The sequence below is a fragment of the Oncorhynchus gorbuscha genome, linkage group LG15 (genome assembly GCF_021184085.1).
Source record: "Oncorhynchus gorbuscha isolate QuinsamMale2020 ecotype Even-year linkage group LG15, OgorEven_v1.0, whole genome shotgun sequence".
Lineage (NCBI taxonomy): Eukaryota > Metazoa > Chordata > Actinopteri > Salmoniformes > Salmonidae > Oncorhynchus > Oncorhynchus gorbuscha.
The window spans coordinates 70954679-71026767 of NC_060187.1; the positions used below are offsets into that span (position 1 = coordinate 70954679).

At 46.1% G+C, this 72089-nt stretch overlaps 2 protein-coding genes and 1 non-coding gene across 3 annotated transcripts; 2 read left to right on the top strand and 1 right to left on the bottom strand.

Annotated features, from left to right (window-relative positions):
- The first annotated feature begins 4383 nt into the window (after window positions 1-4383).
- On the top strand, window positions 4384-45649 carry LOC123997935 (Wilms tumor protein 1-interacting protein-like). Its single transcript, XM_046302668.1, has 8 exons — window positions 4384-6454; window positions 26547-26648; window positions 35407-35474; window positions 36342-36404; window positions 37192-37322; window positions 39532-39583; window positions 43159-43227; window positions 44203-45649. The coding sequence occupies exons 1-8, from the start codon at window positions 5095-5097 to the stop codon at window positions 44344-44346; spliced, it is 1989 nt and encodes a 662-aa protein (XP_046158624.1). The 5' UTR covers window positions 4384-5094; the 3' UTR covers window positions 44347-45649.
- A 767-nt stretch (window positions 45650-46416) lies between these two features.
- trnar-acg lies at window positions 46417-46489 on the bottom strand. The gene has a single exon. It is a non-coding gene; the product is annotated as a tRNA-Arg (tRNA).
- A 149-nt stretch (window positions 46490-46638) lies between these two features.
- LOC123997936 (phosphatidylinositol-3-phosphatase SAC1-B-like) lies at window positions 46639-57958 on the top strand. The gene is made up of 18 exons (XM_046302669.1): window positions 46639-46769; window positions 47319-47416; window positions 48122-48196; window positions 48318-48445; window positions 49072-49221; window positions 49422-49481; window positions 49596-49629; window positions 50437-50538; window positions 52788-52960; window positions 53122-53270; window positions 53462-53560; window positions 53722-53860; window positions 55088-55157; window positions 55347-55419; window positions 55854-55947; window positions 56067-56159; window positions 56294-56351; window positions 56600-57958. Exons 1-18 carry the CDS (start codon window positions 46741-46743, stop codon window positions 56734-56736), a joined length of 1761 nt encoding a protein of 586 aa, XP_046158625.1. The 5' UTR covers window positions 46639-46740; the 3' UTR covers window positions 56737-57958.
- The last annotated feature ends 14131 nt before the right edge of the window (window positions 57959-72089 follow it).

Genomic DNA, 72089 nt, shown 5'->3' on the forward strand with positions numbered 1-72089 from the left:
GACTGCTTGAATTGCATCGCTTTGCTTTTCTGGTTCGCCGGGAAGTTTCACCATCCAATTATTTCAGATCTGCAAGTTACACAATGGCACGGACCCTGGCGATATGTGAGCACATGAGACATTAGAATATGGCAAATATAGTCACTTATTGCATTCTACCCATGCTGACTTTCGCGGGCTACCTAGACTTGAAACAGGTGTCAGGACATATGGGCTGTGGCAATTTATTATTGCGCAATTTGCCTTAATGGGCAATGGAAACACTTCAACCACTACATTTTTATTTTAATTATGACGTCATTACATCCAACTGTTTTTATCGACACGCAAGATGGTTAAATGGAAAAGTATCTATTTTTTCCCGCATTTATTTTCTATGCAAACGTTCTAAATGTCAACAAAAAGTCTCTACACAATTTAATGGACACATAGCTAGTGACAGTCAATAGTGATAAAAAAGTTAGGTATTACTTTATGCTCACATAAATACATTTCATTGCCCAGTTATCATACAGTATATTGACACAGTTCAGACCAAAATTTCCCTGAACACACATTTAATTGTGTTTAGCAATAGCCCCCGAGACATTTGAAACATTCATCAGCGCGGCTGTTTCCATGGCTACTGTAAATCATTAAATAGGCAACAATATTCCACTGTGACTCAACTACCAGAGGAAGACCACAATCCTAGCAGCAGGCCCTCCCCAAAGATTTACAGAAGGCCTACATTAACATAGTCTTTAATGGGTTTGAAAGTTTCCCCTGCCCCGAGCTTGACTTGGTGGAAACAAAAGGGTGGAGTATGAGGGCTAGTCACACAAGCATTCTCCATTTCACTAGGCTGATCCCAGCCTGCTTAATTGTTTGAAGGGGATAAAACATACTAGCCTGGTACAACCAGACTGATCTGGCAAGCTTTATATATAAGCTCACCAAATCATTGTGTGGTTGTACAAGGATGAAAACATATAGGAGTTGGCTCATTTTCTCATAAACTGAACTAAATCGGGTAGTTTGGTCGTTCCACGATATATTGTCTATGCCTCCATGGCACAATGAGGCTTGTCTGTTATATTTCATTGTTTTGATGATAAAGCTAAAGCATGTCTAAGTATGTCTGGTAAAGGACCACATTAAGCCACAGTTATTCTGTTGTTTACCTCTCCATAGCAACCCATCACTTGGAGCAGGTTGGCTCAAGTTCTTTTACATTCTAATTTCATGTTTTTAACTGTACATTGGTATTTCATATTTTTTAAATGTGCATGCATACATTATGAAATTAGGTCTCAGTTCTATTGCTAATTTCACCTTTTCCAAATGAAAATGTAATACCTCTGTTGTTGCCAGTGGCGTATATTCATGGAAGCCAAGGGAAGCCAGGTTTCCCCCAAAAAATGAGTCTGTGTTTAATCATTTTCCTTAAATTTGCAAGAGGCTGAATGTATCTCATCGGAGAAAGCATCCGAGCGAGTGAAACAGTCCCCCTTTGTCTCTGTATGTGTAACTCATCTATCTGATGCTGTCTGGTCAAAAAGAGTATGACATAAAATAATAGCCAATCAGAGTTGCGCTAAACTGATTGAGCTCAGCTGTGAATAGTCCTGGCGCACCCAAGAAAAGTGTTGAGGGAAGCCAGTTTGGATTTGGCTTCACACCAATCACATCACATCGAGAGCCAAATGTAATTGACAGAAACTACTTAAATTGTTGTATCTCGTTATGTTGTTGTCCTGAAGGCTAGTTAGCTACTGTAGATAACATTGTCCCTTTCCTAAATTAGCCATGGATGGAGATAGGGATTTGGACTTGAGGTTTTACTTATTTCTCCATACTGGCCAATGATTATAACGGTAATTCTGATCCAACCAAAAATTCATAAATTGTGACCCTGGCCTGAGAGGATGGAAGTTGAATATGTAGCTAGATGTAGTAGGCTAATGTTAACTATCTGGCCCTTTTGTTCTCCATGAAAGGAAGTTAGGCTAGCGAGCAAGCATTTTAGCCAGGAAGTCTAGGACAACAAAAACTAAAACTGTGTACTGTATGACAGAGTCATAGACTATTTTGTTAACATGAAAGAGGGGAGGATGGCATTGACATTTCTCTACACGTAGGGTGAGCCGACATGTTTTTTTCAACTTGCACGAATGCACACACACACACGCACACACACACGCACACACACACACACACACACACACACACACACACACACACACACACACACACACACACACACACACACACACACACACACACACACACACACACACACACACACACACACACACACACACACACACACACACACACAGAGAAATCAGCACCATGGACAGCCAAATCATATTTACCTTACATTGATTGGACTAAATAGTTTTTGGTATCTTTTAGATGTCACTGTATTAGACTAAGCAGAGGTGATCTGATGATGTTGAAATGTTGACGTTAAAAGGGTGCTGGAATGTTGGAGGCAGCTCCTGTTTTCTTTGCAACTTGCGGTAACTCTCTGTGGTTCTAAATCAATAGTTTTTTAGTTGTCCGGAAATTTTGGAAGCATGAACTTGCTTGACCATGCTGTAGGTCTTATAACTGTTGATACATGCAGTATGCTTTGTGGACTTCACCGAGCAGAGGTTTCTCTCTGGTTTTGTGGTGAAACAAATGTGTTGTTGAATTTATTTTGCCATTGTGTCACCTTATTGTCTTGGCCTTCGGCGTATATTTCACGGTATTAAGACATATGAACTAACATGTTATAGAGCAAACAACCAATTATGGCTTGGCTTCCCCAGTGATTTTACCCATGCACCACTAATGGTTGTTGCCTGAAACTGTACCATTTGCTGGGAAGGGAGAGCTCTGCCTTAATAAATATCCATATTATAATTGTTAGAGCTGATTAATCCGAGCAGTAAAGCAACATGATTATCTCCAACAAGATTTCCATCACAATCTTAATGAGCTCAAAGTAGTGCCTGCCTGTTGTTGGTGGGTATTTGCATGAGAACGTTATAAACACGTGTACTGAGCTCCTTTTTGAGGATGGCTGTTTGTGTGGACCGTTTCCTAATTAGTGTACAGATGGTTACTGACTGTGCCTTTATAAATCACAGCCAGGCACCACTCTCACAGTCTCTATCCTTCTACATATACAGCTTGGCTGGGATTCATACACAGTACTTAAAGTCCCCACCAAGGACTCAGAAAAATACAGATGTGTCCCAACTTGTCAGTTTGAGAAAGACCCTCCCCCCTCCTTTCCATACAGTAATGTTTACATATTTTGCATTGCTCATCTCATATGTATAAATTGTATTTTATTCTATTCTACTGTATCTTATACTATGCTGCTCTGACATTGCTCGTCCAAATATTTATATATTCTTAATTCCATTCCTTTACTTTAGATTTGTGTGTATTGTTGTGAAATTGTTAGATATTACTGCACTGTTGGAGCTAGAAACACAAGCATTTCGCTACACCCGCAATAACATCTGCTAAAAAACATGTATGTGACCAAAACAATTAGATTTTAATTAGTACAACAGTACCTCCCAGCCACAAAGCACCATTGTGCATTTCTTATGAGAATCCATGAATAGGTCAGGTTATAGCTCAGGTTTATACAGTCTATGATCTTAGCACTACCCCTGCCCTCCCTCTCCTCCCACCAACTTTCCACCCTGGGTCGGGACCTGGAACACTATAGAGTGGGTGGTATAATCGGGCACAGCGACAATGCTCTGGTTTCTTGGAGCCTCTGGGCTCATGCACGTGGTTAGAGGGGAATGAGTGACATCATACATCCATGACAGTAGAGAGGACAGAGTATAGTCATCAGTAATTATGAACCAATATGCCATGGTTTTCCCTACCATTGAATAAGCGGGGTGGGCGGTCTGCTCTGGACTACCTGAAAAACATGGAAAACACTTTTTTTTTTTTTTTTACTTAAACAAGATGTGAACATGTCAAAGCAGCCTATACACATCTGTCAGCACATCATATGAACTTGAGTCATCTGAATGTATAAATCCACATTAACCATATGTGGCCAATTTTTTTTAGTGACTAATTTTGACTGCAAATCACACGTTGTAGCCCTACATGATTCCTTAGCTATTACACTGTTGATTCATAATGAACTTGAATTCAGTTGGTTCTGCACCAACAAGGTAGCCAAAGAGATTGTGGGTATAAAGTAAGTATATCAATAAACAATGTGTGATAAAAAGAAAAAAAAGAACATAGCCTAAAGGTAAATGTTTGTTAATGCTATGTGCCTTGAGTTATTTGGGGGTCCGGATATCGTGACTCAAAATCTACCCCAGAATGAAGTGAACACTGCGCCTTTAAAAACAAACAGCGCTCCCTAATCCCACGGTCGACTCCACACTATCCACATTCGGACCAAGAGGTTTGCTTTAGTTCAGTATATTTTGCCGTACGCACTTGTAATAACTGTTCAATTATAGGCGAGCTAAATTAGCGTTGTGATAGGACCCCACTGGAATTTGTTTAGCAACTTGCGGGAAAAGTTTGGAACGCATGCACTCGCTACAAAGTTGCAAACAACGTTTTTTTAATGGATGCTTCGGCTGTGAAGTTCAGAAAGGGGGCGCAGGCTGGGGTCGTAGGCTATCTGATCTGACTTTATAAACAGACAGTATCCTGTTGCGAGCAGAGTCAGCTGGCTCACCGAGGAGAGGACGGAGCTTCTTCTCGCTATTATTCGGATCTTTGTCCATTCCGGAGTAGGCCTAGGCATAATTGCTTCCGCGGGATAGCTAACACATTACGGGAGAAACTGTAATTCAACTTCAGGTCGGGATCTTCACGTCAGAATACCGCTTGACAGTGCTCTCTCTCCGCTGCCTGGACTGGACAGAAGCCTGGTAATCTTTTACTTTGAGAGTGACGAGGATTTGGATTTAATCCTTTCGTTTCAATTGTTTACTGTGTTTAACATTGTTTTTATTGGCTAGCCTACTTTTAATTTTATTTTGGACAGAACGTTTTTTTGTGACAGTTGTGGCTCGAATCTTAAATCAGATCATAGTTTATACACATTTTGTAATTTACTTCAAGATGGATAAATACGACGATTTGGATCTTGAGGCAAGTAAATTTTTAGAAGACCTCAATATGTATGAGGCATCTAGGGACGGGTTGTTCCGAATGAAGAGGGATGCAGGGAACAACTCCGACTTTGAAGAAACCAGGAGGGTTTTTGCCTCCAAAATGACAAAAATCCACATACAGAAACAGCAAGAGGAAATAGCCAAAAACAATTTGGCAGTGAGAATGAACGGGGGTCACAACAGAGCGACAGACAGCACGTTTTACACCAAAGACAGGCCGCCTATCAATAGCTACAGACAGGCAGGAGAAGCTGCGGCCAAGCCTCCCATACTCTCTGGCCCTATGCCAGGCACCGCCAGTGCGGCGAGTCAGTACGCGCCCTATGACGCTCTGAAACACCATTCACCCAGTCAACAGCCATACAGCTACGGAAACAATTACGATAACAAGGACCGTTTTGAGCCGCATTCTTACCACCACGCCTTGAGTCCCACCAGCCCAGGGAATGCACCCACACATGCTTCTGGTCACCCTGCCAGTCCCTCTGTCACTTGGGCCTCTTACTCTTCCAGCCCTGGTGGATCATCAGGGCTTATGTGCAGCCCACCTCAGCAGCCCCCACACCACTCACCATGTCCCTCCTTCTCCGACAGCCTACCATCTCCGAGCCTCACTAGACTGCACCAGAGCAAGGCTGCCCCTCTACTAGTGCGGCAGAGACCCCCCATGGTGGCTGGGGCTGCAGCAGACTGGATGCGGAGCTTGGGGAACCCAGAGCTGATTGCACCGCTCCCTCTGAGTGCCTTCACTGGCGGAGCTGAACTGTACCAGCATCTGTCTCCACAACCTGCCACTGTTACACCGCCAACAGGCCCTTACTCAGCAGCACCCTGCATGGCCCCAAGACCAAACGCCAACCAGGGAAATCTACGCCAGAACGGGCTCTCTCAGAGTCCTGTGGCTCTCACCCCCAGCCCCACCCCTGCTCAAGGGGCTGTCCCAACCCCACCTGTACACCCATCTGAGACAGCCCAGCCCAAAGCCACTACTGGAGCTTACTTCCCTGCCTCTGCCTCTCCCTCTGTAACCAGTGTCTCTAGAAGCTTTGGCCAGGGTCAAGGTATAGGCCAGGCACAGGGCAGGCAAGTGGCCATGGGGGTGGATGTGCCCTCTGGCCTAGACAGCCAGCTGTCCTCTGGTGGTGAGGCTTGCCAGCTCCAACACCAGCCCCAGTCTCTCAAACTGCCCTGCCAGACTCTCCATGTCCAGCCGGAGCAGGGGCCGTCTGCCGCCGAGATCAAATTAGAAGCCCTGACCAAGCGTCTGGAGAAGGAGATGGACGCCCAGCCCAAGGCAGACTACTTCGGTAAGCTTAATTTGACATTTTGATCGACCTGGTGTCTCTCTTTAATCAAATTCACTATTTCTCTGTGTGGGTCACAGTGCGAAAATGGCCCACTGTTCAAAACTTTTCACCTCATTCATTTAACCTTGTCTTTGTGTATGTGTTGATTTGCTCATACCAGATCAAGTGGAATAGTTGTGAGGGCATCCTAGAGGTAATTCTGTCTGTGTATGTTTATGATCATCATGGCAGATACTGTTGTTCAGTGTTGAACTCGACAGACAGACAGACAGACAGACAGACAGACAGACAGACAGACAGACAGACAGACAGACAGACAGACAGACAGACAGACAGACAGACAGACAGACAGACAGACAGACAGACAGACAGACAGACAGACAGACAGACAGACAGACAGACAGACAGACAGACAGACAGACAGACAGACAGACAGACAGACAGACAGACAGACAGACAGACAGACAGACAGACAGACAGACAGACAGACAGACAGACAGCGTTTAGCCCGAGGCCTTTCTTCTATTCTCTTCTCCGTCTTTTAGTCTAGATTGAATAATTGTCTAATTTGTTTCTTCTCGTTCTCCTTAAATCCTCCCGTCTGTGTATGTCACTGACTGCCACCAGCCCACCTACCTCTCAGCAATAATACACGTTTTAGTAGTTCCGACTGAGGCTCAGCCCAGGGCCAACCAGGAGAAGGTTGTCTTCTCCTCTCAGATGTAATAAGCCTGGTGGATTAAGTGGAGGACACATCAATAACAAAATTCATTAGTAACAGAATGCAGGCTGCTTTTTGTTAGATCAGCGCTGCGCTTTCGTCATTGTCTGTAAAACATCTATACTCTCCCCGATCACATCCGTTCTCTCCCCGATCACACCCGTTCTCTCCCGATCACATCCGTTCTCTCCCCAATCACATCCGTTCTCTCCCCGATCACACCCGTTCTCTCCCGATCACATCCGTTCTCTCCCCGATCACATCCGTTCTCTCCCGATCACATCCGTTCTCCCCGATAACATCCATTCCCTCCCCGATAACATCCGTTCTCTCCCCGATAACATCCGCTCCCTCCCCGATCACATCCGTTCTCTCCCAATAACATCCGTTCCCTCCCCCCCGATCACATCCATTCTCTCCCCGATCACATCCATTCTCTCCCCGATCTCCCCGATCACATCCGTTCTCTCCCAATAACATCCGTTCCCTCCCCCCCGATCACATCCATTCTCTCCCGATCACATCAGTTCTCTCCCCGATCACACCCGTTCTCTCCCCGATCACACCCGTTCTCTCCCCGATCACACCCGTTCTCTCCCCGATCACACCCGTTCTCTCCCCGATCACACGCGTTCTCTCCCCGATCACACGCGTTCTCTCCCCGATCACATCCCTTCTCTCCCCGATCACATCCCTTCTCTCCCCGATCACATACGTTCTCTCCCCGATCACATATGTTCTCTCCCCGATCACATCCGTTCTCTCCCCTCCCCGATCACATCCGTTCTCTCTCTCCCCGATCACACCCGTTCTCTCCCCGATCTCCCCGATCACAGCCGTTCTCTCCCCGATCACAGCCGTTCTCTCCCCGATCACAGCCGTTCTCTCAACGATCACATCCGTTCTCTCCCCTCCCCGATCACATCCGTTCTCTCTCTCCCCGATCACACCCGTTCTCTCCCGATCTCCCGATCACAGCCGTTCTCTCCCGATCACAGCCGTTCTCTCCCGATCACAGCCGTTCTCTCCCCGATCACAGCCGTTATCTCCCCGATCACCCCCGTTCTCTCCCCGATCACACCCGTTCTCTCCCCGATCACACCCGTTCTCTCCCCGATCACACCCGTTCTCTCCCGATAACATCCGTTCTCTCCCGATAACATCCGTTCTCTCCCCGATCACATCCGTTCTCTCCCGATCACATCCGTTCTCCCCGATAACATCCATTCCCTCCCCGATAACATCCGTTCTCTCCCCGATAACATCCGCTCCCTCCCCGATCACATCCGTTCTCTCCCAATAACATCCGTTCCCTCCCCCCCGATCACATCCATTCTCTCCCCGATCACATCCATTCTCTCCCCGATCTCCCCGATCACATCCGTTCTCTCCCAATAACATCCGTTCCCTCCCCCCCGATCACATCCATTCTCTCCCCGATCACATCAGTTCTCTCCCCGATCACACCCGTTCTCTCCCCGATCACACCCGTTCTCTCCCCGATCACACCCGTTCTCTCCCCGATCACACCCGTTCTCTCCCCGATCACACGCGTTCTCTCCCCGATCACACGCGTTCTCTCCCCGATCACATCCCTTCTCTCCCCGATCACATCCCTTCTCTCCCCGATCACATACGTTCTCTCCCCGATCACATATGTTCTCTCCCCGATCACATCCGTTCTCTCCCCTCCCCGATCACATCCGTTCTCTCTCTCCCCGATCACACCCGTTCTCTCCCCGATCTCCCCGATCACAGCCGTTCTCTCCCCGATCACAGCCGTTCTCTCCCCGATCACAGCCGTTCTCTCAACGATCACATCCGTTCTCTCCCCTCCCCGATCACATCCGTTCTCTCTCTCCCCGATCACACCCGTTCTCTCCCCGATCTCCCCGATCACAGCCGTTCTCTCCCCGATCACAGCCGTTCTCTCCCCGATCACAGCCGTTCTCTCCCCGATCACAGCCGTTATCTCCCCGATCACCCCCGTTCTCTCCCCGATCACACCCGTTCTCTCCCCGATCACACCCGTTCTCTCCCCGATCACACCCGTTCTCTCCCGATAACATCCGTTCTCTCCCGATAACATCCGTTCTCTCCCCGATCACATCCTTTCTCTCCCCGATCTCCCCGATCACATCCGTTCTCTCCCCGATCACATCAGTTCTCTCCCCGATCACATCCGTTCTCTCTCCGATCACATCCGTTCTGTCCCCGATCACATCCTTTCTCTCCCCGATCTCCCCGATCACATCCGTTCTCTCCCCGATCACATCAGTTCTCTCCCCGATCACATCCGTTCTCTCTCCGATCACATCCGTTCTGTCCCCGATCTCCCCGATCACATCCGTTCTCTCCCCGATCACATCGGTTCTCTCCCCGATCACACCCGTTCTCTCCCCGATCACACCCGTTCTCTCCCAGATCTCCCCGATCACACCCGTTCTCTCTCCGATCACACCCGTTCTCTCCCAGATCTCCCCGATCACATCCGTTCTCTCCCGATCACATCCGTTCTCTCCCCGATCACATCCGTTCTCTCCCCGATCACATCCGTAATCTCCCCGATCACAGCCGTTCTCTCCCCGATCACACCCGTTCTCTCCCCGATCACACCCGTTCTCTCCCGATAACATCCGTTCTCTCCCCGATCACATCCTTTCTCTCCCCGATCTCCCCGATCACATCCATTCTCTCCCCGATTACATCAGTTCTGTCCCGATCACATCAGTTCTCTCCCCGATCACATCCGTTCTCTCTCCGATCACATCCGTTCTGTCCCCGATCTCCCCGATCACATCGGTTCTCTCCCCGATCACATCGGTTCTCTCCCCGATCACACCCGTTCTCTCCCCGATCACACCCGTTCTCTCCCCGATCACACCCGTTCTCTCCCAGATCTCCCTGATCACATCCGTTCTCTCCCGATCACATCCGTTCTCTCCCGATCACATCCGTTCTCTCCCCGATCACATCCGTTCTCTCCCCGATCACATCCCTTCTCTCCCCGATCACATCCCTTCTCTCCACGATCTCCCCGATCACATGCGTTCTCTCCCCGATCACATGCGTTCTCTCCCCGATCACATGCGTTCTCTCCCCGATCACATCCGTTCTCTCCCGATAACATCCGTTCTCTCCCAGATCACATCCGTAATCTCCCCGATCACAGCCGTTCTCTCCCCGATCACACCCGTTCTCTCCCCGATCACACCCGTTCTCTCCCGATAACATCCGTTCTCTCCCCGATCACATCCTTTCTCTCCCCGATCTCCCCGATCACATCCATTCTCTCCCCGATTACATCAGTTCTGTCCCGATCACATCAGTTCTCTCCCCGATCACATCCGTTCTCTCCCCGATCACATCGGTTCTCTCCCCGATCACATCGGTTCTCTCCCCGATCACACCCGTTCTCTCCCCGATCACACCCGTTCTCTCCCCGATCACACCCGTTCTCTCCCCGATCACACCCGTTCTCTCCCAGATCTCCCTGATCACATCCGTTCTCTCCCGATCACATCCGTTCTCTCCCGATCACATCCGTTCTCTCCCCGATCACATCCGTTCTCTCCCCGATCACATCCGTTCTCTCCCCGATCACATCCCTTCTCTCCCCGATCACACCCGTTCTCTCCCCGATCACACCCGTTCTCTCCCCGATCACACCCGTTCTCTCCCCGATCACACCCGTTCTCTCCCCGATCACATCAGTTCTGTCCCGATCACATCAGTTCTCTCCCCGATCACATCCGTTCTCTCTCCGATCACATCCGTTCTGTCCCCGATCTCCCCGATCACATCCGTTCTCTCCCCGATCACACCCGTTCTCTCCCCGATCACACCCGTTCTCTCCCCGATCACACCCGTTCTCTCCCCGATCACACCTGTTCTCTCCCCGATCACACCCGTTCTCTCCCCGATCACACCCGTTCTCTCTCCCGATCACATCCGTTATCTCCGTTCTCTCCCCGATCACATCCGTTCTCTCCCCGATCACATCCGTTCTCTCCCCGATCACAGCCGTTCTCTCCCCGATCACAGCCGTTCTCTCCCCGATCACAGCCGTTCTCTCCCGATCACAGCCGTTCTCTCCCGATCCACCCGTTCTCTCCCGATCACACCCGTTCTCTCCCGATCACACCCGTTCTCTCCCCGATCACACCCGTTCTCTCTCCCGATCACATCCGTTATCTCCGTTCTCTCCCCGATCACATCCGTTCTCTCCCCGATCACAGCCGTTCTCTCCCCGATCACAGCCGTTCTCTCCCCGATCACAGCCGTTCTCTCCCCGATCACACCCGTTCTCTCCCCGATCACACCCGTTCTCTCCCCGATCACACCCGTTCTCTCCCGATAACATCCGTTCTCTCCCCGATCACATCCGTTCTCTCCCGATAACATCCGTTCTCTCCACGATCACATCCGTTCTCTCTCCGATCACATCCGTTCTGTCCCCGATCTCCCCGATCACATCAGTTCTCTCCCCGATCACACCCGTTCTCTCCCCGATCACACCCGTTCTCTCCCCGATCACAGCCGTTCTCTCCCCGATCACACCCGTTCTCTCCCCGATCACACCCGTTCTCTCCCGATAACATCCGTTCTCTCCCCGATCACATCCGTTCTCTCCCGATAACATCCGTTCTCTCCACGATCACATCCGTTCTCTCTCCTATCACACCCGTTCTCTCCCCGATCACACCCGTTCTCTCCCGATAACATCCGTTCTCTCCCCGATCACATCCGTTCTCTCCCCTCTCCCCGATCACATCCGTTCTCTCCCTGATCTCCCCGATCACAGCCGTTCTCTCCCCGATCACAGCCGTTCTCTCCCCGATCACAGCCTTTCTCTCCCCGATCACAGCCGTTCTCTCCCCGATCACAGCCGTTCTCTCCCCGATCACAGCCGTTCTCTCCCCGATCACACCCGTTCTCTCCCCGATCACACCCGTTCTCTCCCCGATCACACCCGTTCTCTCCCAGATCTCCCTGATCACATCCGTTCTCTCCCGATCACATCCGTTCTCTCCCGATCACATCCGTTCTCTCCCCGATCACATCCGTTCTCTCCCCGATCACATCCGTTCTCTCCCCGATCACATCCCTTCTCTCCCCGATCACATCCCTTCTCTCCCCGATCACACCCGTTCTCTCCCCGATCACACCCGTTCTCTCCCGGATCACACCCGTTCTCTCCCGATAACATCCGTTCTCTCCCCGATCACACCCGTTCTCTCCCCGATCACATCAGTTCTGTCCCGATCACATCAGTTCTCTCCCCGATCACATCCGTTCTCTCTCCGATCACATCCGTTCTGTCCCCGATCTCCCCGATCACATCCGTTCTCTCCCCGATCACACCCGTTCTCTCCCCGATCACACCCGTTCTCTCCCCGATCACACCCGTTCTCTCCCGATCACACCCGTTCTCTCCCCGATCACCCGTTCTCTCCCCGATCACACCCGTTCTCTCTCCCGATCACATCCGTTATCTCCGTTCTCTCCCCGATCACATCCGTTCTCTCCCCGATCACAGCCGTTCTCTCCCCGATCACAGCCGTTCTCTCCCCGATCACAGCCGTTCTCTCCCCGATCACAGCCGTTCTCTCCCCGATCACACCCGTTCTCTCCCCGATCACACCCGTTCTCTCCCCGATCACACCCGTTCTCTCCCCGATCACACCCGTTCTCTCTCCCGATCACATCCGTTATCTCCGTTCTCTCCCCGATCACATCCGTTCTCTCCCCGATCACAGCCGTTCTCTCCCCGATCACAGCCGTTCTCTCCCCGATCACAGCCGTTCTCTCCCCGATCACACCCGTTCTCTCCCGATCACACCCGTTCTCTCCCCGATCACACCCGTTCTCTCCCGATAACATCCGTTCTCTCCCCGATCACATCCGTTCTCTCCCGATAACATCCGTTCTCTCCACGATCACATCCGTTCTCTCTCCGATCACATCCGTTCTGTCCCCGATCTCCCCGATCACATCAGTTCTCTCCCCGATCACACCCGTTCTCTCCCCGATCACACCCGTTCTCTCCCCGATCACAGCCGTTCTCTCCCCGATCACACCCGTTCTCTCCCCGATCACACCCGTTCTCTCCCGATAACATCCGTTCTCTCCCCGATCACATCCGTTCTCTCCCGATAACATCCGTTCTCTCCACGATCACATCCGTTCTCTCTCCTATCACACCCGTTCTCTCCCCGATCACACCCGTTCTCTCCCGATAACATCCGTTCTCTCCCCGATCACATCCGTTCTCTCCCCTCTCCCCGATCACATCCGTTCTCTCCCTGATCTCCCCGATCACAGCCGTTCTCTCCCCGATCACAGCCGTTCTCTCCCCGATCACAGCCTTTCTCTCCCCGATCACAGCCGTTCTCTCCCCGATCACAGCCGTTCTCTCCCCGATCACAGCCGTTCTCTCCCCGATCACACCCGTTCTCTCCCGATAACATCCGTTCTCTCCCCGATCACATCCTTTCTCTCCCCGATCTCCCCGATCACATCAGTTCTGTCCCCGATCACATCCGTTCTCTCCCCGATCACATCCGTTCTCTCTCCGATCACATCCGCTCTGTCCCCGATCTCCCCGATCACACCTGTTCTCTCCCCGATCACACCCGTTCTCTCCCCGATCACACCCGTTCTCTCCCCGATCACACCCGTTCTCTCCCAGTTCTCCCCGATCACATCCGTTCTCTCCCGATCACATCCGTTCTCTCCCCGATCACATCCGTTCTCTCCCCGATCACACCCCTTCTCTCTCCGATCACATCCGTTCTCTTCCCGATCACATCTGTTCTCTCCCCGATCACATCCGTTTTCTCCCCGATCACATCCATTCTCTTGTCATGTGTTTGGCTGTTTGACTCAGTCTTTCCAAATAATATCACATGGCCGAGCACAGACCCAGGCTTGCACATTCTTGCTCTCAACCGCCATGTGCAATCACGCACACACACATGCATCCATATACACACAAAGGCACACAGGCACACAGGCACACACACACACCCACCTTTTGTACGCAGCCACAGTCTGGGGAATACAGACAATGACAACTGAATAACAGCACCTGTTAGTGTTTTTCCATGTAGCCTGTAGCTGCCCTAGGATGCATGACATCAGTCTCTTGTGTAGTTTAGTTTAAGTACAGATGAATATATAACTGGTTCCGAGTAAATTTACACTCTTTCCTTTTAATGCAGAAATAACTATTGAATATAACATTTGTGCCCAATGTGTGCAACAGGAGAAGTGGAAGTGAAAGAGCACATGTTTTGGTGGGGCTGATCAACAGATGAGAAAAGCATTGAGGAATAAAGAAAGAGGAAAAGGAGAGAGTGAGAGAGACAGAGGTAGGGCAGGAGGAGAAAAAGAGGTAGGGCAGGAGGAGAAAAAGAGGTAGGGCAGGAGGAGAAAAAGAGGTAGGGCAGGAGGAGAAAAAGAGGTAGGGCAGGAGGAGAAAAAGAGGTAGGGCAGGAGGAGAAGAGAGAAAGAGGTAGGGCAGGAGGAAAAAAAGAGGTAGCGCAGGAGGAGAAAAAGAGGCAGGGCAGGAGGAGAAGAGAGAAAGAGGTAGGGCAGGAGAAGAGAGAAAGAGTTAGGGCAGGAGGAGAAAAAAAGAGGTAGGGCAGGAGGAGAAAAAAAGAGGTAGGGCAGGAGGAGAAAAAAAGAGGTAGGGCAGGAGGAGAAAAAGAGGTAGGGCAGGGGGAGAAGAGAGAAAGAGGTAGGGCAGGAGAAGAGAGAAAGAGGTAGGGCAGGGGGAGGAGAGAGAAAGAGGTAGGGCAGGGGGAGGAGAGAGAAAGAGGTAGGGCAGGGGGAGAAGAGAGAAAGAGGTAGGGCAGGAGAAGAGAGAAAGAGGTAGGGCAGGAGGAGAAAAAGAGGTAGGGCAGGGGGAGAAGAGAGAAAGAGGTAGGGCAGGAGAAGAGAGAAAGAGGTAGGGCAGGGGGAGGAGAGAGAAAGAGGTAGGGCAGGGGGAGAAGAGAGAAAGAGGTAGGGCAGGAGAAGAGAGAAAGAGGTAGGGCAGGAGGAGAAAAAGAGGTAGGGCAGGGGGAGAAGAGAGAAAGAGGTAGGGCAGGAGAAGAGAGAAAGAGGTAGGGCAGGAGGAGAAGAGAGAAAGAGGTAGGGCAGGAGGAGAAAAAAGGTAGGGTAGGAGGAGAAGAGAGAAAGAGGTAGGGCAGGAGGAGAAAAAGAGGTAGGGCAGGAGGAGAAAAAGAGGTAGGGCAGGAGGAGAAAAATAGGTAGGGCAGGAGGAGAAAAATAGGTAGGGCAGGAGGAGAAAAAGAGGTAGGGCAGGAGGAGAAAAATAGGTAGGGCAGGAGGAGAGAATAGGTAGGGCAGGAGGAGAGAAAGAGGTAGGGCAGGAGGAGAAGAGAGAAAGAGGTAGGGCAGGAGGAGAAAAAAGGTAGGGTAGGAGGAGAAAAATGGGTAGGGCAGGAGGAGAAAAAAGAGGTAGGGCAGGAGGAGAAAAATAGGTAGGGCAGGAGGAGAAAAATAGGTAGGGCAGGAGGAGAAAAATGGGTAGGGCAGGAGGAGAAAAATGGGTAGGGCGGGAGGAGAAAAAGAGGTAGGGCAGGAGGAGAAAAATAGGTAGGGCAGGAGGAGAAAAATAGGTAGGGCAGGAGGAGAAAAATAGGTAGGGCAGGAGGAGAAGAGAAAAATAGGTAGGGCAGGAGGAGAAGAGAAAAAGAGGTAGGGCAGGAGAAGAGAGAAAGAGTTAGGGCAGGAGGAGCAAAAAAGAGGTAAGGCAGGAGGAGAAAAAGAGGTAGGGCAGAAGGAGAAAAAGAGGTAGGGCAGAAGGAGAAAAAGAGGTAGCACAGGAGGAGAAAAAAAGGTAGGGCAGAAAGAGAAGAGAGAAAGAGGTAGGGCAGGAGGAGAAGAGAGAAAGAGGTAGGGCAGGAGGAGAAGAGAGAAAGAGATAGCGCAGGAGGAGAAGAGAGAAAGAGGTAGCGCAGGAGGAGAAGAGAGAAAGAGGTAGCGCAGGAGGAGAAGAGAGAAAGAGGTAGCGCAGGAGGAGAAGAGAGAAAGAGGTAGCGCAGGAGGAGAAGAGAGAAAGAGGTAGGGCAGAAAGAGAAGAGAGAAAGAGGTAGCGCAGGAGGAGAAGAGAGAAAGAGGTAGGGCAGAAAGAGAGGAGAGAAAGAGGTAGCGCAGGAGGAGAAGAGAGAAAGAGGTAGCGCAGGAGGAGAAGAGAGAAAGAGGTAGCGCAGGAGGAGAAGAGAGAAAGAGGTAGCGCAGGAGGAGAAGAGAGAAAGAGGTAGCGCAGGAGGAGAAGAGAGAAAGAGGTAGGGCAGGAGGAGGAATTCAACCGGTCAGAAGAAATAGATTCGTAAATGGCCCAAGAGCATTGCTTTCTGCTCCTTTTATTAAGCTCGTGCCACGCAGCACACAGTTTGTGGGCTCTCTTCGAGTTGTTATCTGGAAATAAGGGAGAGAAAATAAGTGCTTGGCTGTCTTTCCCCCAGCTATACTGCTGTACTGTTGTACTGTACCAGACCTGTACTCTGTGTGCAGATAGAAACGGCTGACAAGGTGTTTATGACTCTGCTCTGAGAGCCCAGTTCCAGGCTAGTCTTGTTACTCACACTGACACGGTACCCATGTAAAATATGCGTACAGTATACTATGTCCTGTAGGTAAGGCCAGGAGTTTTTCCTCCTCACCAAATGACCCTTTCAGGAAAAAGTACAGATGCTAGTTGTCATAGGTTATGACAAGGTTCTAACTCCTTGTCCTAAGTATGTACTACCATGTATGTATAGTCATTAAGGCTTGTGTGCGAATGACAATGTTGATTTGGGATTAAGTTTAGTTCACATGGATGCTTGGGTTCGGCATGTTGAGGCAAGGGCAGTCATCAGAACGGGACGTCCAGCCGAGAGAGTGCGAGAGAGAGGAACAACGAGAGAGAGAGCGGAACAACGAGAGAGAGAGAGCGGAACAACGAGAGAGAGAGAGCGGAACAACGAGAGAGAGAGAGCGGAACAACGAGAGAGAGAGGAACAACGAGAAAGAGAGAGCGGAACAACGAGAGAGAGAGAGAGCGGAACAACGAGAAAGAGAGAGCGGAACAACGAGAGAGAGAGAGCGGAACAACGAGAGAGAGAGAGCGGAACAACGAGAGAGAGCGGAACAACGAGAGAGAGAGAGCGGAACAACGAGAGAGAGAGAGCGGAACAACGAGAGAGAGAGAGCGGAACAACGAGAGAGAGAGGAACAACGAGAAAGAGAGAGCGGAACAACGAGAGAGAGAGAGAGCGGAACAACGAGAAAGAGAGAGCGGAACAACGAGAGAGAGAGAGCGGAACAACGAGAGAGAGAGAGCGGAACAACGAGAGAGAGAGGAACAACGAGAGAGAGAGGAACAACGAGAGAGAGAGAGAGGAACAACGAGAGAGAGAGAGCGGAACAACGAGAGAGAGAGAGCGGAACAACGAGAGAGAGAGGAACAACGAGAGAGAGAGGAACAACGAGAAAGAGAGAGAGAGAGGAACAACGAGAGAGAGAGAGGAACAATGAGAGGGAGAAGAACAACGAGAGAGCGAGGGAAAAAACGAGAGAGAGGGAGAAGAACAACAAGAGACAGAAGAACAACGAGAGAGAGCGGAACAACGAGAGAGAGAGGAACAACGAGAGAGAGGAACAACGAGAGAGAGGAACAACGAGAGAGAGAGGAACAACGAGAGAGAGAGGAACAACGAGAGAGAGTGGAACAACGAGAGAGAGTGGAACAACGAGAGAGAGAAGAGCAACGAGAGAGAGAGAGGGACAACGAGGGAGAGAGAGAGAGAGGAACAACGAGAGAGAGAAGAGCAATGAGAGAGAGAGAGGAACAACGAGAGAGAGAGGAACAACGAGAGAGAGAGGAACAACGAGAGAGAGAGGAACAACGAGAGAGAGAGGAACAACGAGAGAGAGAGGAACAACGAGAGAGAGAACAACAACGAGAGGGAGAAAAACAATGAGAGAGAAAGAGCAACAACGAGAGAGAGAGAGGAACAACGAGAGAGAGAGGAACAACGAGAGAGAGAGGAACAACGAGAGAGAGAGAGCGGAACAACGAGAGAGAGAAGAGCAACGAGAGAGAGAGAGAGGAACAACGAGAGAGAGAGAGCGGAACAACGAGAGAGAGAAGAGCAACGAGAGAGAGAGGAACAACGAGAGAGAGAGAGGAACAACGAGAGAGAGAGAGAGAGAGAGAGAGGAACAACGAGAGAGAGGAACAACGAGAGAGGAACAACGAGAGAGAGAAGAACAATGAGAGAGAAGAACAATGAGAGAGAGAAGAACAACGAGAGTGAGAAGAACAACGAGAGTGAGAAGAACAACGAGAGTGAGAAGAACAACGAGAGAGAGAAGAACAACGAGAGAGAGAAAAACAACGAGAGAGAGAAGAACCATGAGATAGAGAAGAACCATGAGAGAGAGAGGAACAACGAGAGAGAGAAGAACAACGAGCGAGAGAAGAACAACGAGAGAGAGAAGAACAACGAGAGAGAGAAGAACAACGAGAGAGAGAAGAACAACGAGAGAGAGAGAGGAACAACGAGAGAGAGAAGAACAACGAGAGAGAGAAGAACAACGAGAGAGAGAAGAACAACGAGAGAGAGAGAAGAACAACGAGAGAGAGAGAGGAACAATGAGAAAGAGAGAGGAACAATGAGAGAGAGAAGAACAACGAGAGAGAGAGGAACAATGAGAGAGTGAGAAGAACAACGAGAGTGAGAAGAACAACGAGAGAGAGAAGAACAACGAGAGAGAGAAAAACAACGAGAGAGAGAAGAACCATGAGATAGAGAAGAACCATGAGAGAGAGAGGAACAACGAGAGAGAGAAGAACAACGAGCGAGAGAAGAACAACGAGAGAGAGAAGAACAACGAGAGAGAGAAGAACAACGAGAGAGAGAAGAACAACGAGAGAGAGAGAGGAACAACGAGAGAGAGAAGAACAACGAGAGAGAGAAGAACAACGAGAGAGAGAAGAACAACGAGAGAGAGAGAAGAACAACGAGAGAGAGAGAGGAACAATGAGAAAGAGAGAGGAACAATGAGAGAGAGAAGAACAACGAGAGAGAGAGGAACAATGAGAGAGTGAGAAGAACAACGAGAGAGAGAAGAACAACGAGAGAGAGAAGAACAACGAGAGAGAGAAGAACAACGAGAGAGAGAAGAACAACGAGAGAGAGAAGAACGAGAGAGAGAGGAACAATGAGAGAGAGAGGAACAATGAGAGAGAGAAGAACAATGAGAGAGAGAAGAACAATGAGAGAGAGAGGAACAATGAGAGAGAGAGGAACAAAGAGAAGGAGAGGAACACATAGCGTGCACTTGTCCAGCGGTCATAAAGCATCTCACTGCCGCCTCGTAAAAGGAATTTCCTGCAGGATCGAGGAACGTCAGTCCGGATTGTAATTCCCGTCCCAGCCCCTCAGAGTCCACTCCTTCAGTATGTAAGGGAAGATGTTCTGGGGCATGTCGCTGTCATGCTGAACACACCCACACAGATTCATAAGCACACATGTTAACATATTATAGAGATTCCTATGGGGGGCCGCAGTGGAAGATGGTAGAACCTTTGTGTATGACAGTACTGTAATGCTGACACACTCACAGCACACACACCCAGCACACACTCATTTTCTGCGTCATGCTGTCGTGCCAGAAAATAGCCTGCGTGACGGCCAGATGCAGTTCCTGGCCTGGTCTACATACTGAACTGAAAGAGAAGCTCCATCCCTGACCTGCTTTTTCCACTGAAAGGAGAGGAGTATTCTCTCAGCCTGAACCGTAGGTCTGGATGCTCAAAGAGAAAGCAATGCAGAAGCAGAAGCACAGTGGCTAGGAGAAACTCCCTAGAAAGCAGGATCCTAGAAACCTAGAGAGGAACCAGGCTCCGAGGGGGGGCTGTGTCGGGTGAAGATTATGGTACATGGTCATTTAGGCCAGATTGTGTTGAGTTACTCCTATCTAACAAGCTAAACTATGGCTAAATGCAGAACCATAATACTATGGGAATTATGTTCTATTCCAGGGTTATCAGTTCAATATTTGGTGTCATTTATTAAAGGATTGCCTCATTTGTATGATACAGTATATTATTGACCAGTGTGACTATAGAGTATTAAGTATGTAAGTCATATTTACACTGGGGGCATATACCTAGTGATTTAGTAGGTTCATGTAAAAGGGAGATTAGTGTGGCCATCCTAAAGGCTCATATGGGTCACCTCCAAAATGATACCCTATTGCCTATTTAGTGCACTACTTGTGACCAGGGCCCATATAGTAGTGCACTGTATAGGGGAAAAGGTGCCATTTCAGATCCATGCCAAGTGAGTTCCAGACAGCTAGGGCTGGGGTCTCAAATCATATACACTCTGCTCTGATTGGCAGAGCTGCAGCTGGATGTTCTGGGAAACTGAAACTGAGTGCCTCTGCACCAGGGGAACACAGAGGAATGTCTGGAGGACGGGACGGGGCTGAGGAATATAAAGAGCGGGTGGTGAACACACTTAGTTTCATAAATTATTAGATTAACAGAAGGTACTTCGGGTTAATTTATAGAACCTTTTGTTGCGTCTTTGGCTGTGAGAGAGAGAGGGAGGGAGGTAGAGCAGGGAAAGAGAGGCAGAGAGGAGAGCAGATTTATGGGTGAGAGGTCAGACAGGAAGGGTGGGTGGTGGGACAGGACAGAGGGTGGAGCCCCCCCCCCCCCCACACACACACAGATAGTAGAGGTTGAGTGCTTTGTATTGTGTTGTGATTAAGGATGGCTTTCTCCTATCAGGCTGTTGTCTGTCTGTAGACTGGACAGTTTACCTTAACTCTTCCCAGGGTGTCTTGGCTTCTGCTTTGGCACTCAATCTGTACCCCTTCCTGCAGGAAGCCTGTGTGTGTGTGTGTGTGTGTGTGTGTGTGTGTGTGTGTGTGTGTGTGTGTGTGTGTGTGTGTGTGTGTGTGTGTGTGTGTGTGTGTGTGTGTGTGTGTGTGTGTGTGTGTGTGTGTGTGTGTGTGTGTGTGTGTGTGCATCTCTCTCTCTCTCCTCCCTCTTTATCTCTCTCTGTCTGGGCCTGGGGCATTGCTTCATTGTTTGATTGGTTGTATTAGTAAATGTGTGTTAGTGTAGTGAGAGAATGTTTTTGTGATGTTGGGCTGTTGTTTTGGGTTAGACCAGTGTTGATGTGATTTCATAATGTAATTAGCCTTGGATTCTAATACTTCCATATGATACACACACACAAAAACTAGTACTACTATAAGGACTATTACTAAGTGCAGTAGTCTTATTTGGCTTCTAACATGACAAGTCAACTACCATAATATCAAGTTCCTGTCAGAGATTGTGGAGGTTTATAAAGAGGCTTGTTGTGAGCCATTGGGAAGCAGTAGAGGCAGACATTTTGACAGCTGGGCTGTGAGGGGGAGGATGGGGGGTGAAGTTTTGGCTCTGTGTTTTGGTTCCATTCCCCCCTCACCCATGCCCTCATAACCGTTAAAGAAAGCACTCCCCTATAAAATCACAGGGGTTTTGGAATATGGGACTGTAATCAGGGAGGAAAATGTTGCTTCTTTACCTAAGAATGTTTGTCCTAAACAGGAACCACTTGGTTTGGTTGTTTATGTATCCCTCTTACTTTTCAGTGCATTTTACAGTTTCAATGGCATGTGCATTACAAACACCAGCTGTGACTTTCAACTCTGGTGGAATATCATGCAATTCTCTGTTTTGAAATTTCACCAAGTAAAACCAAAGTTGAGCTGAACAAACCCAACCCTGTTGAGTCCATACAGTCGAACTGTCTGTCGGTCTAATGATGGATTGAACCTAGAATTCCATGGTTGAGGCCAGATGGTTTGGAGGAGAGGAGAGGAGGGGTAGAGGAAGAGGAGAGGAGAGAAGGGAGGAACACACAATGAGAGGATTAGGACTCTAATCTCCAGACATTGTTATGTAAGGGGATAGGTAGATGGCTGTGCTGTAGGCTACAGTGGTTTATTGTCATTTTGAGGGGAGGGTTAATTCAATAAGGTCTGTATATAGCTCATTCCTATATTGTGTTACAGTATCAGAGGTATTCCTGTATTGTGTTAAGAGTATCAGAGGTATTCCTGTATTGTGTTACAGTATCAGAGGTATTCCTGTATTGTGTTACAGTATCAGAGGTATTCCTGTATTGTGTTACAGTATCAGAGGTATTCCTGTATTGTGTTACAGTATCAGAGGTATTCCTGTATTGTGTTACAGTATCAGAGGTATTCCTATATTTTGTTACAGTATCAGAGGTATTCCTACATTTTGTTACAGTATCTACACTGAGTATACTAAACATTAGGAACACCGTCCTAATAATGGGTTGAACCCCCCCTACAAGGTGTTGAAAGCGTTCCACATGGATGCTGGCCCATGTTGACTCAAATGCTTCCCACAGTTGTGTCAAGTTGGCTTGATGTCCTTTCGTGGTGGACCATTCTTAAGCATGGAAAAACCCAGCAGCGTTGCAGTTATTGACACAAACCGATGTGCCTGGCACCTACGACTATACCCCGTTCAAAGGCACTTCAATCTTCTGTCTTTCCCATTCACCCTCTGAATGGCACACACACACCATCCGTGTCTCATAAATCCTTCTTTAACCTGTCTCCTCCCCTTCATCTACACTGATTGAAAGTCACATCAAGAAGGGATCATAGCTTTTACCTGGATTCACCTGGTCAGTCTATGCCATGGAAAGAACAGTTGTTCTTAATGTTTTGTACACTCATTGTACGTTCAGTTTGTTAAGTACACCCATCTAGTACCGGGTCGGACCCCCCTTGCCTCCAGAACAGTCTGAATTATTTGGGGTATGGAAACATTGCTCAATTGGTTTCAAGGAAAACATTCCCCACACCATTACACCACCAGCCTGTACCATTAACACCAGGCTGGATGGGGACATGGAGTCATGCTGCTTACACCAAATCCTGACTCTGCCACCAGCATGATGCAACAGGAACCAGGATTTGTCAGACAATGAAATGTTTTTCCACTCCTAAATTGTCCAGTGTTGGTGATCGCGTGCCCACTGGAGCCGCTTCTTCTTGTTTTTAGTTAATATGAGTGGAACCCTGTGTGGTACTCTGTAATCCCTAGACACTGTCCTGCATGGAAAGTCCAGGAGTCCGGCCCGTTCTGTGATACTGGAACCAGCGAGCCTGGCACCGACTATCATACCACGCTCAAAGTCGCTTAGGTCACCCCTTTTGCATATTCGATCAAACAGTAACTGAATGACTGTCTACCTGCTTTATATAGCCAGCCACGGCCACGTGACTCACTGTCTGTAGGAGCGAACCATTTTCGGGAATGGGGTGGTGCACCTAATAAACTGTAAAGCTCTATATTGTTTTACGGTATGAAGAGGTGGACTTAATGTCGTCTCTTGTCTGTGGATGCGTTGCAAATGGGCCCCTATTCCCAATGTAGGGAGTAGGGGTCTTTGGGGATCTTGCCAGTGAGTTCGAGGAGGAGGCATACAGACGTAGTGCCTGGTGATGTCTGTCTGCAGGAGAGCAGGCCAGAGACAGAAGCTTCTTTGTGAGTGGCTAGGCGAGGCGGTAGTGACCCTGGCGTAGTCTTCGTCCCCCTGGGGAATGTTGTGTGTGTAACACACTGTTGTTTCACACAGCCATGCTGCTGTGGGCTCATGTTGTTCTGTTACCACATCTCTCAGCACACTGCCAACCTCTCAGCTCAGTCAGAAGGCCACAGCACACAAAACACCTCAGAGGACACATGACACAAGAGCTCTTTCTATTTTCGCTGGACTCTCTCTCGCTCTCTTTCTCGTTCTTTCTCTCACTCTTTCTGTCTTTCTTTCTCTCGCTCTCTCACACTCTCTCAAGTCTATGGAACTTTCCACCTCCGCTGCCTGTCAGCTGACTAGATTATACTGCGTGATTGGCTGTGTGTGTGTGTGTGTGTGTACGTTGCTATGCACTGCAGTATGCACATGCATGATTGAAGATGGTGACAGAACAAACCACTGGCTGTGAAGACACAACATTATACATTGATCAAGACATGACATGTTCTGGGTGACAACCCAATAACAGTTGGCCCATAAGAACTACTGAACCTCACCCTCCACAGGTATACACACCAGCTTGGACAGCTCTCCAACTTGCATTACAGTCTCTTACTTTTCTATCCCTTTCTCCTCTTTTGCTCTCACTCCTTTCTCTCTTTTTCCTTCTCTTGTCTGTCTGTTTCTACCACCATCCTCTCACTTCCTGTCCTGTCTGACTGGTGGTCTATAAAGGGGAGGGCGAAAGGGACGTTTGTTTGTGTGTCTTTCAGTCTGGCTGAAGTATGTAGAACTGTGTGTGTGTGTGTGTGTGTGTGTGTGTGTGTGTGTGTGTGTGTGTGTGTGTGTGTGTGTGTGTGTGTGTGTGTGTGTGTGTGTGTGTGTGTGTGTGTGTGTGTGTGTGTGTGTGTGTGTGCCGTCTGTCTAGCAGCAGTGTGTGAAGGGAGCAGCATTTGGCAGGAACAGGTCTTTTATCACTGTGTTCATGTGACAGACTCCTCTAGCCCAGAGCCAAACCAAACAAGCAGATTGGAATATATTTCCCCTTTCAATGATACAGCATGGCTAACTCATTTCCTTTGACTGTTGTTAGGCTTTTTTCATTACATTGTTTGTGTCTGGTTTCATCAGGCTGCTTGTTATGGATCCAGCCTCTTAATCAGTTTTTATTTGTGTTATGGAATGCGTACAACTTTTTATTCTAACAGGACAACTGCTTATGACTGAGACACTAGTGGTGCCAAAGTACATGATGGTGTGTGTGTGTGTGTGTGTGTGTGTGTGTGTGTGTGTGTGTGTGTGTGTGTGTGTGTGTGTGTGTGTGTGTGTGTGTGTGTGTGTGTGTGTGTGTGTGTGTGTGTGTGTGTGTGTGTGTGTGTGTGTGTGTGTACTGTGTGTTCATGTTAGCGGTCGACCGATTAATCGGCATGGATGATTAACTAGGGCTGATTTCAAGTTTTCATAACAGTTGGTCATCTGCATTTTTGGACACTGATCATGGTCGATTACATTGCATTCCACAAGGAGACTGCGTGGCAGGCTGACCACCTGTTACGCGAGTGCAGCAAGAAGCAATGGTAAGTTGCTAGCTAGCATTAAACGTATCTTATAAAAAACAATCAATATTCACATAATCACTAGTTAACTACACATGGTTGATGATATTACTAGGTTAACTAGCTTGTCCTGCATTACATATAATCAAAGTGGTGCCTGTTAATTTATCATGGAATCACAGCCTACTTCGCCAAACGGGTGATGTTTTAACAAAAGTGCATTTGCGGAAAAAAGCACAATCGTTGCACGGTTTTACCTAACCATAAACATCAATGCTTTTCTTAAAATCAATACACAGAAGTATATATTTTTAAACCTGCATATTTAGTTAAAAGAAATCCAGGTTAGCAGGCGATTTTTACTAGGGAAATTGTGTCACTTCTTTTGCGTTTATTGCACGCAGAGTCAGGGTATATGCAGCATTTTGGGCCTCCTGGCTCATTGCGAACTAATTTGCCAGAATTTTACATAATTATGACATAACATTGAAGATTGTGCAATGTAACAGCAATATTTAGACTTATGGATGCCACCTGTTAGATAAAATAAAAATGTCTTCGAAATGATAGTTTCTGGATTTGACCATATTAATGACCTAAGGCTTGTATTTCTGTGTTTATTATATCATAATTAAGTCTATGATTTCATATTTGATAGAGCAGTCTGATTGAGTGGTGGTAGGCAGCAGCAGGCTCGTAAGCATTCATTTAAACTATACTGCATTTGCCAGAAGCTCCAAGCAATGCTTGATTCACAGCGCTGTTTATGACTTCAAGCCTATAAACTACTGAGATAAGGCTGGCACTACTAAAGTGCCTATTAGAACATCCAATAGTCCAAGGTATATGAAATACAAATGGTATAGAGAGAAATAGTTGACGTGTCATAATTCCTGTAATAACTACAACCTAAAACCTCTTAACTGGGAATATTGAACCACCAGCTTTCATATGTTCTGAGCAAGGAACTTAAACGTTAGCTTTTTTTACATGGCACATATTGCACTTTTACTTTCTTCCCCAACATTTCTGTATTATATTAGTTAAAATAAGCATTCATTGTTCATTCAGTATTGTTGTAATTGTCATTATTACAAATATATATATATATATATATATATATATATATAAGAAAAGGGTTTTTCTTGGTCCTCTAATAATCGGTATCGGCGTTGGAAAATCATAATCGGTCGACCTCTAGTTCATGTCTCTGACCTGGCTGTTGTGTTGTGTTCCAGGGAGCTGTGTGAAGTGTAACAAGGCGGTGTACGGAGCCACTGCGGCCTGCCAGGCTATGGGAAGCCTCTATCATGATGTCTGCTTCACCTGCAGCGCCTGCAGTAAGTACTACTACAGTAAACCCTGTACACCTCACCTTCTCTCTCCTTACTTCTAACATGACATACTTCACCTGAAGTAAGTAACCTACCACTTTCCCCCCTATATTAATATATATGTATATAATTATTCAAACAAAAATGGTTATTTATTTATTACGGATGGTAAAGCGCTTTCAGTGTAAACTTAAATGACTTAAACAGATATAAATGATGTAGAAAATATAATGGAGCTATATGTTTTTTAAATATAATCATCTTTTGAGAACTAATTATCACCAAAATAAAAACTAGACCAGGACGATCTAAAATTCTAAAAATGTCATGACATGGGGCCCCCATTGATGTTGTTATAATGTTGTTGTTACTCAGATAGCATAAGAACTTAGCTTGTGTCTTTCAGCCCCATGACAAAATGTGTCAAATTGCGGGAAACTAGTTTTAAAACTGTAAAAATGTTCTCTTTGCCCCATGGCAAAATGTGTAGAATTGCAGGAAATGAGCTAGAAAACAGCAAGATGTTGTCTCTGCGGCCAAGAGTACGGCATCTAAAATTCGGCCTCTAAGGAGACCGCGCCATTGGCCACGACCACAACCACGACCACGACCACGACCAATACCACATCAGCCACCCCCCAAACCTACTGATCTCTATACACAAATCCAACCTGCATCACTCACTCACTCTTTCCTCACCTTCTGTGTACATGCATGTAGACACACACACACACACACACACACACACACACACACACACACACACACACACACACACACACACACACACACACACACACACACACACACACACACACACACACACACACACACACACACACACACACACACACCTAGTCCAGGGTTTCTCAAACTCACACTTCGTTTTTTGCCCTTTCTGACATGAGCTGCATGGGGAGCCTGTTCAACACACTGGGTGGACTACACAGCTGATTCAGACTACCAATTGATCATTAAGTTTGGATTATTTTAATTATCTGTGTAGTGCTAGGGCAAAAACCACAACGTGCACCCAGACGTGGGGGCCCCAGGACTGAGTTTGGGAATCCTTGACCTAGTCCACCCAGTGTGTTGAACAGGCTCCCATGTCAGATCATGTTGCTATGAGTTGTATTGTATGCTGAGTTCCTGTTCTACTAAATGGAACTGTCACATCATCTCTCCGACACACATCCCCTGCCCCAGGCACACACACACACACACAATACTGCACACATATACACACACCGTCAGCTCCATGATTACAACCAAGGAACTGTGGTGTTTAGTTTCGGGGTGTGTCAGTCTCTCTGCCAGCCCACACAAAGAGAAGAGAATGCCACATCAGAACACACAGACCCTGGGACATGAAGCTAGATCACCACAGCTGCAGTTTAGTGGCTCATTGATTCATCAAATCAATCGATGTGATTCAGTAGTTCACCAACTTTATGGTTCAGTGTCTCACTGATTTAGTGATGTTCAGCTTGGATGGTTCACTGGCTGCACCAAATTTGCTTCCCCCTGACCTTGCCTGTCTGTCTCCTCACCTCCCCTGACCTTGCCTGTCTGTCTCCTCACCTCCCCTGACCTTGCCTGTCTGTCTCCTCACCTCCCCTGATCTTGCCTGTCTGTCTCCTCACCTCCCCTGCCCTTCCCTGTCTGTCTCCTCACCTCCCCTGCCCTTGCCTGTCTGTCTCCTCACCTCCCTTGCCTGTCTGTCTCCTCACCTCCCCTGACCTTGCCTGTCTGTCTCCTCACCTCCACTGACCTTGCCTGTCTGTCTCCTCACCTCCCCTGACCTTGCCTGTCTGTCTCCTCACCTCCCTTGCCTGTCTGTCTCCTCACCTCCCCTGCCCTTGCATGTCTGTCTCCTCACCTCCCCTGCCCTTGCCTGTCTGTCTCCTCACCTCCCCTGCCCTTGCCTGTCTGTCTCCTCACCTCCCCTGCCCTTGCATGTCTGTCTCCTCACCTCCCCTGCCCTTGCCTGTCTGTCTCCTCACCTCCCCTGCCCTTGCCTGTCTGTCTCCTCACCTCCCCTGCCCTTGCATGTCTGTCTCCTCACCTCCCCTGCCCTTGCCTGTCTGTCTCCTCACCTCCCCTGCCCTTGCCTGTCTGTCTCCTCACCTCCCCTGCCCTTGCCTGTCTGTCTCCTCACCTCCCCTGACCTTTCCTGTCTGTCTCCTCACCTCCCCTGATCTTGCCTGTCTGTCTCCTCACCTCCCCTGACCTTGCCTGTCTGTCTCCTCACCTCCCCTGCCCTTGCCTGTCTGTCTCCTCACCTCCCCTGCCCTTGCCTGTCTGTCTCCTCACCTCCCTTGCCTGTCTGTCTCCTCACCTCCCCTGACCTTGCCTGTCTGTCTCCTCACCTCCCCTGACCTTGCCTGTCTGTCTCCTCACCTCCCCTGACCTTGCCTGCCTGTCTCCTCACCTCCCCTGACCTTGGCTTCTCCCATAAATGAGCTTTGCCCCGTCTTTCCACTGTGATCTCCTTACTAGAACTTCAGAGGGATTCCAGAGCCATCCTGTCCAGATGGTTGCTGCTCTGGTATCTATAGATGAATTGACCAATTAAAATCCCCATGTGGGGTGATCTGTGACCTCTGTCCATGCCCATTAGAGGGCAGTGTGAGGCCTCCTGACCCCTGACCAGAAAGCTCATGCTCTACCATCGCTGATTAACACACCCTGTGTTGTCCTTTATCTTCCCAACCATTTGTGTGTCTTTGTGCGTGCGTGTGTGTATGAGAGAGAGAGAAAGTGTGACTGTGTGAGGCACTAAAAAGAAGAGCCATGGAAGGGAGAAAGTTAGGGAGGCAGGTGGGGTCTAAACTGGGGGGAGTTAGGTGGATACTCTCTGACTGCATACCTCCCATACCCTTCTCCATCTGAGGGCACAGAGGCTGCGGCAGGGTGGAGGTAGTGGGGAGGTAGTGGGGAGGCACGGGGAGGCAGGGTGGAGGTAGGGGGAGGCAGGGTGGAGGTAGGGGGAGGCAGGGTGGAGGTAGGGGGAGGCAGGGTGGAGGTAGGGGGAGGAAGGGTGGAGGTACTGGGGAGGCACGGTGGAGGCAGGGTGGAGGTAGGGGGAGGCAGGGTGGAGGTAGGGGGAGGCAGGGTGGAGGCAGGGTGGAGGTAGGGGAGAGGCAGGGTGGAGGCAGGGTGGAGACAGGGTGGAGGTAGGGGGAGGCAGGGTGGAGGTAGGGGGGAGGCAGGGTGGAGGTAGGGGGAGGCAGGGTGGAGGCAGGGTGGAGGCAGGGGGAGGCAGGGTGGAGGTAGGGGGAGGCAGGGGTGGAGGTAGGGGGAGGCAGGGTGGAGGTAGGGGGAGGCAGGTGGAGGTAGGGGGAGGCAGGGTGGAGGTAGGGGGAGGCAGGGTGGAGGTAGTGGGGAGGTAGTGGGGAGGTAGGGGGAGGCAGGGTGGAGGTAGGGGGAGGCAGGGTGGAGGTAGTGGGGAGGCAGGGTGGAGGTAGGGGGAGGCAGGGTGGAGGTAGGGTGGAGGTAGGGTGGAGGTAGGGGGAGGCAGGGTGGAGGTAAGGTGGAGGTAGGGGGAGGCAGGGTGGAGGTAGTGGGAAGGTAGTGGGGAGGTAGGGGGAGGCATGGTGCAGGTATTGGGGAGGCAAGGTGGAGGCAGGGTGGAGGCAGGGGGAGGCAGGGTGGAGGTAGGGGGAGGCAGGGTGGAGGTAGGGGGGGGAGGCAGGGTGGAGGTAGGGGGAGGCAGGGTGGAGGTAGGGGGAGGCAGGGTGGAGGTAGGGGGAGGCAGGGTGGAGGTAGTGGGAAGGTAGTGGGGAGGTAGGGGGAGGCAGGGTGGAGGTAGGGGGAGGCAGGGTGGAGGTAGTGGGGAGGTAGTGGGGAGGCAGGGTGGAGGTAGGGGGAGGCAGGGTGGAGGTAGGGTGGAGGTAGGGTGGAGGTAGGGGGAGGCAGGGTGGAGGTAAGGTGGAGGTAGGTGGAGGTGGAGTGGGAAGGTAGTGGGGAGGTAGGGGGAGGCATGGTGCAGGTATTGGGGAGGCAAGGTGGAGGTAGGGGGAGGCAGGGTGGAGGTAGGGGGAGGCAGGGTGGAGGTAGGGGGAGGCAGGGTGGAGGGGGGAGGCAGGGTGGAGTGGGAAGGTAGGGGGGAGGCAGGGTGGAGGTAGGGTGGAGGTGGGTGGAGGTAGGAGGAGGCAGGGTGGAGGTAGTGGGAAGGTAGTGGGGAGGTAGGGGGGAGGCAGGGTGGAGGTAGGGGGGAGGCAAAGGGTGCATCCTTTGTTAGGCAGGAGGATAGTTGAAGCTGCACGTCTAGGACAGAAGACAGAAGACTCACTAAAGGTACCAGTTAAAGCAGCTTCTAGAAAGGTCACAAGCTTCTTTAAAGCACCTGCACACAGCAGCCCAAAACCCCACTCAACCCCCTTTAACCCCCTAGAACTCCCCTTCATCCAGGGGAGATATGGGCTTGTTTGTAAAGAGGAGGACTTCCAGGTCTAAAGTGGGCTATAGAGTGGGCTTCCAGGTAGTCTACGACAATAATCTGTTGGTCAAGACAAAGGGCTGTTAGAAGGAGCAACAAAACCAGAAAGTGAGAGGAGACAGCAAAGCTCCAGTAGGATGCTAAAGCCCAGAGTAGGTGAGAACTAGAGTAAAGGATTGTGGGGTATTACATATCTCAGCCTCAGAGCAGATCAGCAGACTAGACGGCTGGGAAGCCGTGGGGCGGCAGGTAGCCTATTGGTTAGAGCGTTGACTAGTAACTGAAAGGTTGCAAGATCGAATCCCCGAGCTGACAAGGTAAAAATCTGTCGTTCTGCCCCGGAATAAGGCAGTTAACCCACTGTTCCTAGGCCGTCATTGTAAATAAGAATTTGTTCTGAACTGACTTGCCTAGTTAAATAAAGGTTTTTAAAAAACGCACTGGACAGGAAATTACATGGGCAGGAAGTGGTTTTGGTCGCCATGACGCCCAAGATATTTTTGCCACCATGAATTTGATTTTGCACCATCATTCTCATTCAAATGTCCACCATACAACTTTGGACCAGAGAGAATGGAACACCTTTAATACCAGCACGACTAGAGATATTTGCGTCGAAAAAAAGTGTTGTCTTTGTCTCCCTCAATAAAGAGACCCTGTTCCCACAAACGTAAAGTCTAAATCTGCCCTCACTACACACAGTTAGGCAGCCATCTCCCAACTTTTCCCAATGGAACTTGATTTGGCATGATTTGATCAAGTGGAGAGTAGCGCATTGTGTGTGTGGACTGGAGCAGATATTCCCAAACTGGGGTACGTCTAACATGGCAGGAGATGTTTTGAAATAATTACTGCTTCGCATACAAGCCAGTGAATTATATGCGTTACAGCTGGATGAGTAAAATCCATAATAGGGAGACATAGTAGAGTGGTAACGCGCGTGCAAGCAGTTGCTCCCGACGCCACTTGGGTACACTGCAGCATCCACCGAGAGGCTCTTGCTGCCAAGGGAATGCCTGACAGCTTGAAAAACATTTTGGACACTACAGTGAAAATGGTTAACTTTGTTAAAGCAAGGCCCCTGAACTCTTGTGTATCTTCTTTATTATGCAATGATATGGGCAGTGACCAACATACAGAAGTGCGCTGGCTGAGATGAGACTGGAGCTGGGTTGGACTAGAGCTTTTGGCTGAGATGAGACTGGAGCTGGGTTGGACTAGAGCTTTTGGCTGAGATGAGACTGGAGCTGGGTTGGACTAGAGCTTTTGGCTGAGATGAGACGAGCTGGGTTGGACTAGAGCTTTTGGCTGAGATGAGACTGGAGCTGGGTTGGACTAGAGCTTTTGGCTGAGATGAGACGAGCTGGGTTGGACTAGAGCTTTTGGCTAAGATGAGACTGGAGCTGGGTTGGACTAGAGCGTTTGGTTGAGATGAGACTGGAGCTGGGTTGGACTAGAGCTTTTGGCTGAGATGAGACTGGAGCTGGGTTGGACTAGAGCTTTTGGCTGAGATGAGACTGGAGGTGGGTTGTTTTTTATGAGAACAGAAGTGTAATTCTTGCTTTTTCCTGAGCCCAACCAATCCCAACCCACCTTACAACATCAGCCTCTCCAACTAATCTTCCTGCGTTTATAGAACACAAGCATGGATTGGATGTGACGTTAGTGATCGGAAAACTGCTGTGGTTTTATTGCTGGCACTCTTAGATGGTGGATAGTTTGTGAAGCTTAAACACCCTACCCTGTCCCTGTGTCCACACTCTACATCTGATGAATGTGATTGAGGTAAGGGAGGACGTTGCTGTGAGTAACAATATCCTCCAAGTAAACACTCATAGGCCCTATTGGACCTATGTTGTTGTGCTGGGGAAATAAGGATTAGATAGAATTCAACTAAATGAATCTAAATTCACATACTTGTTGAGAACCATTACAGCTTTTCTAAGGAAGAGTGGGTTATGGGTATTATGCATTTTTTCAGTACATGTGAAATGTGGTCCATTCTCTTTTGCTTTGACGGCTTCTGATCTGTGCATTTCTCACGTAGCTCTTGTGATTGTCTTCCTAGATTGCTAGTGTTTATAGTACAGTAATACATAATTAATGAATGGTGTTGGAGAAGTGGACAGATAGATCTTAGAATCAACCTTGAGGTATTAAAGACAAGCCCAGGCCTGTGTGTGTTTTCTGTCTCTGAGGCATTTATTATTTATATTAGGGGGGGGGGCAGAGTCATCATTCTTCTGGAACTCGTTCATTACTGTCAGCACAGTCTTCCTCTGCCATTCATTCATCTTATCGTCTCACAAGGGGCTCTCTCTCTCTCTCTCGCTCTCTCTCTCTCTCTCGCTCTCTCTCTCTCTCGCTCTCTTGCTCTCTCTCTCTGTGTTCATCCCCCATTCCATCCATCACTCTTTTCTTCGTTCCTGAGGGAAATGAAGGGGAAAATAGGGTTATTAAATTATGATTATTCAAGGGACAGTTTTGCATCTTTTCTGATGCAGAGATGGTTGTCTTGTTGTTGTATAGATTGCCTTTCTGACCTTGATATTGTCAGTTTCTCCCTCTGAAGTACAGGCAGGATAGGCATGTCATATGGCACTTATTACAAAGGAATGTTACAATCCATTCAAATCAGTTCAATGTAATTAAATGTGGTACATGATTAGACCGTTAGTTCTGAGTTTTGCCAGGAAGCTTGGCCAGTTTTATAATGCTACTGAATGCGCAGGTTCAAAGCCTTGATACAAGTATAGTACAGGATGTCTCATTGTTTGGCTCTATCCATGTCCGTAAGAGGATCAAACCATTTCAGATGGCTGCTGTGGGCTTTCAGGAGATCTACTGTGATTTAGTGTCTATTGTTGTTACCCCTGAGAGGGGCCCATATGGCCCTTATTTCCATCAGTGGAATGTCTCAGGGGTCACTAGGGTCATGTTCAGTAGGGGAGAAAACATTTTGAAACTCAGGAGAAACGGGGATGTACTACCTGAACTTCAGTGTTCTTATTGGCCAAAACTACCTGAACTGTCCAGTAAGAACACACATGTCCGTTTTCCATTGCAAAAGGTTTCGAACACACATGTCCGTTTTCCATTGCAAAAGGTTTTGCTACAGTGTGCCCTAGCTGTTTTGTCTGAACTCTGCTGCCCCCTCAATGCCATGATCAGGTCACCACTGGTATCATTGCAACTGGTGCTCTGCTCTTCTCTCCATCCCAGGTCTGTTGTGTTAAGACCCCCATTCCCTCAGCCAGCCATCTCTGACAATGAGACCTCTGAATAAAACATGTTAGTTCCTAATCACTTAGTGATTATTTTAGCACCATCGCTCTACTCGCCTTCCTCCATTTTTGATTAGTCTAACGTGTGTAGCTAATAGCTCTGTGGCAGCCAGGAGATGAAGAAGGCTCCCATTCACTAGTGTTAACCCTCCTCCCTCCCTCTCTCCCCTGTCCCTCCTTCACCTCCTCCCTGAAAATGTGTGGAATGTTTCCCCTTCCTGTGGGATGGGCTGTAGGAATGGAGGGAGGGGAGAAGAGAAGGGGGTTTATTATGAAGGAGAGGAGGAGAGGGGGATTCAGATGGACAGGATGTGCTCTCGGTGTGTGGAGTGATCTATTAGAGAACAGACAGAAAGCAGGAAAGAAGAGGGAAAGAAGAAGAGCTAGCGCTGCCTCTGGGCCTGAGGCCTGGGCCTCTCTCACTCTCTCTCTCTCTTTGCCACGTGAAGCAAACCATTAGAGAACTCTGTTTTAATCAGTTACGCTCTGTTTAGTCATTGTATTCAATCACACCATTTTCTCCTCATGTGCTAGTGATTGTCTCAGCGAGGTCCCAGGTGTGTTCCCAGTAGTTCCCAGTGCAGCAGAAAGCTGTCCAACCAGGCCCGTCTCTCTCTGAATCAGATTAAATCAAGAGGCTGCTACAGTATTAGACTCAGTGTTTATTTGAGTTGGTGTCTGGGAATTAGCCAGACTTAATGGATTCTGTCTGACGTTCTGGAGCCTTTGAGCTGAAATAAGTTACCACAGCGCTTCTGGGCATTCTTCTGGTGTGACTTAGGGGAGATGTATAGGGCTCATTAGCCTGGTCCCAGATCAGTTTGTGCTGTCAAATAGATCTGAGACCATGCTAGGATTTCATATGGAGTTCACACATCTCTCCGAATACTCCCAGATGCCTCCTGTGTGATCTGCTGCAATTTAGTAAAAGTAATGTTTGGTCTAATTATGGTCAGACAAATGGGTCTCATGGTTGGGCCCAGCCCAAACTGTTCAGTGTTGTTTCAGTTAAGTCTATACTCTCTGTTCTTCGTCCCAGGCAGAAGGCTACGGGGGAAAGCATTTTACTACGTCGGTGGGAAGGTGTTCTGTGAAGAGGACTTCCTGGTAAGTAGTCTGTCTGGATACTGTATCTAGAACCCTGCATAGGTTAGCAGTATGTGAATAGTGTATTATCTATATTTCTGATAGCAGTATGTGAATAGTGTATTATCTATATTTCTGATAGCAGTATGTGAATAGAGTATTATCTATATTTCTGATAGCAGTATGTGAATAGTGTATTATCTATATTTCTGATAGCAGTATGTGAATAGAGTATTATCTATATTTCTGATAGCAGTATGTGAATAGAGTATTATCTTTCTGACAGCAGATATGTGTCTTCCACCGTGTGCTACTGTGACTATATGTGACCGGGACCTGTGGACTCCAGATTATAGTTTACATTTGATTTCTTCACCTCGTGGCCCAGGTTGAAGTTTCTAAGAGATTCTGGATCAGTTTACTCCTGTAGGGCCATTAGGGAGGGGGGGGGGGGTCGGGTAACTGGAGCTTGTACTTATCCATGTTTTAGAGGCATACGCCCCTGGGCATTACACAGTGACACCTTGTATAAAGAAAGACAAGCAGGAGGACCCATGTTTACCTCAGCTGCCCTGTCACAACAACACGCTCCATTACATTACAGTTTGTCTGTTACTAGTCGATTCAATCAGTTGTCCTACTGTCTCTGTGCTGCTAATGAGTCTAACTTATCTCACCTGTTATTAGAGGACTATTTCTGGACATGGTTGTGTTTATCCCTAATTAAACATTAAGTTGATGTGGGAGAATTCCCCCATGTATCATATGAGGTGGACTGGGCTCATATGAGAAGAAGACTAAGAGTCAGTCTAAGATGCCAGCAGTTTCCTATGAGATGATGTAGCAGCCGTAACCTCACTGTCCTCCCCTCTCCTCTGTCTGTTCCAGTATTCTGGATTCCAGCAGTCTGCAGACAAGTGTAACGCATGCGGACATCTGATCATGGATATGGTGAGTGAGTGAGTGAGTGAGTGAGTGAGTGAGTGAGTGAGTGAGTGAGTGAGTGAGTGAGTGTGCCCTCCATCAGTGTGTTGAGCAGTAGACACATGGAGTCACTCCTCCTGCAGAGAACTTCCTGTGCACACATCTGGAGAAAGCTTAGGAGGAAGTGGTGGTTTGAGGACACGTACACACACACACACACACACACACACACACACACACACACACACACACACACACACACACACACACACACACACACACACACACACACACACACACACACACACACACACACACACACACACACACACACACACACACACACACACACACACACACACACACACACACACACACACACTAGGGTAAAACCAGGACACAAAGAGAGAATGTAAAACCCAAGTCCGGTAGTCATCAGCAGGTGTTGTATCACATGAAGGATTTACCATGACATGGCTTTACACATGTTAACCAGGGGGGACAGGGGGGGACAGATCTGTTTTCCTATTATCACCGTCTCTCTCAAACACACTGCTTCCCTCAGCTATTAACTCACTGTAAGACAGGCAACTCTATGCTCTGGGGATGAGCGTTGAAATTAAAGCATTGAAATTCTCTCTCTCTCTTTCACTCTCCTTCTCTTGCTCTCTCTATTCCCTTCTCTCTGTCCCTCTCTCCGTCGCCCCTTCTCTCTCTCTCTCTCTCTCTTTCCACCCTCTCTCTTTCTCTCTCCCCTTCTATTTCTCTCTCTCTCTCGTCTCCCTTTCTATCTCTCCCCCCTCCACCTCTATAGATCCTGCAGGCCCTTGGGAAGTCCTACCACCCTGGCTGTTTCCGTTGTGTCATCTGTAACGACAGTCTGGATGGAGTGCCCTTCACTGTGGACACAGAGAACAAGATTTACTGTGTCAAAGACTACCACAGGTATGTGGGTACAGCCATTATGAACACTGCAAAACATAAGCATATTAGGTTAACTGGCGCTAACAATACGGCCAGAAGTCATGTTGCTATAACAGAAGTCAGCGGCAGTTACAGCAGGATCAGGTTTTTGCCACGTGGAGAGGAAGGGGGAGAGAGATGTTAGGTAGGAAGGGATGAGTCTCCTGTGGAAGAGCAAAGGGAGTAGCAGCATGGGGTCACCTCAGCCAAGCACAACAAACACACTGAATCAGGAATCTCGTCACAATGGAATCCACAGCAGCTGGCCAGGCCTGACCAGGGCAACAGCCCACTATACTGACAGAACCATGGAGAAAGTAAGAGCCATGGGCCTTATGTTAGAGCAATCAGAGCTCACTGTACTGAAGCCACCAGATGTCTTTTCCCGCCTATTTATGATTAATCGTCACTAGCATTCATTCACTAGCATACTGTTGCTTTGATTAAAGGGATAGTTCCCCCAAATTACAAAGTGACACATTGGTTTCCTTAACTTATAGGCAGTCTATTGACAAGGTATGACATCAATCAATGCTCAAACCTTCTTAGGCCTTACTCCCCCCTATCTGAGATATCTACTGCTGCCCTCATCGTCCACATACAAACACCCGTTCTGCCAGTCACATTCTCAGTGCTAGAGGCATCACTACAGATCCTGGTTCGATTCCAGGCTGATCACAACCGGCTGTGATTGGGAGTCCCATAAGGCGAAGCACAATTGGCCCAGCATCACCCGGGTTTGGCCGGGGTAGGCCGTCATAGTAAATAAGAATTTGTTCTTAACTGACTTGCCTAGTTAAATAAAGGTTCAATAAAAATAAAAAATGTAATAAAAAAATATTGTGAAGCTTAACATTTACATTTTTAGCGACTTACAAGTGAAATGTGGTTTAAGTGCCTTGCTCAAGGTCACATCACCAGATTTTTCACCTAGTCAGCTCGGGGATTCGAACTAGCATCCTCAACAAAGTCACTTATAGATGCTTTGAACACGATATGACAAAAATGCTAATATTGGTCCCATGACTTGATTTGTGACACAAATGCTAAAACGTTAGCATGTGGAAACAGTGCTAAAGAAAAGCATGGATTGCTGTTATACCTTGTCCATAGACTGCTTACAGGATAAGGAAACCATGTGTACTTTTGTAATTTGGCTGATCTATCCCTTTAATGCAGTTCAAGTCAGTGGTGTTACTCTGGGCTATTAACACAATAATACTCTAGTAAATATTGCGCAGAGTGCAGGAAAAACAGGAATTTAATACAGATAACCTATTACGCATTTATATCTAGGACAAGAAATGTGTGTGGTTTCTCAGTCAGACCAAGTCATGCCCACTACAATGATAGGGCCTTTGATTTACAGACTCAGACATTCAGGTGTCAGCCAGCTGCACACGGTGTGTGTGTTTGTGTGTGTGGGGAAAGAATTAATGTATTGTTCTGGATTGGTTGAATCAGACCTGAAGATTCACCACCTCTCCTTAGCAGTCTCAACGCTCTCATGCACACACACACTGAAGGGGAGAGAGGGGTAAAGGAGGAGAGAAGGGGTAAAGGAGGAGAGAAGGGGTAAAGGAGGAGAGAAGGGGTAAAGGAGGAGAGAAGGGGTAAAGGAGGAGAGAAGGGGTAAAGGAGGAGAGAAGGGGTAAAGGAGGAGAGAAGGGGTAAAGGAGGAGAGAAGGGGTAAAGGAGGAGAGAAGGGGCAAAGGAGGAGAGAAGGGGCAAAGGAGGAGAGAAGGGGCAAAGGAGGAGAGAAGGGGCAAAGGAGGAGAGAAGGGGCAAAGGAGGAGACAATGGGCAAAGGGGGAGACAATGGGCAAAGGGGGAGACAATGGGCAAAGGGGGAGAGAATGGGCAAAGGAGGAGAGAATGGGCAAAGGGGGAGAGAATGGGCAAAGGGGAGAGAATGGGCAAAGGAGGAGAGAATGGGCAAAGGAGGAGAGAATGGGCAAAGGGGAGAGAATGGGCAAAGGAGGAGAGAATGGGCAATGGGGGAACTGGTGAAAGAGAGGAAGTGTTAGAAGTATTAACCTGAAGAAAGAGTAACAGATACAAGTGCTGTATCTATATCAAGCCTGGTGGTCTTTCTGTAGGGAACCAGTATAAACCAGACATATATTCTCAGTCTGAAACCGTTATTATTTCTACCAATTGATGTATCTTCTTTGTTCTCTCGTTTTCTCAGGGTCTTGGCCCCCAAATGTGCAGCATGTAACCAGCCCATTCTGCCTTCAGAGGTAAGCTCTCTTTGAACACAACATCTTCAAGTAATAGCCTAAGGACTTACATGTATACAGCCATAAAATAGGTGTTTTTCTGATCATCTGCATGTCATGTATGACAAAATACCAAATTGATCGGTTTACTACTAGTATAATGAACAGGGCCTGGAATGGTTCCTGTCTGCAAAGTGATTTCAACAGGAAGAACTCCTGTCCGTAGTAATGATGAATGATAATCAAAATGTTCAAGCATATATTATGGTTTACGATGCAAACACTTCCACTCCCATCCCATGTCAATATAGACAGTCACATTGCAACCTCTGACCTGATTCCCTCAGGGTAAAGATTGATATCCAACCCCAGTGTTGAACCTGAGACAGGAGCCAGATGTGAGGAGAGAGTTCCTCTGGCATAGCAAACGATTAAGTGTCCTACTGAGGCAGTAGAAAACGATCAAGAATCCTACTGAGGCAGTAGGAAACGATCAAGTATCATACTGAGGCAGTAGCAAACGATCAAGAATCCTACTGAGGCAGTAGAAAACGATCAAGTATCCTACTAAGGCAGTAGTAAACGATCAAGAATCCTACTGAGGCAGTAGAAAACGATCAAGTATGCTATTATCCTAGGTCAGGCTCTAGTGCAAGAGAAGGAGGAGGAAGGGGTGTGCTGTGTTTTAACATGTTGCATATGAGCAGGTATCCCTTTAAGCAACTGTTTGGATGTAGAGGGACTTGAAAGGGATCTCAGGCATGATGATCAGCTTTCCCTATTTAATCATTTGGAACTCGTCTCTGAAGTCTCACTCTCTCCAGAGCCAAGCAAGCTGCAGTCAGGATTCAGGAAGACATCAATTTTCACAGCTATTTACTCATTCTAAGGTCTGGGCTGAACCAATAAACCAACCTGATAACAGACCTGGGAACATCTCTTGTTGTAATGGCTGCCATAGTTACACGCAGGTCAGCAGACCCCCCCAAACATTTGATTTATTTAGTGCTTGATTGAGCTGGCGCAATGGAACCAATGGAAAAGTCCCAAAAGAGCAAACCCAGAGGATTTGGCACTTCATTCAGGCTCAATCGAACTATTAATGTATCTGAAAGAGAGCTATTTGAACCAGAGGCCCTACTAGGACACCATCCACTGAGGTGTAGATTCAGGGCTGGGCTTCTATTGGAGACCTCTGTGTGTAGGCCTACGTGGGGTGGTTTTGGGAGGGGTGTAGTTTGCCTATTTTGGTGTGTGGTTCAGATGCAGGCACTGCAGCCTACGCCTCACCCAGTGCATGACTGTTGCCCTAAACGTTATCCCTCCCTCTTAAAAAAATGTCCAAAATTAGAGTTGACTCGACAGGAATGTTGCCCCTCCTCACTGAGGCTATACGGGTAGAATTCAGAATAGGGGGGCAGTTTGTGTTGGACGTGCATATACTTTGTCATGAAAAAGGCCAGATAAATTCATGCCTACTAGCAGGTGGTTTGTAGAAGGGACCACAGTGCAGTACAAGGGGGAGAGTTTATAATAGCTTTTATTTAATGTGTGTAACTGGTTTAAAATGAGTTGATAGCTGAAAATCTTCCATGTACCCTCCTGCTGAGTGTGTCTGGCTGATATAGAATATAAGATGTCAGTTAGCTGAATAGTTAATTATATTATAATGTCAGTTCTGACAAGCCTTACTTTATTATCACATAACAATGGTATGTAACCACATGTCCATGATGAATAGCTTGTGTGATGACGGTAATAATTGGTGAAAGTCTGATAAATATGGAACATTCCAGCTGTAGTACCTGCCCTCTGAAGCTGTAGTAGGCTGAACCCAGACTGTCTGTCGGAAGCTAACTGTTCGTTAGCCATATGTTGACACATATGATGTCTTTGACACCTGGCTGTTTTCTCAGGTGAAGGTTCACAGTACTGACCAGAATTCTGGTGTTAGCCAAAGAACACATTTCTACACAACTACCTTCTTGACAATGTTGGCCTATTTTTAGGCCTATTTCAAATGTTGTAGTTTCTAAAGGTTGGAAGTAGCTTGCCTGCTGGTTGATAAATCAGCAGTAATTAGTTTACTGTACCTGTTAGCAGTCACGGCTAACTGTAGCTGAAGAAGAATCAGGCTCAATGAAAAAGCAATGGACAGAGGCCTATAAGGCAAAGGGATATTTTTATCCATGGATGCTCATTATGTAAAAACAAATGTACTGTTGGCTATCTAAGGATCTCAACAGTCCTCTCTGAAGGTGTAGAGTTCACGTTATTGGTGGTCAATCCATCATTTGAGTGTTGACCTCTGTCATTGTTGTGATTATGTCACTGATGGATTCCATCATTTTGGTGTTGTGACATCATAATACATGCTATTAGAGGCATAGAATTACATCTAGGTTGTTATCAATAAAACGTCACAATAAGGCAAGGACGGTAGCCCCACGATATCTCTCAATATTGGCCACCATTAATTTGATAATTGAATTATAAGTGAACTCCACCTGATTAGTTTGAGTGGTTTAAGTTCACTTCACCATCCTTTGTGGGCTCTGTCAAGCAGCAGAAGGGTGCATTTGCCGATGTAAGCCCATTGTTAGCTGATAATGGCTTCCTTTGCAAGCTACCGGTAGAAACTTTGTAGAGTTGGCTAAACGTAGTGCTAAGTAGAGCTAATGTACTTTTGTCTCCAACCAACGTAGGCCTACCGCGTGAAGTTAGCTAACATGAACCCTTTTCAACAGCTCAACATGCCAAATGGATCGGCTACCCTCACGAATCTGAAAATACATGATCAATAGATGTTTACTGATCATGACAAGCATGCAGTTACTTGCTGTATAACTCTGATGACAGAGCTAAATGTGGAGTAACCTGAACTGTGTAGTTCTGACTATGCTCTTCAAGGTGATGGTATTAAAACCAAATAGTTATAACATTTAACAACCCCTTAAAAACAGCATGTAGTTGTCAATGGTTTTAGTGGAGCCGGGGGTCTCCTTGCCCCCCAGCAGGCAAATGGAACGTTTGGTACCTTATTGTAACGTTTTGTTGATAACGACCTATAGAATCCCATTTGAATAGGATCTCTTTGGTTACAGGACTCTGATTGACTGATGCATTTCCCACTGTCACCTGCACCTGCAGAAGATGAAATGTGCACTGAATTGAATGCACTCTGTTACTGCCAACATCTACTTACGGTTTTGTCCATAAACCAACAGACAAAACAACTTTGCTGATAACTACTGATGAACAATGTACATACTATGACTGTGATAAGTGGTTGTCACAGCCATAGAATCATTTAATTGGATCACTATGGTCTCAACTATCTTAAGATGCACTAACTGTCAATCGCTCTGGATCAGAGAGGCTGCTAAATGTCTACATGTTTTATATATAATTTTAAAACTCCACTGAACAGAGCCACCTGTCACATATTTCTCCACACCTGACATTGGCCGCGGGAAAAAATGGAGAGTTGTCCGGGCCATGCATGCCATGTTTAACTGTTTTAAATTAACAGATCCAGCCTATACTGATAGCTACTCGGGTTCAGTGGACACTGAAAAGGCGGTCTGTCTCCACAGGGCTCTGATGAAACCATCCGAGTGGTATCCATGGATAAAGACTACCACGTGGAGTGCTATCACTGTGAAGTGGGTAAACATTAAGATACAAATTCCCTTTTCTATTTCCTTGTTGTTTTCCCTATATCCTTGTAGAGACTGGATGTTCTGTGTTGTTGGTGACCATAGTAAATGTTAAAGCTGTCATCTTAGTAAAGTATATCCACTAAAATAACTCGTTATTTCTCCACATGAATGTGCTTAAATGCCTGGGGGTAGATCCTGTACCATATGTCAGCCTTCTCATCATATCAAGAACTCCATATTTCAGTCATCATTTAGTCTTTTAAAATAAACGTTAGAGAGATTCTGGAAAGCTATTTACTGCACACAGATCATAGACAAGGTGGTCTCAGTGCTTAATTACAGTCTTGGTACTAATTGCGAGCTAGAAAGAGGAGCTCAAGCACATGTTCATTTGCTTCGCTCGTCAACACTGTCTGATGATTCTCCTCAAGTGCCTTTTCTCCTGACTCCCGCCTCAACAGCATTTGATTGACTTATGGAGTTCGGAGAGCACTTGAAAACAAACACCAGTAAGCCGAGTGGAGACGAGAGCTTTTGTGGATCTCTCTCTCTGAATAGCTCCACTGTGGAAGCTAGTTAAACAATTAATAGGAGTGGAAAGAGGACAAGAGGACACCCAATGTCCTTCTCATACAGTGTTTAGTCTGTCATGCCTGCTGGGCAATTCAAGAGGATTTAAGAATACCTTCAAGTTCTTTCGCCTTTGACAAGGTCTGTTCTTCTCAAATATGTTTACATTGAAGGAGAGAATGGCCCACAATTCACCTTGCTGGTATAGATAGCTAAGCTTCTGGAATATAGACAAATGTGTATTTTAAACCAGCGTTTTTACTGCATATTTTGCAGTTAAGATCCAATAGAATCAGATAGATGTAGATGGAATCACAATCACCTTTTGGGGTAATGTTCAAGTGTTATTCGATTTATTTGATAGGCTTTTCCCTTTTATCTTCCTCATCCCTCTGTGCTGGTCTGTAGGACTGTCAGATGGAGCTGAACGACGAGGAGGGGCACCGCTGCTACCCGCTGAACGGCCACCTCCTCTGCCACGCCTGCCACCTGAAGCACATCGAGCCGGGCTGCGCCTCGCCCACCGCTGCCTCCTACCAGCACCAGTTCTAGTTTTAGGATCTAGTGCATGGTGCCACCAGGTGGCCCTCTGAAATAACTGCCAATAACCAACCACAACCAATCTGCCCCAAAAAATCTGTCTATAATGGTTTGGATTATAATGTGCGCCTTTACTGTACATCTCTGATGTAAGTTAGGCCTCTGTTAGGGTTAATTGTGCGATTGGTTGATTGACTGATTGCGTGTGTGCATGTGTGGGAGTGTGCTTGTAAATGAGATTGACCTGTTATTATTTTTTATGAAAAAATCTATTTCTCTATCGAAGACATTGTTTATTAGTTGTGAAGTGTTGAACTTTCATCTGACACAAATGTTAATACTCTGGAAATATTTTTTAAATATATATATATATTTAAATACCAATGCCAAAGCACAGTTGTATTTTAATGACTGATACCAAAACAATTAAGCATGGAATTATAACAATACAATTTATAGTCTCAATTAGGTGCATTGTGTGTAAATAAATATGCATTTCATGTGCTTGTGTAAATATCCTGATCTTCATTTTCCCCTTTGTGTGCCACCAATTTCAGTTGCTCAGTTTGAATCAATGTGTTTGTAGATACTGATAGAGTAGAAATAGTTTGCATAGCTGAATAGAGCAGTTGCCCAGATTTGTTGTATGTCTCGGTGTGTGGGTTATGAAGGTGCGTTTCCATTACATTTTTTACTAGAAATACCTTCATTACTCATTTTAGCTAAAATGCAGGCAGTGTCTAGAAAGTCAAAGTTAGCAATTTAATACACAAACTGTACATGGTCCTGTAGTATTCCATGTCAATGGGACTCATGTTGTATTAGTATAACATTTCTATTGTTAAATGAACTTTGGATGTTCTGTTCCCAACACTGATACTGGGCTAATATTCCCACTGTCCTCTGTCACACACTACTCATAGAATATACTTTCTATTAGATTATTAACCCAAATATGGCAGTTATGTCTGGGTCAACAATGTTTCCAAAATCCCTGCACACAATTACCACCTAAGAAAATAGATAACTAGGTTCATTCTATTCCAATAAACCCCTGAATTCAATATCTATGAACAACCCCTGATAACCCATTTTGGTTTGTAGTGACAAAAAGAAAGTGACTCTAAATGATTCAGTAGGCTTAGTCTATCATATTTCATGATTTATTATATTTATCCTTGTTTGAAAAAAATCCCATGGTCATTAATCATATGTTCAAAGTATGTGAAGTATTCCAGTCGTTTACTGTATTTAAAAATGATTTGAGAGATGTCCATGTCAAATATTTAACAAAAATAAATGCATTGTAATAGATTGTCAAATTGTCTGTCTCTTCTTCATGAACAAGTAGCCTGTATACAACGAAAGCTTTTGCACAGCTGTGGTAGGTATATATTTTGCACAGCTGTGGTAGGTATATATTTACACAGGTATTTAGGATCATCCAAATAAATGCAGCCTTAAAGGGCCAATCAGCAGTTGCAACGACAACATAGTGGCCCCCACCACTGTTTCAGTAAAAAATTGAGGGATTGGGTTGGAGAAATGTAATCCCTCTCATATTCATAGACATGGCTATGGATGCTAAATTAGTTTTTATTAACATTTACTTTGTTTTTAAAAACATTGAGTAAAACAAGCTTATATTTTTGGTTCTGGACAGTTATATAAATTGATTGATTCTTGAAGAATATAAATGATATTCTTCAAGAATCACTGGGTACAGAGCATTAATATATAGATATATCAACTGCTGATTGTCCCTTTGAGGCTATTAGGACACACAAAAACATATAGAATACAAATAGTTTGATCATCCTTAATATGAGCAGTAACGTCAGACCAGACAGCGATGTTTTTTCAACAAACTCGCGGCAGGGCAGAATCAAATTTGCAGTAGTCCCTAGGCGACGAAAAGTTCTGAATCGGAAGATCAGAGTCAGCCAAGAGTCGAACTCAATCAAACAAGTCATGATACCATCGAAACAAAGAATAATATCTTCCTTCATCATGACAACAAACAACTTATAGGTTAATCTTCGGAGAAAAAATATCAGAGAAGATCCGGAGAGGAAAAAGTAACGAGCTAGCCAGGAGTCGAACCTAGAATCTTCTGATCCGTAGTCAGACGCGTTATCCATTGCGCCACTAGCCCGCTAGAAATGATTCAGGGACTGTCACTCTATAAAGTTATCACGATCTGATTTGTAGTGTAATAGTGCTTTTACTAAACTGTAATTTTGGTCAAGTAATGTATTTGTGTGTGATACATAATAAGTTGCTGCCTATACTTTATCATAGTTTACAAATGTGCTACGACGCTAAATGTCTGACCCAGGACTCCGGTCCAGCCATAATATACAATGTGCACATTCATTGACACGTCACTAGGTCAGACCTCTAAAGATGGCGACCGCCTACGAGAAATTCAACCTGTAAGTCTTGAAGATATATATCGTTTTCAGTATTTTATTTTCAGAAGCTAGCTAGTACAACTTTTCTGAAAACGTTGCCATATTTTGATGAGAGAACATTGCCGTAGGTGTACGTCTAGAGCTAGCTAGCAGATGATAAACTAGTTAGCTAACGTTCAACAGCAATTACAGGCTGCAGTCATTCGTATGCGGGATTTGTTTCAGTTTACAGTCATATCAAGGATGTGTAGTTGTTGTCCGTAACAGTACTTATTTAGCCATCTGCCTTTAGATTTAATTGAGTGGTAGAATTCTAATCGATCTTGTTGATGAAGCAGCTAGCTAATAAATAGTTAGCTTAGCTGTTAACGTTAGTTAGCCCATTGAGCCAGCTAGTGAGTAGCTAGTATGTGTGAGCTAGCTTGTGGTGACGTTAGCCACTAACTAAGTTGAGCGTTTGCCAAATCAAGCCAATGTTTTCCCTTTGTATAAGGCGTCACCATGCCAAATGTTCGTCTACCAAGGGCACTGATTTTGTATCTCCCTCCTCTGTGCCCCCCCCCCCTATAGGCACACTACCCCAGAGAAGTTTTACATTGAGGCTTGTGATGACGGCACCAATGATGTACTGTCCATTGACAGGGTGTCCACAGAAATGATCCTCACCGGTATGTTGAGTAGGCTGTGTTTGTGTGTGTTATATCATCATGGCATGATACTGTCTTATGCCGACCAAGTCCATTGTATATATTTTTTTATTTAACTAGGAAAGTCCGTTAAGAACAGATTCTTATTTACAATGATGGCCTACCAAAAGGCCTCCTGCGGGGAAGGGGGCTGGGATTAAAAATAGGACAAAACACATCACGACCAGAGATGAACACTACATAAAGAGAGACCTAAGACGACAACACAGCATGGTAGCAACATGACAATGACATGGTAACAACATGGCAGCAGCACAAAACGGTACAAACATTGTTGGGTACAGACAACAGCACAAAGGGCAAGAAGGTTGAGACAACAATACACCACGCAAAGCAGCCACAACTGTCAGTAAGAGTGTCCATGAGTGAGTCTTTGAATGAAGAGATTGAGACAACTGTCCAGTTTGAGTGTTTGTTGTAGCTCGTTCCAGTCGCTAGCTGCAGCGAACTGAAAGATAAGCGAATGGTGGTTTGTGATCATTAAAGGCAATGAAAAAATGATGTGGCTCAGTTGGTAGAGCACTGTGCAGTTGTGGGTTTGATTCCCATGGGAGACCAGTATGAAAATGTCTGCACTTACTACTGTAAGTCACTCAAGATAAGCGTGTCTGCTAAAATGACTAAAATGTTTTTAAAAATGATGATTATTTGTCTTTGTCTCTCTAGTGAGGAAAGACATTCCTCCCCATGCGGTCACCAGGCCAATATGTGGGATCATGGGAACTATCCGTCTGGTGGCAGGTAGGTTCAATCTTGCACTCTGTAAAATGATCCATTGAGAAGACTTTACCTGTCTACACACAAATGTTCTTAACAGGGTGAGTGTTTACTTTACCTGTGCCCCTCTGCCTACCCTCCCCAGGCATGTACCTCATCGTTGTCACAAAGAAGAAAAAGGTGGGTGACCTGTTGGGCCATGCTGTGTGGAAGGCTATGGACTTTGACGTTATCTCTTACAAGAAGACTGTGCTGCACCTGACAGACAATCAGGTAGGGAGGTGTGAGTTGGGGCCCCAGTGCCAGCCCACAACCACAAGCACCCAAGCTCAACATGACAACATGTTAATGACGGTGGGTTGTTTTGATGTGGATGCTGACCTGTCAAACCCTAGCCTGACCAATATGAATGCATTATATTGGACAGAGGATGCTAGGCATCTGTGCTGACATAGACCCCCTTTCTTTGAATTGGCTATGGAGCCGGTCCACGGCAGACAGTGTGTCTGTAGACAGTCAAGTGTATGTGAAGGGCAAAGAGAAGGAGACCCCTTCTCACAGACAGAACAAGTACTGCATTCAGATGGTGTCATCATGTAGCTGTTACAAGAACACTCTGTTCTGTCCCCAAGTCTAGACAAGTGTTTCTCTATTAGTGAGCATCTCTGTTGGCTTCTAGTTACAGTACTGGTGGATATGTTATTTATAGTATATAAGTTTAGAGTCCTTGTATGTATTTTTTTAGGATAGTGGTCATCTGATACTTTCTAACCATCATTCCACCTAACTTCTGTTTTGCTTTCCTTCTTCAACCTTCCTCCTGACCTCTCACCTTTGACCTCTCTGCTTTCCTTGTTCAACCTGCCACCTGACCTATCTTTGGCCTCTGACCTCATCAGATGCAGGACAACAAAGCCTTCCTGTCCATGATCAACAGTGTTCTGCTCACAGACGGCTTCTACTTTGCTACAGACTATGACCTGACCCACACTCTGCAGAGACTTGCCAACACCAGCCCTGAGTTCCAGGAGATGAGCCTGCTGGAAAGGGTGAGAGAATGAGGGGATATATATGTATGTGAGGGAGGAAAATAATGTAAAAACATGTTTCCATTTGGAGATACATTCATGAAAACACGAGTAATGTACTTCTGTCCTGTACAGATGCAGACATTTCCTATGCAGGGCATGTGGAAACAAGTCGAATGGTATGATAAAGATGTGTTGTATTCTTGCCCTCTTTTTTTTAGGCAGATCAGCGGTTTGTGTGGAATGGTCACCTGTTGAGAGAATTCATGCCACAGCCAGAGGTAAGGACATAACTGACACATGTTAACCACTTGTGGTAAATATAGAATGAATATGCTCCAGTACAGATCTTATGATCTTTCTGAACTGCATCGTCTCTGTTCTTCTCTTGACAGCTGCACAGGTTTGCTTTCCCAGTTGTCCACGGCTGTATCCTTTCATGTTTGTTTTTTTGTTATAAACTCCAGATTAAGACTTTTCCCACTCTTCAATTCTCATAAACAGGAAGACCTCATTACCACTTCCTGTGTAAGACAACAGATATTGCCCATGTGAGATATGTCATTCACAAGGCGGTTGTTTATAGTGACTGAACTGTTAAACAGCATTGTAGTTTAAACCCTGTAATCTGAAAATAGTGTGAAATCTACCCTCTGTGAACAGTTGCATGTGTGCACAACACACTAGATCACATGGTCATTTTCACCTCCATATTTTGCATGGGGTTTAGCGGTCTGAGTGACTGGATGTAAACCAGCTAGTGATTCCCCCATTTCTCTGGATTAGTCTTGTCATTCTTTTCCTTGAGGGTAGCCTAGTGGTTAGAGCGTTGGACTAGTAACCGGAAGGTTGCAAATTCAAACCCCCGAGCTGACAAGGTACAAATCTGTCGTTCCTAGGCCGTCATTGAAAATAAGAATTTGTTCTTAACTGACTTGCCTAGTTAAATAAAGGTAAATAAATATCAATAGAAGTGAACTTGCAGTTTGTTCCTTTAGCCACAAGGGGGAGCCATAGATTAATATAGGTTGCATTATAATTGGGAAATTAGGGGTATTGTATTTACAGACAATGGAAAGTGAATCCATTGACATAATATGATGGAGCCCACTTGTCTAAACATCACAACACTCCAAAACATTTTCTGAAAAGGAGGTCAGAGAAAGGTTGAATTCAGGAGGTAAAGTTAGGCTTTAAAGGTTAAGACCGTGTTACCCCTAACCATGTGTTGTCCAGTCATCATTATGAAGTCCTGCTGCATCAATGGGAAGATCTTTGACTGGAACATCATCTCCAGGCGGAGCTGCTTCAGGGCTGGAGTACGTTACTACGTCAGAGGTGACTGACTCCACATCCACCAGCACGTCTAACTGGAGCTTTCTGACTAGAGCAGGGATGACGGACAATCTTTTCCACAGTGGACCGGTGTGGGTGCAGGGGGTTTTGTTCCAGCCAAACAGTAAAACATACAGTACCAGTCAAATGTTTGGACACGCCTACTCTTTCAAGGGGTTTTCCTTATTGTAGAATAATAGTGAAGACATAAACTATGAAATAACACATGGAATCATGTAGTAACCAAAAATGTGTTAAAAAAATATAAAATATAATTTTGATTCTTAAAAGTAGCCACCCTTTGCCTTGATGACAGCTTTGCACACTCTTGGCATTCTCTCAACCATCTTCATGGGGAATGCTTTTCCAACAGTCTTGAAGGAGTGCCCACATATGCTGAGCACTTGTTGGCTGCTTTTCCTTCACTCTGCGGTCCAAACCATCTCAATTGGGTTGAGGTCGGGTGATTGTGGAGGCCAGATCATCTGATTGCAAGCACTCCATCACTCTCTTTCTTGGTCAACTAGCTCTTATACAGCCTGGAGGTGTATTGGGTCATTGTCCTGTTAAAAAAAAAATGATAGTCCCACTAGGTACAAACCAGATGGGATGGTGTATCGCTGCAGAATGCTGTGGTAGCCATGCTGGTTAAGTGTGACCTTGAATTCTAAATAAATAATGTGTCACCAGCAAAGCACTCCCACACCATCACACCTCCTCCTCCATGCTTCACGGTGGGGTCCACACATGCGGAGATCATCCGTTTACCTACTCTGCGTCTCACATAGACACAGCGGTTGGAACCAAAAATGTGAAATATGGACTCATCAGACCAAAAGACAGATTTCTGCTGGTCTAATGTCTATTGCTTGTGTTTCTTGGCCCAAGCATGTCTCATTGATGTCTTTTAATAGTGGTTTCTTTGCAGCAATTTGACTTTGAAGTCCTGATTCACGCAGTCTCCTCTGAACAGTTTACGATGAGATATGTCTGTTACTTGAACTCTGAAGCATTTATTTGGGCTGCAATTTCTGAGCTGCTGTTAACTAATTAACTTTTACTCTGCAGCAAAGTTAACTCTGGGTCTTACTTTCCTGTGGCGGTCCTCATGAGAGCCAATTTCATCATAGAGCTTGCTGGTTTTGGCGACTACACTTGAAGAAACGTTCAAAGTTCTTAGTTTTCCGCATTAAGATCTTCATGTCTTAAATTATTGATGGACTTTTGTTTCTCTTTGCTTATTTGAGCTGTTCTTGCCATGACATAGCCCTATTTGGTAAAATACCAAGTCCATCTTCTGTGTACCACCCCTACCTTGTCACAACACAACTGATTGGCTCAAACGCATTAAGAAGGAAAGAAATTCCACAAATTAACTTTTAACAAGGCACACCTGTTAATTGAAATGCATTCCAGGTAACTACCTCATAAAGCTGGTTGAGAGAATGACAAGGCTGTGCAAAGCTGTCAACATACATTTTTTTGTTTGCAGGGAGGTTCTGAGAATGTTTTACCATGGTTCCCTGGAAGTTTTTCTGTTAGGTTTTATTAACGTTCTGAGCAAAAGTTTCAATTGGACTTAACACTGCTATCTTAGTTTGGGTTAACTGTTTTGTGCACAGATAGGACACATGGAAATTCATATGCTTAGGCATTAATCATTCAAACGTGTTTCTTTTTTTTATTGTGGCATGGCATAGGTAAGATCCAAACCTATGCTCTTCTGGTCTCGATCCATGGAATTAGTCCAATGCGCCACCAGGATGGAGCTAGCATGCCATATATTTTTCTAACAAATACAAAGTTGTTAATTTGAGTTTATAATTAGAATTATTCCCAATGTCAAACCACTTGGAGAACATTCCTAGAACATTACAAACATTGAAATTCAATGTAACTATGTTAGAACCCTCCCCCCTTTTTTTCCTTAAATGTGCTGAGAATTTTCATAGCTATGAACTATCCTGCACCATTTCCGGAAAGTTGTGGGAAGGTTTTTTGCAAAATAACCATAGGACAACTACACTCTCACCAAGCTCTAAGAAACATGGTTCTCAGAACGTTATATGCTAGCTGGGTCTTCAATCAATATATTGATTAGTGGAATCAGGTGTTTTACAGCTGGGTTGGAACAACACCCTGCACACACACCAGCCCTTTGCAGATAATATTGTCCTGTCCACTTTATAGTTTTACTGTCAAACACTCCTCGTTCAGACGGATCATTACATAATGTCTATTTGGTCCATCAGGCATTGACTCAGAGGGTCATGCAGCTAACTTTGTGGAGACAGAGCAGATTGTCCAGTACAGCGGGGGCAAGGCCTCATTCGTACAGACCCGAGGCTCCATCCCCTTCTACTGGTCCCAAAGACCCAACCTCAAGTACAAACCAAAACCTCAGATCAGCAAAACCATTGACCATGTAAGCTACCTGTTACAATATACATATTTTTTATTTCATGTTCAAACATTTTAATTTACAGTCCAAGTCATTTAATTACAGTAGAGGTATGATATTGAGGGTTACTATTACTGAGTTCTAAAGTCTTTCTTACCTTTTATTGTCCTGCTTTGCTTTCACAGCTGGATGGCTTCCAAAGGCATTTTGACTCGCAGATCATCATTTATGGAAAGCAAGTGATTTTAAATCTGATCGACCAGAAAGGCTCAGAGAAGCAATTGGAACAGGCCTTTGACAAAATGGTGTCCAGCTTGGGCAACGGCATGGTCAAGTAAGGACTATAGCTTTTCCCCATCATTCATTCTGATCCCACTATGCCCGTCTTCTTCTAACGTCATTCATGTGTTCATTTTGTTAGAGGTGAACATTCTGTCTAAAGCCATGGAACTTGAAATAACCCCTTACAGAAAAGGATTTAATTGGATTTGACATAACTTTTCTCCCTGTACCGTGCACCTCTAGGTACATAGCGTTTGACTTCCACAAGGAATGCAGTCGGATGAGGTGGCATCGCCTGCAGATCTTAGTCGATATGGTGACAGAGATGCAGGACGAGTATGGGTAGGTATTGAGTCTGCATGGCCGGCCATGTTATTCTGTCTTTGTGTACTTAGTTTTTTTTGGGATGGGGGTGTTCATGTCTCTGTGGTTTGCTGATTTGTTTTGTGACAAATGTTATTGTAAAATCAAATAGGAATCAAATTGTTTGATTGGTTGGTCAGGTACTTCCTGGTTGATGTGGATGGGAACGTTCTGGTGCAACAGGAAGGGATGTTCCGCAGTAACTGCATGGACTGTTTGGACCGTACCAACGTCATCCAGAGTCTGCTGGCACGACGCTCACTGCAGTCACAGCTGGAGGTGGGAACCACCAACCAGACTTGCCCACACTGACTAGACATGTCCATTTTATATATATATATATATATATATATATATATATATATATATATATATATATATGTGTATATATATATATATATATATATATATATGTATATATATATGTGTATATATATATATATATATATATATATATATATATGTATATATATATACATATATGTATATGTATATATATATATATGTATATATGTATATATATCACACACACACACTCCTACTACATTAATCTAGACCACAGGTGTCAAACTCATTCCACGGAGGGCCAAGTGGCAGAGGGTTCTCTCCTTCCTTGTACTTGATTGATGAATTAAGGTCACTAACTAGTAATGAACTCTCCACACCTGGTTGTCTAGGTCTTAATTGCAAGGAAACACCCAAAACCAGCAGACACTAGGCCCTCCACGGAATGAGTTTGACATCCCTGATCTAAACACTTCCACCACATCTAGACACACTATCTGTCTTTGACATAATGAGCAATGTCATGTTCCTCTCTGTTCCACCTCAGAAGTTTTACTGATCATTAAAGGTGTAGACCTAGCCTCCCCTTTTACATTCTGTAAAAGCAATGGTAAAAATCTTAATGGCAAACTACATTTCAGGAGGAGCTCGTCCATTTTGACCTAACAGACCTTTTGACTTGACAAAGTCATGCGTTTCTCAACTTCTTCGACTCACTTGACCCACATTTGCAAATGAGCAACAAACTGACAAAACAGAGACTGGAAAATCAAAACTCTATGTTGAAGGCCTCGTGACTAAAGCTGCTGTCTCTGTGGACTTTGACTGTGGGCTGTTTTAGTTATCGGACCCTATGTGGGCTGTGAAAAGGTCAGGTCTCATCTCAACCAGGTACATTAAATACTTCAGGTACCATTGTGTTTTATTCAACTGTTTTAGCACTGTGGGTTAAATTGTCATTGAAACATGTATTAATAGTGTAGTAGTTAGGCTGCTGGTTGACCCACAGGGTGATGAAGGTGCAGTTGCATCACAGTCTTTCGGGTAAACAACAGTGCTGAATCTGATGGCGACCATCTTGGTTCCACCTTGCCCCCTGTGGTCAGGCGACCATCTTGGTTCCACCTTGCCCCCTGTGGTCAGGCGACCATCTTGCTTCCACCTTGCCCCCTGTGGTCAGGCCACTGCAGTATCTCACCACACATCTTTGTTTATCTGCAGCGACTGGGAGTTCTCCACATGGGCCAGAGGATTGAAGATCAGTTCGACTTCGAGAAGATCTACAAAAATGGTGATCCTCAGCTGAAATCTGCACACTTTCCTACCCCTCTGCCAGCACGAGCACAGCATTGTCTTCCTTATGAGATTATTCCAACACTACGGTTTATTAACATGATTGAAATCCTCCCCTCTTTCCACTCACTAAATCTGTTTTCTTTATTCCACCCCCCTTTTCCTCTCTCACCCTTGCTCGCTGCAGCGTGGGCAGACAATGCCAATGCGTGTGCCAAGCAGTATGCTGGCACAGGGGCCTTGAAGACGGACTTCACAAGGTGAGAGAGAGGGGCTCACGTGTTTCTTGCTAATCTGGTGATTAGCAAACTAAGGCACAGGACTAGCTCTCTTCATGGATTCCAATAGAACTTGTCCATTTCTACAATGACAGAGAACTAGTTGTCTTTCTGCTGGCACAGTACCATCCCACTGTCAGTCACACCCCACACACCTATGAAGTTGGCCATGCATTATTGGCTATGAACTACATAAAAACATTGTACTGGTTTTGGTGATGAGTATTGAATGGACTGGTGCCCTTAGAACAGGGAGGAAGGAGTAGGATGTTTTGCTAGTGACCTTTGTTATAACCAGGAAGACAACTCTTGAGTAAGAGCGTGCTCAGGAAAGGGTGGAGGATGACGTCGATGATGATTTGTAGTGTGTGTGAGAGATTATGACAAGGATGACTGAAGAGTTGCTCATGTCTCAGAACAGGGAAGAGGACACAATGGGGGCTGGTGATGGATGGATGGAACTCCATGATCAGATACTACAAGAACAACTTCTCAGACGGCTTCAGACAGGTGTGTGTGTGTCTACTGTGCATGTGCCAGTTATTAGTCATGTTTTTGTAAATGTGACTAATGAAAAATGCTTGACTTGTGTGGTAACTGATAATTGAGACTTCTCTCCTGATCATCAGGACTCTATTGATCTGTTCCTGGGTAACTATTCCATTGATGAGGCAGACATGACCACACCCCTTCATGAGACCAAAGACTGGAAGTTCCTCACGGTGAGATCGGATTGGCTAGGCCTGATCACTGCTATGTGTACTGATTGGCTACAATATGTGTTGGTTTCAGTCACAGGTGGTAGATTGAGATTTCGTTATCTTATTTAACTCCTATTTCCCCTCTCCCCCTTTAGTTGCCCATTATCATGGTTGTGGCATTCTCCATGTGTATCATCTGCCTCCTCATGGCTGGTAAGACCGCAGTGGACTCCCTTGTCAATTCTGCATTGAATCCTAATAGGAGCATGGAATTTGTTTGAACATTCTAGTTACACCTGCACCAATCTCAAGTTAGGATTTGGTCCCATAAACACATTTTGCCGTACTTCGTTTTACAACACTGTTTCCACTGGTATTGACTAGGCAAGTATGTGCTATCAATGGGTACTTTTTCGGTACCAAGTTATTACTTGTAGTCACCCTCCGTGTCTCCCCCTCAGGTGACACGTGGACGGAGACCCTGGCGTATGTGCTGTTCTGGGGCACAGCTAGCTTCGTGACGGCCGGCGTCATCCTCTTCAACGGTCGGGAGTTTGTAGACGCGCCCAAGCTGGTCCAGAAGGAGAAGATGGACTGAATGTGTGCGTGTGGAAAGCAGCTACGCCCCACAGACTTCTCCTCTTCATCCCACTCTTCTTCATCATCGTACCCTCGGGATCAGCGGGCCTGGAGCCTTTACTGATTACTGAGCCAACGGCGTGAGGAAGAGGAGGGTGAGGGTGGGGTGAGAGAAAGGCCAGGTGTATGATGTAGGGCTGTGAAGCATACAGGGACTCGCTCTGCACTGGCCTGCTGCTGTCCACACCACTAAGCACATTGTTTGGGCTGGGGCTGGGGAATATCCCTAACCTGGTCCATAGACTGACTGTATAGGCTGAAAACTGTTTGATTTTATGATACAATACCCCACTACGGTAACACAGTTACCCCGCTGCACGGAATGCATATGAACGGGCACTGCTGTTGTTGCCATAGCAACATTGCCAAGGGAACTACTTTAAAAAAAATATCTTGCTTTTTTGTTGATTTGTCACCTAGCTACATCATGTCATATTTGCTCTGTTGGTTGCCATATTGTTTCAGTGTCATTGCCCCTCGGTGGTCGATCTGAGCGTAGTGTCTTAGTGTGATAGCTGACCTATTGGGTGCCAGTGGCTGTCTGTCGGCCCAGCCCAAGCCATGATCCCAAAACTAGGTCACCAATAGTCATGGAAAGAATGTGCTAGCTGGTCAATGGATGGTGAGGGAATGTTCTATTTGGTCAATAGGCAGGAAGAGAACGTGCTAGCTGGCCAGTGGTTGTTGAGAGAATGTTCTAGCTAGCCAATAGTTGGGGAGAGAATGGACTGAACTGTTTCAATAGGGAACTTTGGTTATGGTGTCCCATCACCATTAATGCCATAACTGCCCATACTATTCTCGCTCACTGCACTTCTGAGTGCACAGAAACTAAGCGTTTCACATGAGGATTGCTCTGAGATGTGACGAGAGGGATGTTTGTCTGTGTGGTATGTCTGGCTGTCTAGTCTTCCCAGGTATGGAAAGCTTCATGAAACAGCTGGAAAGACAAATCCTCATTAGTTTCTAACAACCAAAAGGTGTGAGAGAGCATCAAACTATATACTATAGTGAGTAGGATCTGTCTTTGACCAGTAGACTGTGAGGCCCAGACCTAGGCTAATAATGAAGCATGGATCTAATGGTCCAAAGCAGCCATTTCTATCTCAATATCAAGTCATTTCTGGGTAACAATTAAGTAACTTACTGTTATTGTTTTCAATTAAAATGGTTGTCTAGGATTGTCTGGGAATGGTTTTGGGGGAGGGGGAAACTGAACTAGCTGTTATTGGCAGAGATGTTTGGAAATCTTTGTTATTCATCTTTTAACTAATTTTTACCGTCTGGTGATGTCACCAGCAGGTCAAAACTCCATCCCACCAAAACAGCCTGAAATTTCAGGCGGTCTTTTCAAATACTAAGAGCATTATAATTTTCACAGTATTATTTCCAACCTGGAAATGTACACTGCTCAAAAAATAAAGGGAACACTAAAATAACACATCCTAGATCTGAATGAATGAAATATTCTCATTACATACTTTTTTCTTTACATAGTTGAATGTGCTGACAACAAAATCACACAAATTATCAATGGAAATCAAATTTATCAACCGATGGAGGTCTGGATTTGGATTCATACTCAAAATTAAAGTGGAAAACCACACTACAGGCTGATCCAACTTTGATGTAATGTCCTTAAAACAAGTCAAAATGAGGCTCAGTAGTGTGTGTGGCCTCCACGTGCCTGTGTGACCTCCCTACAACACCTGGGCATGCTCCTGATGAGGTGGCGGATGGTCTCCTGAGGGATCTCCTCCCAGACCTGGACTAAAAGCACCTGCCAACTCCTGGACAGTCTGTGGTGCAACGTGGCGTTGGTGGATGGAGCGAGACATGATGTCCCAGAAGTGCTCAATTGGATTCAGGTCTGGGGAACGGGCGGGCCAATCCTTAGCATCAATGCCTTCCTCTTGCAGGAACTGCTGACACTCCAGCCACATGAGGCCTTGCGTTAGGAGGAACCCAGGGCCAACCGCACCAGCATATGGTCTCACAAGGGGTCTGAGGATCTCATCTCGGTACCTAATGGCAGTCAGGCTACCTCTGGCGAGCACATGGAGGGCTGCGCGGCCCCCCAAAGAAATGCCACCCCACACCATGACTGACCCACCGCCAAACCAGTCATGCTGGAGGATGTTGCAGGCAGCAGAACGTTCTCCACGGCGTCTCCAGACTCTGTCACATGCTCAGTGTGAACCTGCTTTCATCTGTGAAGAGCACAGGGCGCCAGTGGCGAATTTGCCAATCTTGGTGTTCTCTGGCAAATGCCAAACGTCCTGCGCATTGTTGGGCTGTAAGCACAACCCCCACCTGTGGACGTCGGGCAGAAACCCTCATGGAGTCTGTTTCTGACCGTTTGAGCAGACACATGCACATTTGTGGCCTGCTGGAGGTCATTTTGCAGGGCTCTGGCAGTGCTCCTCCTGCTCCTCCTTGCACAAAGGAGGAGCAGCGGTCCTGCTGCTGGGTTGTTGCCCTCCTCCGGCCTCCTTCACGTCTCCTGATGTACTGCCCTGTCTCCTGGTAGCGCCTCCATGGTCTGAACACTACGCTGACAGACACAGCAAACCTTCTTGCCACAGCTCGCATTGATGTGCCATCATGGATGAGCTGCACTACATGAGCCACTTGTGGGTTGTAGACTCCCGTCTCATGCTACCACTAGAGTGAAAGCACCGCCAGCATTCAAAAGTGACCAAAACATCAGCCAGGAAGCATAGGAACTGAGAAGTGATCTGTGGTTACCACCTGCAGAACCACTCCTTTATTGGGGGTGTCTTGCTAATTGCCTATAATTTCCACCTGTTGTCTATTCCATTTGCACAACAGCATGTGAAATTTATTGTGAATCAGTGTTGCTTCCTCAGTGGACAGTTTGATTTACATTACATTACATTTAAGTCATTTAGCAGACGCTCTTATCCAGAGCGACTTACAAATTGGTGCATTCACCTTATGACATCCAGTGGGACAGTCACTTAACAATAGTGCATCTAAAACTTAAGGGGGGGTGAGAGGGATTACTTATCCTATCCTAGGTATTCCTTAAAGAGGTGGGGTTTCAGGTGTCTCCGGAAGATGGTGATTGACTCCGCTGTCCTGGCGTCGTGAGGGAGTTTGTTCCACCATTGGGGGCCAGGGCAGCGAACAGTTTTGACTGGGCTGAGCGGGAGCTGTACTTCCTCAGTGGTAGGGAGGCGAGCAGGCCAGAGGTGGATGAACGCAGTGCCCTTGTTTGGGTGTAGGGCCTGATCAGAGCCTGGAGGTACTGAGGTGCCGTTCCCCTCACAGCTCCGTAGGCAAGCACCATGGTCTTGTAGCGGATGCGAGCTTCAACTGGAAGCCAGTGGAGAGAACGGAGGAGCGGGGTGACGTGAGAGAACTTGGGAAGGTTGAACACCAGACGGGCTGCGGCGTTCTGGATGAGTTGAAGGGGTTTAATGGCACAGGCAGGGAGCCCAGCCAACAGCGAGTTGCAGTAATCCAGACGGGAGATGACAAGTGCCTGGATTAGGACCTGCGCCGCTTCCTGTGTGAGGCAGGGTCGTACTCTGCGGATGTTGTAGAGCATGAACCTACAGGAACGGGCCACCGCCTTGATGTTGGTTGAGAACGACAGGGTGTTGTCCAGGATCACCCCAAGGTTCTTGGCGCTCTGGGAGGAGGACACCGTGATGGCGAGATCATGGAACGGGCAGTCCTTCCCCGGGAGGAAGAGCAGCTCCGTCTTGCCGAGGTTCAGCTTGAGGTGGTGATCCGTCATCCACACTGATATGTCTGCCAGACATGCAGAGATGCGATTCGCCACCTGGTCATCAGAAGGGGGAAAGGAGAAGATTAATTGTGTGTCGTCTGCATAGCAATGATAAGAGAGACCATGTGAGGTTATGACAGAGCCAAGTGACTTGGTGTATAGCGAGAATAGGAGAGGGCCAAGAACAGAGCCCTGGGGGACACCAGTGGTGAGAGCGCGTGGTGAGGAGACAGATTCTCGCCACGCCACCTGGTAGGAGCGACCTGTCAGGTAGGACGCAATCCAAGCGTGGGCCGCGCCGGAGATGCCCAACTCGGAGAGGGTGGAGAGGAGGATCTGATGGTTCACAGTATCGAAGGCAGCCGATAGATCTAGAAGGATGAGAGCAGAGGAGAGAGAGTTAGCTTTAGCAGTGCGGAGCGCCTCCGTGATACAGAGGAGAGCAGTCTCAGTTGAATGACTAGTCTTGAAACCTGACTGATTTGGATCAAGAAGGTCATTCAGAGAGAGATAGCGGGAGAGCTGGCCAAGGACGGCACGTTCAAGAGTTTTGGAGAGAAAGAAAGAAGGGATACTGGTCTGTAATTGTTGACATCGGAGGGATCGAGTGTAGGTTTTTTCAGAAGGGGTGCAACTCTCGCTCTCTTGAAGACGGAAGGGACGTAGCCAGCGGTCAGGGATGAGTTGATGAGCGAGGTGAGGTAAGGGAGAAGGTCTCCGGAAATGGTCTGGAGAAGAGAGGAGGGGATAGGGTCAAGCGGGCAGGTTGTTGGGCGGCCGGCCGTCACAAGACGCGAGATTTCATCTGGAGAGAGAGGGGAGAAAGAGGTCAGAGCACAGGGTAGGGCAGTGTGAGCAGAACCAGCGGTGTCGTTTGACTTAGCAAACGAGGATCGGATGTCGTCGACCTTCTTTTCAAAATGGTTGACGAAGTCATCTGCAGAGAGGGAGGGGGGGGGGGGAGGAGGATTCAGGAGGGAGGAGAAGGTGGCAAAGAGCTTCCTAGGGTTAGAGGCAGATGCTTGGAATTTAGCGTGGTAGAAAGTGGCTTTAGCAGCAGAGACAGAGGAGGAAAATGTAGAGAGGAGGGAGTGAAAGGATGCCAGGTCCGCAGGGAGGCGAGTTTTCCTCTATTTCCGCTCGGCTGCCCGGAGCCCTGTTCTGTGAGCTCGCAATGAGTCATCGAGCCACGGAGCGGGAGGGGAGGACCGAGCCGGCCTGGAGGATAGGGGACATAGAGAGTCAAGGGATGCAGAGAGGGAGGAGAGGAGGGTTGAGGAGGCAGAATCAGGAGATAGGTGGGAGAAGGTTTGAGCGGAGGGAAGAGATGATAGGATGGAAGAGGAGAGAGTAGCGGGGGAGAGAGAGCGAAGGTTGGGACGGCGCGATACCATCCGAGTAGGGGCAGTGAGGGAGGTGTTGGATGAGAGCGAGAGGGAAAAGGATACAAGGCAGTGGTCGGAGACTTGGAGGGGAGTTGCAATGAGGTTAGTGGAAGAACAGCATCTAGTAAAGATGAGGTCGAGCGTATTGCCTGCCTTGTGAGTAGGGGGGGGAAGGTGAGAGGGTGAGGTCAAAAGAGGAGAGGAGTGGAAAGAAGGAGGCAGAGAGGAAAGAGTCAAAGGTAGACGTGGGGAGGTTAAAGTCGTCCAGAACTGTGAGAGGTGAGCCGTCCTCAGGAAAGGAGCTTATCAAGGCATCAAGCTCATTGATGAACTCTCCGAGGGAACCTGGAGGGCGATAAATGATAAGGATGTTAAGCTTGAAAGGGCTAGTAACTGTGACAGCATGGAATTCAAAGGAGGCGATAGACAGATGGGTAAGGGGAGAAAGAGAGAATGACCACTTGGGAGAGATGAGGATCCCGGTGCCACCACCCCGCTGACCAGACGCTCTCGGGGTGTGCGAGAACACGTGGGCGGACGAAGAGAGAGCAGTAGGAGTAGCAGTGTTGTCTGTGGTGATCCATGTTTCCGTCAGTGCCAAGAAGTCGAGGGACTGGAGGGAGGCATAGGCTGAGATGAACTCTGCCTTGTTGACCGCAGATTGGCAGTTCCAGAGGCTACCGGAGACCTGGAACTCCACGTGGGTCGTGCGCGCTGGGACCACCAGAGTAGGGTGGCCGCGGCCACGCGGTGAGGAGCGTTTGTATGGTCTGTGCAGAGAGGAGAGAACAGGGATAAACAGACACATAGTTGACAGGCTACAGAAGAGGCTACGCTAATGCAAAGGAGATTGGAATGACAAGTGGACTACACGTCTCGAATGTTCAGAAAGTTAAGCTACGTAGCAAGAATCTTATTGACTAAAATGATTAAAATGATACAGTACTGCTGAAGTAGGCCAGCTGGCAGTGGGTGCGTTGTTGACACTACACTAATCAAGTCGTTCCGTTGAGTGTAATAGTTTCTGCAGTGTTGCTATTCGGGGCTAGCTGGCTAGCTAGCAGTGTTGTTTACGTTACGTTGCGTTAAAAGAACGACAATAGCTGGCTAGCGAACCTAGAAAATCGCTCTAGACTACACAATTATCTTTGATACAAAGACGGCTATGTAGCTAGCTAAGTAGCTAGCTACGATCAAACAAATCAAACCGTTGTACTGTAATGAAATGAAGTGAAAATGTGATACTACCTGTGAATGCGACCGGGTAGTTGAGTTCTATACAGAAGACGTTGGCTAGCTAGCAGAGTCACCTATGTTAAGGACGACAAATAGCTGGCTAGCTAACCTCGGTAAATTAAGATAATCACTCTAAGACTACACACTCTAAACCTAAACAACACAATTATCTTGGATACGATGATACGAAGACAGCAAAGACAGCTATGTAGCTAGCTAACACTACACTAATCAAGTCGTTCAGTTGAGTGTAATAGTTTCTCCAGTGCAGCTAATCAGTGGACGTTAGCTAGCTGGCTAGTGAAGACTACGTTAGGACGGCGAAATACGATAATTACGCAATTATCTTTGATACAAAGACGGCTATGTAGCTAGCTGAGAAGAAATTGCTAAGATTAGACAAATCAAACCGTTGTGATATAATGAAATATAATGAAAAAGTTATACTACCCGCGGGAGCGAAGTGCAGATGCGACCACTCGCTCCAACCGGAGCGTTGGCTAGCTAGCAGAGTCACCTACGTTAAGGACGACAAATAGCTGGCTAGCTAACCTCGGTAAATTAAGATAATCACTCTAAGACTACACACTCTAAACCTAAACTACACAATTATCTTGGATACGATGATACGAAGACAGCAAAGACAGCTATGTAGCTAGCTAACACTACACTAATCAAGTCGTTCAGTTGAGTGTAATAGTTTCTCCAGTGCAGCTAATCAGTGGACGTTAGCTAGCTGGCTAGTGAAGACTACGTTAGGACGGAGAAATACGATAATTACGCAATTATCTTTGATACAAAGACGGCTATGTAGCTAGCTGAGAAGAAATTGCTAAGATTAGACAAATCAAACCGTTGTGCTATAATGAAATATAATGAAAAAGTTATACTACCCGCGGGAGCGAAGTGCAGATGCGACCACTTGCTCCAACCGGAACCGGAACTCAGCGGATTTCACAGAAGTGTGATTGACTTGGAGTTACATTGTGTTGTTTAAGTGTTCCCTTTATTTTTTTGAGCAGTGTATATAAAACACGGGAAAATCTAGTTTTTGACTGAACTGGGCATTTTAAACAAAGTCTCATGGGACATTGGTGATTTTAAATGCCACTTGTCCTCTATGACGATTTCTAAGTGTTTTAGTGTGTCTCTGGATGGGAATGTGAACTGTTGCTCTCTCTTACACAATCTTTCTCTATATTATTTCTCCTTTGATTATTGGCCCCAAGTCAAATTCTGCTTCTTTATAAGAGACGGGGTGTTTAGTAGCATGATTGGGTCCAATTCCATTTGAATTCAGTCAATTCAGGAATTAAGTTCCAATTCACAACATTCTCATTGAAAAGCATTGAGGTCATGTTTAATTGGAATGGGAATGTCAGTTTACCTCCTGAATTGAAATTAAATTGAGCCCAACCCTGGTGTATAGTGTACATAATCATTACAGGATCACGCTTACCTTACCTGCTGCCAGAGTGGCACCTGCTGATCTGAGAATGTTAAGAAAAAAAGTATGTAATATTTTTAATATTAAATTGATTATATTGCCGCTTATGTGTCTTTCCACTTCAACTGTAGTGGTGCAAAATGACAATGAGAGAGTATGTATGTCCTATAACTTTAAATGTAGTGGTCCAATAATACATTGGTGTATGGTTACTATGATAAAGCATAGCCCAAGGTACACATCGGCTACCATGCCAATGGACAACAGTGCATTATCAGCCATAAGCCTATCAAATTCAAGAATCAGCCAGCATAGTGTCTCTTGCTGATCTGTTTTTAAACAGATGATTTAGGTGCCATGTAAGCCTAGATACAATTTAATGTAATGACAAAGCATTGTATGCTTGTAAGAATGATGCGCAAAATGATCAATACAAATGACTGTGATATTTAAGCTGAGTCATGTTTGAGCGGTTTTACACATCTTTTTGGTTTAACTGCTTTACCAATGAAAATGGGTTGCTACTGTTGACTCAAGGCAGTATGAAGAAAACAAGCTGGACCACAGTTTTAATTGTTTTATAGGCCTATATTATTGTCACATGTTTTTGTTTCAGAGGATTTATTTTGGGGCAGTTTTTTTCCAGGATATTCATTTGTTATTGTGTTTTTTTGTCACTTTAAACATCGTTGTTTTCAAGAATTGTGTAATAAATGTATCATCAGTCTTTTTGTTCCATTTCCTAATATTCTTCTATAAAAATGGTTATTTGACATGAAATGTAGCCTATTTATTGTCCATAGTGTTTTCTGGTTTAGTTAAGTTTTAAGTGACAATATGGAGCATACTATTGGTAACGTAATAAGAAGCAATGTGCTTCCTTCCTTTAGGGGGTAGTTTGTGTGTAGCAGTCCATTTTAGCAAGTGTATTCTTTATTAGATAATGGTTAATCATTGTCCGGCTTCTTTTTCGAACTTTGATACACTATGTAAGGCTTTTATGTTCCTCATAACATCTAATAGGATCTCTTCTCATCAGCATCCTTGATTGACTTGGATATGCTGTTTTGCCTTTTTGAAGAGTAATGGTCATTCTACAGGGTTGAAGATATGACAGCCTATCAGCTTTATAACAGAACTCCTCATTATATCCATTGTCCTGGTGTCATACAGTCGGCCTACATCTCTCTCTATACATAATGTTTTCAATGAAATTATCCTCAAGGAGGAGATTATGGAGTTGACATGCCAAGATCAGTCATGACGTGAGGGGGATTTTTGCATACAACAATGGATTTTGGAACTAGGATGGACTTTGGAACTAGATGTTCATACCATAGTTTGAGGACGTGCATGTCCAGCCTGCTTTAGCTGTAATTCCTATCATCTATATTAAGGTTTGTTTTAGAGTGAACATTGTGGAAGAAATAACAATAGGGTATTTCATTTTTAATCCATTTGAAAACATTTCTAAAAAGCTGTTTTCGCTTTGTCATTATGGGGTGATGTGTGCAGATTTATGAGGGGAAAAAAAATATTTATTTAATCATTTCAGAATAATGTAATGTAACAAAATGTGGAAAAAGGGAAGGGGTCTGAATCCTTTCTGAATGCACTGTAGACCAAGGTTAGTTTTAGAGCTAAAATGTTTTGGAAGAAATTGTTTTTGAGCCCTGTTTATACCTGGTTTATTCCTGTCTCCTGATCTTGTGCACATTCTGAGTGTGCCCACATTTTCAGTAATCTTTCTTCACATGGTATTAAAATGTGTCTCTTATCCATCCACTGTCTGCACAATTTTTCATGATCCCTCCCTGTATCCAAATATATGTATACTATTCTTTCATAATTTTATTTATTTATTTTAAAACATACATTGATGTCATAAGTCAATGATTTTAGAGGGCGGGATAATGATTATTTCAGTGGTTTCTCTGTCCAGATCTGTCTACACTTGTAAAGATATCCAGACAATCCGTGCCTGACTACCTCCAGAGGTGGTTAAGATCACAATGAGTCTTTTAATCATCTACACCTGTAATAAAAATGTGGGCACAATCAGAATAGGGACAAGATCAGGACAAACGACGCATTTTAGCATCAGGTAAGTTTTAAATGGGGCTTTGGAGCAGTGACAATTTTAAAATCATTGATATCAGCTGTGTGGGTGATCTTAGCCTATATTAATGGATCACCTCACTGTAATGCTGCGGTCAATAGTGGTTGCCCAATCTCTAAGATTGTGACTGTATATGCCTGTTCTTGTCTAACCCCACACACACGTCCGTTGAGCCCTACCCAGGTCAGGGCCTATCAGGGACACCAGGTGCCATAGACCTACACAGAATGCAAAGATCCAAAAAACAGAAAGGTCCAATGAAATGATGCTTTAGGTGAATAAATATGACTCAGTTCTGTCAATAGGGCTGAAAGTTCCAACAGAATCAACTACAGTTTATTCACAACTGCCCTTAATGAGTATATCATTATTCAAAATTATTTTCTTGACAGTTCTTCCCTAGGTGGCATAGTGCTGCAAAGCGGCACCCACCCGTACTAGTGCTGGCACACACAACAGAAAGTACTTGAATCTTTGAACAAAATGTGTATACTTTAGTTTGTAGGACAGCAAGAGCAGTACAGACTGTTCTTGCTGTTATTCTCACCATTTGTGATGCCTTGAGGCACAGTATGTCAGTATGTTGATTTTACTTGATTTTATTAGGATCCACATTAGCTGACGCCATGACGACAGCTAGTCTACTTGGAGTCTGACACGTACCGAAAAAGACATTACAGACGTTACAAAAACATTGACAAGTAGACATTTAAAATACCTGAAAGGTAACGTTTAACAGTCAATTATATTCAGTGGTCAATATCCAGTCATATGGTCAATCTCATTAGATTCAATTTTTTCTCGAATATGAATCTACTTTTCCCTGGGAAATGTCAACCAACTATCACCAACTATTTTTGAAATACACAGTTTTTTTAAATGGTGTCCAGCACACAATTGTCTATTCAGCGCATTTCAGTCACAGAAAAAGACAGTAGGTTTTATTTTTTCATGTGACTAATACACATTTGGAGTAAGTAATTTGCATCTATTTCATAATAATCTGTAATAGTGTGTGGCAGAGTCAATAGTGTGTGATTGCTGCTCGCAACTCGAGTCGTTCCTGCATGTTGGCATTCCTAAATCTGCAGGAATAGATATACCAGCCACCTAACCCCTCTTTATCCAAGCTGTGATTAAAGTTGTGATAAACAGACACAGACACAGACGCCCTCGCCGTAACGTTAACAGAACGGCGGTGTAAAGTTACTGGAGTACTAGCTAGCTCACAGTGTCATTTGCTCCCGCCTGCCGAGCACCTGCCCTTGCCGTAACGTTAACAGAACTGCTGGACAGCAGTGTTCGGCAGGCGGGGGTGAAGAACACTCCCGTTGCTCTTAATGGAAACGATTACAACCACATTACATTTTAATATGAACAGTTACAAATACACGTTATCTCTCTGACCCCTATCAGCTTATCTTTATTATTGGACTTCTTATCAGACTGGTCTTCGACCGAGTCGCGGGACAAAATTACAATTTTTCCCCTCGGCGCCAGGTTTAATGAATAGTAATTAGCTATCCCCTTACTGATATTTATCCCTAATCTCTACCGTGCTGATCCTTACCATAATTAATCCACATACATGTCCGACCCCTATCAATGAACTCCATCAGAACTGGTCTTCGACCGAGTCGCGGGACAAAATTACAATTTTTCCCCTCGGCGCCAGGTTTAATGAATAGTAATTAGCTATTCCCTTACTGATCTGTCACTGGCCCCTATCGGAACTAATCCAGGCCTCAAGTGATCCCTCATCATTGAAAGCTATCAAGACTGTGCTGACCGGGTCACGGGACAAAATGACAATTTATCCCCTCGGCGCCAGATTTAATGAATAGTAATTAGCTATTCCCTTACTGATATCTCATCAATGATTTAATCACCCGGCCGTCGCCGGTTTGTACCACATATGTTCACTTCACTGTTCTTTGACTCGTCAGCAAATTATAAATTTACACAAGAATTCATACTTACTCGGAAATACTGATCAAAATTTAGACAGACTATACGACAATATGCAAAGTTTGATTTAACAGGTTTTGCTTACCTTGTTTATGGTGCACCTTTTAGATTAGTTTCCCGAGTTGAGCAGAATTATTGTCCTCCCCCGAATTTCTTTCACCCGTCTTTTTTGGAACCGTCCTTCCGTCACTCTCCTTCTCACACCCAATCAACTCTCTTCGACCGGACCGTTATTAAACCATCCTCTCGCTACCAAGTTCTGTTGATAAAAGGTTATGTAGATGGGTGAGCCGGTCAAGGATCGATTCAGACAAGGTGTTAAAATTGTACGACAAGCGACAGTTTATTCAGAGTGAGAATATCTGGTACACGTAAATACGGCCCTTCCATTCGCTCGCACAGAACAGCAGGAAAAGAGAGAGAGTGAACCGTTACAATACAATTTATACAAAACAGAAAGTGGGTTGATCCTGGGAGATCGGATCTTTGAATTGGTTCAGCTGGGGTGTAGTCTGTAGTCTTCCGCCATTGGCTCAGCTGGGCCGTCCGTCACTCTAGAATCCCGCCGTCACATCCGTTCAGCTAAAGGAGACTGTGTGTGTGCGCTGGTTTGGCAGTCAGTGTGTAATGTGGGAGCTATCCTGTAGGGGACCCCACAGGCTTTACTGTGAGTTGTAGCCATGTATTTAGCAGTAGGCTGATCACTTGCATAAGAAAATAGCAATTCTTTACACTACTGGTGTCGCTTCCGCTGTGTATGTTAAAACGGCCAACTGTAGCCATCTGAGCGGTTGGCTTCTGAGCCCTCACCCGCTGATTCTACTATGGTCTGACCCACTACAAGCGGTCCGGCAACAACCAGGCAGATTTGTCCACATCCAGAGTTTTATTCTCTTAGTCACCACCTCACAGTTGCACACACACACACAGATTTGCATCAGAAGTGATTTTTGTGGTTTCTATAGAAGAATAGAAATAAACATGCATATTGGGGCTCCTGAATGGTGCAGTGGTCTAAGGCATCTCAGTGCTAGAGGCGCCACTACTTACCCTGGTTCAATTCCAGGCTGTATCACAACCGGTTGTTTCATAGGGCGGTGTGCAATTGGCTCAGCATCGTTAGGGTTTGGTCGGGTAGGCCGTCATTGTAAATACGAATTTGTTCTTAACTGACTTGCCTGGTTAAATAAATAAAAACATTTTTTAACAATGGTACTGCAAACTACACAATGCAATACTTACATAGCCCAATAAATAGCATGGCATTACAACATAACACATCAGAGATATTCACACATTCAATTATCTTTAAGGTCCCTCAGTCGTGCAATGAATTTCAAACACAGATTCCCTCACAAAGACATGCACCTATTGGTAGATGAGTTTAAAAAAACAGACATTGAATGTCCTTTTGAGTATGGGGAAGTTATTTACACTTTGAATGGTGTATCAATACACCCAGTCACTACAAAGATACAGGCGTCCTTCCTAACTCAGTTGCCGTAGAGGAAGGAAACCGCTCAGTGATTTCACCATGAGGCAAATGGTGAAATGACTTTAGAACAGTTACAGAGTGTATCACTTTACTGCAGTCAAATAACCTAGTGGCCTCATGGGGGGAATGTTCTTTTTTTTTGTCAGAAAATCCAGTGTTTCCATGTCAAATTGTTTTGTCTTACTTCAGTCTTCTGTGATGTATTCAAAGTGTAATATTGGGATGCAAACTCAACATTTATTACATGTCAACTCTATATCTGACATGGTATAGGTGTCTTCTTTTTTAAGCCCGTAACATGTGTGAGATGTATACTTTTGTTTCAAAATAGATTGACCCTGGTTTAGCCCACTGTAGTAAAAGGTTGTGATTCGAGAAAACTGAGAAAACCACAATACTAACCTAATTGACAGAGTAAAAATATATTCCAAAATATGCATCCTGTTTGCAATAAGGCACTAAAATAAAACTGCCCAAAATTGTGCAAATAAATTTGCTTCATGTCCTGAATACAAAGCGTTATGTGAATCTGGTGAATAACTGGCTTAGAGCGGTGGTAGTCAGGAGAGTAGCGACGGTACTGGTGCTCCCGCTGCGGTGACTCAGGCCAGGAGGGCCTACAGAACACTCTCGTGAACTGTTCCATTTCATAGACAGCTCCTCATACTCTCTCAGCAGCTCACAACTGGAGAGGGTGTGGCCACTGAGGAAGTCCACAGCAGGGCTTGTCTCTTAGATCTCATCTCTTAGATGAGAGAGGTGCGTAAGGCCTCTCAGCTTCCTCAGGTGTATGACAGCTTCGTGTGGCAATGTGAGCTGAGGTGGGTGGTGATCTCATGGTGAGATGCACAAACTCCTCTTCAGGGTACCTCAACATCACAACTATAGCAGGTTAGAATCTGTCTCGAAGAACCATGTAAAAACGGCTAGCTGAAGCTGTCTGAGCGGTTGGCTTCTGAGCCCTCGTCTGCTAGTGACTTAAGCTGACTCTGTTTTGATCTGACCCACTACAGGCAGTCCAACAAGAACCAAGCAGTTGTGTCCATATCCAGAGTTTTATTCTCTTAGTCACCACACACACGCACACAAAAAAGTAATTTATGTGGTTTAGAATATAAATAAATATGCATATTAACATGGTACTGCAAGCTACACAATTTGATCTTTACATAGCCCAATAAACAGCATGGAGTTACAACATAACACATCAGAGATATTCACACAGACTAGTCTCAACAGAGAGTCAAGATCTATGGCCCTGTCTGTCCTGACAGCTAGTGATTTTATGAGTCACCATTGCCTAAACGGACGTTTCACCCTGGAGGAACCTGGGCTTGTTTTCATGTACGAGGCATTTCTATGTCAGCGATTGCCAAGGAGGAAGGCAGGTTTGGGTTATCATTTGATGGCTTCCGGTGTATTGATGGGGGGGGGTGAGATTTGAAAATAAATCTAATCCTGTTTTGTGGCATTTCGCAAAGACTGTGTAATATATTCATCGCGCTATATGTTTGTGTGTGTATAGATATGGTTGTCCTTGTTCCATAAAGCCATTGGATGTCTTGCAGCGAGCCGTTCAAGGACATTCAGAGACTTGTCCCAAAGCCACTCCTAAGTTGTTTTGGCTGTCGGCTTAGGGTAGTTGTCCTGTTGAAAGATGAACCTTCAGCCCTAGTATGAGGTCTGGAGCGCTCTGGAGCAGGTTTTCACCAAGGATCACTCTGTACTCTGATCTGGTCATCTTTCCCTTGATCCTGACTAGTCTCCCTGTCCCTGCCTCTGAAAAACATCACCTCCCTGACCAAGACCCTTCTCCCCCGATTGCTTTGGGGGAGAAGCGCCAGGCAGCCAGCTCTAGGAATAGTGTTGGTGGTTCCAAACTTCTTCCATTTAAGAATGATGGAG

Coding starts and splice junctions, on each gene's coding strand:
- LOC123997936 (XM_046302669.1), top strand. CDS start 46,741: ATGGCGACCGCCTACGAGAAATTCAACCT. Junction 46,770..47,318: donor GCCTACGAGAAATTCAACCT/GTAAGTCTTGAA, acceptor CCCCCCCTATAG/GCACACTACCCCAGAGAAGT. Junction 55,158..55,346: donor CGAGAAGATCTACAAAAATG/GTGATCCTCAGC, acceptor TGCTCGCTGCAG/CGTGGGCAGACAATGCCAAT.
- LOC123997935 (XM_046302668.1), top strand. CDS start 5,095: ATGGATAAATACGACGATTTGGATCTTGAGGCAAGTAAATTTTTAGAA. Junction 26,649..35,406: donor CTTCACCTGCAGCGCCTGCA/GTAAGTACTACT, acceptor TCTTCGTCCCAG/GCAGAAGGCTACGGGGGAAA. Junction 39,584..43,158: donor AGCCCATTCTGCCTTCAGAG/GTAAGCTCTCTT, acceptor CTGTCTCCACAG/GGCTCTGATGAAACCATCCG.